A 72,089-nucleotide genomic window follows, 5' to 3' on the forward strand; every position below is an offset into this window, starting at 1 on the left:
CAGGTTCAAATTGTATGGTAACCGGGGGCTTGCCTAGGATCACATAGGCGCCTATCCCCGTCTTGAAGCCATCTGTGTATATTGTAGTTGCTGGGACTAATGGCTCAGAGGCAGTAACCTTTGGAAAAATTATAGGGTGCTGAGTGACAAATGACAAGATAGGGTCTTTAGGGTATTGATTGTTTATATCCCCATGGAAAACACATCTCAGAATGGCCCATGTATCTATGCAGGCAGCCAGGGTCTTGATCTGGCTGGCGGTATAGGGTACTCGGATGGCTTGTGGTCCTGAGCCAAAATGTTGGACAGCTCTATCATGCGCCTCAAGGGCCAATGAAGCGACTGCCTCCGGGTAATGCTCTATGACTTTTGCAGGTGAGACCTTAGGGTGTATCCACAGTAATGGTCCTTTCTGCCAAATCACCGCTGTGGGCTGTAGACTAGTCTGTAGCAAACAGACATCAAAGGGTTGCCCTGGTTCAATTCTGTGTAAGGTAGCCCCACCTAAGGCTTTTTCCACTCTCTGTAAGGCAGCTCTTGCCTCAGGAGTGAGCCTCCTGTGGGAGGCTATATCTGGGTCTCCCTTTAGAAGGTCGAACAGGGGTTTGAGATCTGAATTTGGTATATGTAAATATGGCCTAATCCAATTAATGTCTCCCAATAGTTTTTGCATGTCATTTAGGGTCCTAACGCCATCCGTCCTAATGGTGACCTTCTGTGGAGAGACTAGCATAGGGGAGATTTTCGCGCCTAAGTAGGTCACCATTTCTCCTCCCTGAATCTTGTCAGGGGCAACATGCAGATTAGCTTGTCTCAGGGCCTCGACCAACTGGCCGAGCATATTATTTAGCATGTCTGGGTCCCTGCCGCTGAGCAAAAGGTCGTCCATGTAATGCACACATCTTATCTTGGGAAAGGATTTCCGTAGGGGGGCCAGTAGGGAATCAAGGTAAATCTGACACATAGTGGGACTGTTGGCCATACCTTGGGGCAGCGTTATCCACTCGTATCTGAGATCAGGGCTTTCTTGGTTAATGGTGGGTAAAGTAAAGGCGAACCTATGAGTGTCCTCTGGATGCAGGGGGATTGAGAAGAAACAGTCTCTAAGATCTATAACATAAACTGGCCAGGACTGAGGGATGGCTGAGAGAGCTGGCAGCCCCCTCTGGACCGCCCCCAGGGACTGCATCTGCGCGTTGACCGCCCTTAGATCATGGAGCAGCCTCCATTTGCCAGACTTTTTCTTAATTATAAAAATGGGGGTGTTCCATGGGGAGGTTGACGGCTTAATGTGTCCTAATCTAAGTTGTGTACTGACTATTTCTGACAAGGCTAATAGCTTCTCCTTAGGCAGGGGCCACTGAGGTACCCAAACCGGATCATTTGACCTCCAGGTGATTTTGATCGAAGTGGGTAGGAGAGCTTCTTCAGCGGCCCCTAAGAAAAACCCAGCCCTTGCCTACCTTTTTTGTTCTCTACTGGTATTGGGGATGTCCGACCCTGTAGGGCATTGCCCAAGCCTTTGCCGGGGGTATATCCCTGGTTCCTGAGTATATCTTTAGCCTGGGGGGAGCAGTTTGACGTAAGCGTGACATCCATCTGAGTGAGGATGTCCCTTCCCCATAGAGACACTGGCAACTGCAACACAAATGGTTGGAAATGGCCCTGATGACCCTCCTCATCGCACCAGAGCAGGGTTGAAGCACTAACCTGAGGAGCTGACACCATCCCCAGGCCCTGCAGCGTGTTATCTGCAGTGTTGGTGGGCCAGTTGGAGGGCCAATCCTTTCTAGAGATAATGGAACGGTCAGCTCCTGTGTCTAGGAGCCCTGTTATATTCTTGCCATTGACCTTAAGTGAGAGCATGGGCCTTTTATCAAGTATTATATGGAGTCCCTCGAAGACTTCCCCTGAGGAACTGAAACCTTGACTTTTTCTAATTTTCTGCTTTGAGGGAAATCTCTTGTGGAGACTGGGGAGCAGCAAGAGCTGCGCTATCTTGTCTCCTTTATTGATTACCATAGTACCCACAAGAGATTGAACCATAATTTTAATGTGTCCTGTGTAGTCTGAATCTATGACCCCCGGGACTACTATGAGACCCCGAAGGGCCGTGGAGGATCTCCCGATCACCAGACCCACGGAATTTTCGGGTAACGGTCCCTTAAAGGTGGTTTCAACCACTTGAACACCCATATCAGGCACTAATATAAGTCTGGAGGCGACACTGAGGTCCACACCTGCTGACCCAGGGGTGGCCCTTGTTGAAGGCTGCCATCCTGAGCTGTCCTGTCTCTGGGGCGGGGGCCCGCCTGTGAAGGGGGCCCCCTCTGGCCGTTTTTTGGCCCTCTAACATCTCGTCCTATACAAATACGGTTGACCTGAGCATCAAAGACCGACTTACACTCCTCAGCTTTGTGTGATCCCCTCTTGCATCGCCCACAAACATATGGTTCTTCATTCCTAGGGCGAGGCCTAGCATCTGTATTGTTTGGGCAATGACGTTTAATGTGTCCTGGCTCCCTGCAGGCAAAACACCCTTTAGCCTTACATTCCCCTTCTAACCCTCGAGGTCCCCTCTGCTGTACAGCCGCGGCCAGGAGAGCAGCCACTCCCGAGTTGGAGAGCGGCCCCCCTATCTCTCTACATATCCTAATCCAGGCGTTGAGGTCCTTGTTCTTATGAGGAGCTATCGCTGCCTTGCACTCCTTTGTACATTGCTCAAAAATCAGCTGCCTTACCAGCGGTCGAGCCACTCCCGGATCAGAAAATATCTTATCGGCAGCATCTTGCATTCGGGCCACAAAGTCAACAAATGGCTCTGTGGTACCCTGAATTATTTTTGAAAGACACAAGGAGGCTGTTCCGGCACCACTTACCTGCTTCCAGGCGCGGAGCCCTATGGCGTTGATTTGTTCATAGACAGCGCCGGGGAACTGAGTCTGATCATCAGCGTGCCGACCTTCTCCCATAAGCATTTCCTTGTTCCACCCCCGGTTTCCCCGACTGGCGTTTCTCTCAGCCTGCTCTGCAGAGAACTCTGCGTACCAGGCTCGCCAATCCAGGTAACTACCCGAGGGCAGACACGCCTTTGCCAGCTGAATCCAGTCCGCGGGGGTGAGGGGCCCAGAAGACAGGTTCTCCAGCATGGCAATGGTGTAAGGCGCAGTCGGCCCAAAGGTTGTAACTGCATTTTTAAGTTCTCTAATCTGCTTTATCTCAAAAGGCTCCCATGCATTACGTCCCTGGCCCATAGCTACTTGTACAGGAAATATCCCGTAGGGGCCACTATCTATCCCAGGTGGTGGATGTACCTCATGAGACAAACGTCCCCCCTGCCAAAGCCGCCTGTAAAAATACCGACCCGCCGGCGGCGGAGCATAAGACGGCGGCCATGATTGGGCGGAAAATGGGGGCCCGTGCATCACTTCCTGTTCTGGCGAAGGGGAAGGGAGCTCCCGGGCGGCCGCCTCGCGGCGAGGGATCGCCTCCGGGAACACCCCCCAAGGTGGGGCGGAAGGCTTCGCCTCCCTCTCGCGCCGGGGAGCGCTCAGGAGCTCCCTACTCCTCCGCAGACCAAGTTGAGCGGAGCGCAATTCACGGCGCAACGCTGGGAAAGAACCCTGCGACTCCTTATTGAGCGACTTAGGCTCCTGACAGCTGGTCTCTTTGGCCTCCTTGCCATTCAACTTTCCCTCGTCCTCGGAGTCAGACGACTCCGAGGCTAGAGCCCCGTCCTTCTCCTTAGCATCTTTGTTCCCCTTGACGGGCCCCTCTCGGGAGCTCCCCGACTGGGCCTGCTCAAATACCCTGCGTACTTTTGTAAGCTCTTGAGAGCTTTCTCCACAACCACCCTCGCTCTTAGTGTTGCTACCTAGCATGTTTCCCATCTTTTAATATGTTACTCACCGCGTGAGGCCCAAGGAATCCGCCACTTACGCGTGAGCCTGAGGGGAGTCTAAAAGCCCTGTAGGTGCGCGCCACCCAGAGCCCAGGCTTATCCCCAACTCACCTGTCTCGCAGCTCTGTACTGGAGCGTTGTCCGCTGTCACGTCTCGGGGGTGATCAGTCCCCGTACGGGCCACCAAATGTCGATGTCGCTCCTGGCCGGCAGGAAGGACACACGACAAAGTCTGGCAGTGGACAACCTTTTCTTTTATTTTTCTTCTCCGTACAGCCTGCCCTGGGATCGCTCCCAGCCGAAGCCTCCTTTGGTCCGCTCCCCGCGGCTCCTTCTGGGCTTCTACTTCCGGGCTTCTTCTTCCCCCCCAGGGGTGGCACCAGTATATATACGGATACAGTGTCCAATCATGTTAAAGTAAGCAAGGCAAGCTGATTGGCTAACATCATCAGTTGCCAGGCAGACTATATTGTTGAGCGGGTTGCTTACGCGGTAAGCAGGAAACTAACGTGCTCGATGGGAGGGGTAATCTATCTCAGGCTTTACTCTTTACTACAGGCCTCACGTCCGCCAAATGAGGCGACCGGGCTCGGGGCTGCGGCTCCCAACAGAAAACCATTATGAAAAGTGTTTCCAGAGAATCAACAGCACACCATATTTCCCTCTAGTTATGCTTTTTATGCTGCTGGCAACAGCCCTCAGGTGGGCTTTCCATATCTAGAACCACGCTGATTCAGTTCAGCTGGGTGTTACAAGGTGACCATTCATTAAGCCACCACAGTTTGTGTGACTTTCTTTGTTTGGCATGTATAGTCTATGGAAATGTTGCCCATGATCTGGTGAAAGACAACCACTGTTAAACCAGTCTCTGAGTCAGCAGTGATGTTACATAACAGTGAAGTTTTTCTTAGAACCCAAAAACAGGGTGAGAAGAAACATACAGATGAAGAAATCAGATTTCAGAGATATTTAAAGATGATCATGTAGTTGTGTGGAGGAGTGGCTATTATGAACAAAGAAATACTTTAAAGGAAATCTGATTAAGTATTAGGAAGTAAAATGTACATTTTGTGTTTGTTTTGAAGCACTTTAGGTTGTATATATTGGAAGACAGAAGCTTCAAAAGGACTGAAAAGGTAATTACACTAAATACAGTTAATTTTCAGTAAAGATGAACAGACTTAAATTCTCAGTCGCAATTAGGACTGATGCAATAAAGGAACAGAAAATATTTTCTATTCCATTTTCTTAGGATGCCACTCCCATTTTTGCAACACGAGGATGGCCCCATACCGTGTTTAAGTTATATTCTACAAAGAAATGTAAATAGCCTATGTTTTTTTCTATCATTTTACCTTAGTGAGACCTGGAAGCTCAAAAAATTATCTGAAGTATTTCAAGTGGGCAGGAGGTCTTTCTTACAACTTTTTAGCAGTAGTCACTGCTCGTAGGCTGATACCACAGGTGATGAAACAACCAAAATGGCTCCTTTCAACCAAAGTTGGCTTCTCTGTATCTCCTCCATCTCTTAGCCTACATGCACTTTGTAAAAATATGTCCAATTTAAACTCAGGTTATCTGTAGAAGGCATATCCTGTAATTAAAAGATAATTTATAAAGTCATGTAGTTGAAGCAGGGGCTTACTCGGTCACAATTTAGTCTCAGTGATTTCTTCTCTAAAACAAATTTTTGGAGTTTGGGGTATCTCTCTCTGCTTTCTGGTAAGAAGTTTCAGCCAATTACATTTGACTCTAAAAGGATAAAGTTTGCATACACCTCTGAGCAAACGTTTACAGGTCCAAGTAACCTAATTTTTAACGATCCCGCTAACTTCTAAGTGATTCTAGATATAGTAACAATGAATAGAGTTAACTAAAATGGTTTTATGTATTAAACAATTTTGATTATAGAAGTGACTAAAGTGGGAAAGAGCTTTATTAGGCCTTTTTGTGAAAAAAAAAATTGTTTTTGGCAGTCTTGAGGGTTGAACCCAGCAAAGCTAGTCTCACTGCATCTGGGCTTGAATCTTGATCAGTCTCAGCTCCTAAAGTGCAGCGATAGGTTGGGGTGTGTGTGTGTTTGTGTGTATGCACTGGACGCTGGGCCTTTATAAAAAATTAAGATCCCGCTCTCCAACTTGACACTGGGTCACTAAATCGCTAAGCTTCTCAGGCTGGGCAGCTAATGCATGATCTTTCTGCTTCCTCTCAAAAACTGGGATTATAGGCATAGACCATTCATTATACCTGGGTGGCATTTCAGTCTTCTTAGGGAAATGCCACATGGTTAAGTCCCAAATTACAGAAAGCACTAATTAAGAATGGGCAAGAAATAATGACATGGGTGTTTGGGAAAATTTACTTCAGAACGTGTGAGTGAGATGTACTTTCTATTACAATGAAAAACATCAGTGTCCTTATTTTGTCCCATAATCTGCTAGGTTCAAAGGTTTCTGAAGTGGTTAAGAATAGGTCCTGCCTTGAGAAACTTTCTGTTTAGACGGGCAGGTCACAGTGCCCTGAACTGGATCCTGAAGAACTGACTAGAATATACATAGGCAGATGCTCAGAAAAAAGAGTGGATCAAATAATCAGATCAAAGAGAAGGCAAAACAACATGGAAAAGATGGGATTTTTGAGAACGGGAGGAACCCCTAAAGGTTGTTAGATACAAAACATGTTTTATTTATAAGGTATTCGTACAAACACATTTGAAAATGGTAAAAATGACTTTAGCTGTAATTCTTACTCCCACCCTCTCCTTTAAGTTCTGAATCTATACCTCAGGGGCCACTTTGGAAGAACACTCTTAATATAACAGGTGGTTAACAAATTTGTATTCGGTTCGTACCCGCGCCACTAGTGCCACTGTTTGCGTGAGCTTAACAAGTTACTTTTCAGGACGTCACTTTTCGCACCTCTAAAATGAATATGACCCTAAGGCCCACCTCATGAGGTTCTGTGGGAATGATTTACAATCAATCGCGTGAAAATATTTTCGCTACCACACATCAGGCGATTGTTTCTTCGTTCCTTCCATAATCCAAAACGCCTTAAAAGTCACCCAAAAGCGTGGCGGGCACAGCGTGGCAATGACTGAGCGTACAGAATACAGATCTGTATTCGCCCTCAGTCTGGGGATTAGCTGTAAAGGGATGTTAAAAGGGACTTGTTCTGGGGAGGAAAGTCGGAGAGGTACCCACAGGGTGGGAGATGACGTCATCACGTCGTGCGTGCTGACGTCCATTTTGCGTGCGCCGCAGCCGGCGTCTTCAGGCACTGCGCGTGCGCCGCGGCCTGCGTTGTGTGCGCCGCCTCGCTCCCTACCAGAGGGCGGGGCTTCCGCCTGGCTGAGGTGGGCGCGCGCAGCTGTAACGGAAGAGTAACGGTTCTGTGTTGCCCTACTTGTAATCGGTTACTTGAGGGGGTGGCAGCGAGACTGTTTTCTCGTCCCTTTACGAAACCGTAGTCCTTGTGGTCATCCAAGCTGTGACTCGGTCATGTCGAAGGCGCTGCCCGAAAGGCCCCGCCGGGGCGCGGGAGATGGCTCTGGGACAGCTGGCCGGGACGAGCTGGTGTCGCGGTCCTTGCAGAGCGCGGAGCACTGCCTGGGGACCCAGGACTTCGGCACTGCATACGCCCATTACCTCCTTGTGCTCAGCCTGGCGCCAGAGCTGAAGGAGGACGTGAAGGTGAGGTCTCTTCTTTCACCTGGTAGCAGATGTTAAAAAAAAAAAAAAAAGGCAAATAACCAAGTAAATAAAAAACCAAAAGCAGGAGAGGGAGCCCTACCTAGGTCCGTGGGTTGTGGCTGCAGTTTACTGATGTTCGTTGTTTATTCTCGACTGGATTTTAATCAGACCCACGACAATCCTGTTTGCTCTACTTTTGAAATTATGCCTAGAATTTGCCACTTTTCACCACCTTCTTTACCACGCTGGCTCAGGCCTCAGTCCTCGGCCAAGTGTTGGCTGTAGGTTTCCGGCTGATCTCTGTTTTACAGTCTTTCTCAACCCAGCCAGCTTTTTGTAACAAGTCAAAGCTACGACTTTTCTGTTTTAAAACTTAAAATTCCAAAGGTCCTCGAATTGTGAGTGAAGCCTTAGGCTTTTGCCCCACCTGTATCTGACTTAAGCACGCCTGTCTTCAGGCCTTTGCAACTGTAACTACTGAGTGTAGAAGGAAAATTAGGTTTCCTCTAGTCGAATAAAATGTATTTAGCCTAAAGTATTCTTTAGTTGGTGATACATCTTTAAAGGTCAGTAATTGATTATTTGCAATAGTTTGCATGTTGAAATACTGTACATTTGTTCAAGTAGTTTTAGAATCAAAGTTTCTGAAAATGATTTAAATACACAGTTTTCAGTATATATGCTGCCAATGCAAGTACAAATACAGTTTTCAGCTGAAGGCTACTGAGGTTGTTTTTTAGTCTTAGCACTGTTGGCATTTTGGTTGGGATAATTCCTTTTGAGGAGCTCTCCTGTACATTCTTCTGTACAGCAGCTAGATGTCAGCAGCGTAGACTTTTACAGTTCACCAAAGGAGGTTACTGACTACTGAGATAGCTTGGTCCTCCGTGTAAGCTGCACTGGATCAACGCAGGTGCTGTTTGATAGTTATCTCTTCTATAAACAGGGCCAACGTCTGTCTTAAAGATGTTTAGTGTATATTTAAAAAATGTGTAAAGCATTGCAGTACTCGACATTCAATGTAAGGTTCAGTAACTTATTCTGATTCCTGTAGAACAAAGTTTATGTGTATATGTATTTTACGCAAGTCCTGTTACACTACTCCCTCTGTTCCCTATAACCAGAGGCGGGTCACACCAAGCCCCTTATTATCTTTAGGGCCCCTGGTTCATTTTAAATAGTCTCTGTTTTTCCCTCACACACTAGAATTTTGTTACTTTTTCCTGTCTCTGACTCCTTCAGAACTGAATTTCAAGTACAGCCCTTCTGTATAAAGCAAGTAAAGATGATTAAAAAGTGTTTGCTGTATGAGATGCAGCCTGTGAGAGACTGGGCTTGAGGTGGTAAAATTAATTTACCAGCTGTCAGGAAGCATAGAAAAGTTAAAAATTTATTGATACACAAGAGACCAGCAAGTACCCTAAAGAGTTCCAGGAAAGCAACTCTTGATACACTGCAGAGTTCCAAGAAAGGAATGTGATGCCAGAGAGAAAGTAGGAACCTTTATATTTGATTTTAATGTGAGGAGGGAATTCAGAAAGGTCACACCAGAAACGCTTTCATGAGGTTATACTCATTTTATTTTCTGTCCATGTCAGTTCTGAGGTGTTGTATGAAGACTTGAGTCCTTTTTGACCCTTATTATTTTGAGAAACAATCCTACCAGGTACAGTTGATTAACAAATCTGTAAAGACTAAGATTTGTGGTCAAGGAAATCAGTAAAATAAATAAATACATATACACACATATTATGTGTATTATATACAAATGAATGAATAAAAGGAACTTTTGATATTACATTGGGAAAGAGAAGAAATGGTAACTGTTAAGACATAAAAAGCAGTTAGAGCCTCTAATAATATATGCATAATGTATGCATACGTGTGTGTGTGTGTGTGTGTGTTGCAAGGTAGAATTTTAATGTTATACTTCAGGCTCAAAATTTAGCTGCAGTGTGACCTTTGAAGAAACTGATAAAATAACCATGATTCTCCACAATATTGCTATAAGGAAGCTGGGATGTTTAGAGCTTGCCCACCTTACATAGTATTGCAGTGGCGGGAGGTATACCTGGAGTTCAGGTGACAGATTTTGCTGTAGTCCCACAAGTGGTTGCAAGAGCCAGATTAAATTGTAACAGTAGGATAGAGAGGAGGGGAAGATTGTGCTCCTTCCACCCGCAGACTAGGGATTGAGCCGAGAGCCTTGGCACTGAGCTACATATCTAGTTCTTAATTTTTGCTTTGATACAGTGATACAGGGACTTGCTAAGTCACTAAGTTGCACAAGCTGGGCTTGAACTTGCAATTTTCCTGTCCTAGAATTATGGGCTTGCAGGAAAAATTTAAAGATACTGAATAAGCACTGGCTGGATTTAAAAATATTGTATATGGAGTTAGGGGATAGCATTAGAAGATGACTTTGTGGTATGAGATAGTTTTACCTTACTCATCATTAGATGCTATGGTAAATCTCCTTTTACAGTGCCTGTATGAGGATAGGAACAGCATTTATGTCATTCATCACTGAATTCTAGCTCCTTTTTTTTTGTTGTTGTTCACCAGTTGTCGAGGACATAGTTGAATTTGGCTAAATATGAAAGGCCCAGGGACCCAGTGCCTGATTGAGATGGCCGATAGGAAGTTGTATTTGTGTGTTTGAGGATCAGAAGAAAAGGACATAATTTGATGTGTATGTAGCACCATTAACACATAGATAGATAATGTGTTGGGGATAGATGAGAGTAGAGAAGAGGGCCAAGGACAAAATCCCTGGGGAAGAGGGAGAGGAATATGAAAAAGAGGTAGGAAAGAATGAGGAGAGTGCTGTAAGAATGGAAGGAATTTCCATAGTCAAATTAATTCTACACATTATTTCCAGCTAGGTAGTAAAATTAATTCATTTGTGTGTGTATTCAACAAATATCACTCACTAAAATTAAATGCAATTCAAAATGATCACTCAGTAATAGTTAAGTTTCATTTTTTGGAAACCTCAGCTGGTGTTGGATATTCTTTCCTCTTTATGTTGTTCACTAATTCACTTTTATTTCTTAATTGTAAAGGAAACTTTTCAGTATACACTCTTCCAGTGGGCTGAAGAGCTTGATGCCCTCAATCGAATACAAGACTTACTTGGTTGCTATGAGCAGGCCTTGGAACTATTTCCTGATGATGAAGTGATTTGCAATAGTATGGGGGAGCATCTCTTCAGGTTTGTAGTAGCTTTGATATTAATTGTTAAGAATTATTCTGGATCCTGGATCAGGAGTAAACTATGGAGTAATTTGAACAAGGAAACTTTAGGGAATAATTAACAATAAAAAAGGATTGGAGTAATGAGAGCTGTATTAGTAACAAGAGAACCCAAAAGAATATAGAAATAGCAGATATCATAGCAGATTAAATATTAAATAATAAACTGCATAAAAATCATCGCTTCTGGTCTGAGCTGAGTCTCCAAGGAAGAGTTCCCCCAAAGGACTGAGAACCTGTCCTTGTTAGAGAAGACATAGCTGGGGTTCACAAGATGGCAGGGAAGTCACTTGTTGCTTTCCCAGGGAATGTGCTGGACTTTTGCCTTCTGAGGTCCCAGAAAAAGCCTCATTTGGAAAGTGTCAAATGAGAGGCGCACTTATCAGCAAACCGTCCAGCAGAGTGGAGTCCTAGGGGTGCTGCTGACTGCCATGGTCCTCAGGAGCCTAGTGCCAAAGAAGCCCTTAGCACTGGAAACAAGAAGCAAAACCATGACTCCTGTTGTGTCTCAGCAATTTGTGCTGGCTATTGGGAAAACATTAAAGGGCCAGATATATTTTTCTCACAGGCAAAAAGGAATTTTTCACACAGGAAAGAGCAATTTTGTAGTGTGTGAATAATTGACTACCTTTGATCTCCCAGACTGTTCACAGATTTGCTGATTTGCTAGGAGGCCCACAGGACTCAGCATATATTTATAGTCTTGGCTCTGATTTATTACTGTGAGAGAACCTGAAACAAAATTAACAAAGAGAAAAATTGCATGGGGCAACGTCTGAAGGAAACCAGGTTCAAGCCTCCTGAAGATGCGTTTCCTTTCTCTCACAACAATCATGACAATATCCTGAAATGTCAACCAGGGAAATTCATTAGAGTACTGAGGGGCTGACCACTTAGCCATGTCCTGCCTGGCACATACCAGAATTCTAGCCTTTGAAAGAAAAGCAGGTGACCAACATATTGTCATATTTTCTGTTGTTTGCACAATAGTGGTCATGATAATGCAAGACTATGTTTCAGGATAAATGATTTAATAGAAAATTATACCTCTGCTCATTTTAGGAAGTTTGTGACTTACTGTTGTATAGCACTTGTCTGAACATTTGCCAATCATTGAGTTAAAAATAACTGGTTTTATTTTGCTTTGGGAGATGTACTAGCAAAATTTCTAGTTCAGACGTTGATAATTCAGAATAGTGGATTGCTTTTGTTACATTTTGTCCTATTTTTCTTGGACAATAGTTTTTTATTCTGTATTACTTTTCTTAAAAAAAGAGTACATTCACATTCCCCACCAAAATAAACATTGTTCTCAGAAAAAGTCCTAAAGTAAATGACAGCTGTCTTTCATGACATTTATTTGTGAAATAAAATTGTTTAGCGTCTCACCTTAACAATCTTTTGTTAATCTAGTGGCATTGAAGAAAATGTATTTAAATTGCTAATGGACGCTGATTTTTCTAGTTAAAAGAGAAAAAGCATTCTTGCAGTTCATTGATATTATTGACATGTGTTGAGTCTTTCAATGTGAGATATTTTGAGAGTATTATATAATTTTAGGTTAGCATTACAATTTAAGAAAATGGATGGTGTATTAAGTATCAAACCCAAAGGAAACACCAACTGAGGAAATTAATTAGGAGTATGTTTGGCATTGATTCAACAGATTGATCATTGATAATTGGAAATATTTTAATATACATTGGTAAGTTGGTCTCAATGAATTGTGATTTTTATACAGTATATTTCATACAATGGTAGTTGTACCATAAGATCTAGATAGCTCTCTCTTCAAAATAAAATGAATTTATGTTAACCTTAAACATTTTAATTTTAACTTGAAATATGAGTGCCAGTCATTTGACACATTTAATTAAGGTGTGGTCCCTTGAATTCTAGAATGTCTTTTGCTTATACCATACCAAGAATGAATAGTATGATTTCCTTAAAATGGACAATGCCTAAAGAATGCTGGTAAGTAGTATGAGTAAAAAGAATTCTAGCTCAATTTTGTTCAAATTACTAGTTTCAGATACGTACAGAATTTGAATATTTAGAAATATATACAGCAGTTATGACATTGCCATAAATCTAAGCAGATGGTTAGGAGCTCTCACCCTGAATGAACTGGCTTGGGTTCTGCTGAAAGCAAATGTTATAGGAGCTACATGGGTCTACAAACAATTTAATATTTTAAAAAAGGGAAAAGGAGTTCCTCACTAGTTTGAGAAACAATATTCTAGATGGTTTGATGAGTTTTTCTCTCTATGATTTTCTTTTTTTTTTTTTTTTTTGGTACCAGGGATTGAACTCATGACCTCACGCTTGCCAGGCAGGCGCTTATGCCGCTAAGCTAAATCCCCAGCCCCAACTCCCTATGATTTTTTTATTCTCACATCTAATTTAGTAATAATTTTTGAAGTGACTTCCTTTGTTTTTTCCTAAAGCATTTAATGTTCTTAGACTAAACGGTTGTCTCTTTACAGTCATGTGTATTTGCTCCCTTTAAAAATTAACCAGGACGTGAGTTCTAGTACCAATGCATCTGGTACAAACTGGTTTGGCAGCGAATATGACTGACTCTCAAAGGCCATTCCTCTCAACTGTGGAGAGAAAGAAATGCAGGTACATTGGAAAGAACTTACTTGCCATGGGCGTTGATACATGTTATGGAAGGAGAGGCTTCCAGGAAGAACTGGTGTTCTGGCAAGTTGGCGAAATGGAAGAGGACCAAAGAGCTTTCTTTATTATACTTCATATAATTCAATATTAAATAGTGATTAGAATGCGTAAATGTAGGAGGGGTTCAGCAAACAGTCATGAGGGTTGCAGTCTTTGGGGAAAACTTTTCCAAGGAGGTAGCCTTCTACCTTCTTTGGGCTTCGATGTGCTGGTAAGCGATTCTCCGGCCAGGTGATTGGCACAAACAAAGGTGTTGTAATTGATGGCATCTAATATATTGAGTATATTTTATCTTTGTCTTTCATTGTTTTATTCTACTTTAGAATGGGCTTCAGAGATGAAGCAGCTGGGTATTTTCATAAAGCAGTGAAGCTAAACCCTGATTTCAGTGATGCAAAGGAGAATTTTTATCGCGTTGCAAACTGGTTGGTGGAACGCTGGCACTTTATCATGCTTAATGACAGCAAGAGGAATATGATTTATAATGCAGCAATCCAAAAGGCAGTGTGTTTGGGATCCAAAACGGTTTTGGACATTGGAACAGGAACTGGAATTCTGAGGTTTGCTATAATTGTATTTTAATTATATATATATATATATATATATATATATATATATAAAAATATAAAAGATTTGCCACATATACTAAATTGAACATTGAAGTTTTAACATGGTAATCATTTCTTATAATCTTGTTATTGATACATCTGGTACTGTATTTTCTCACTGATTTATTAAGAACTAGTGAAAACTGCTAAGAGAAGTTTGGGATTATTGAAATTTTAAATAATGTATTTTAAGAATATTTTTTGTATTAACATTCTTGTAAAATCTAAAAAGCCTGTTAGTATTCTTCATACCAGTAGTGTCTTAATAGAATGACTGTTGTGCCTTATTGAATGTTTTAAGAATCTTAGTTCATTTTGAATGCAGAAGTGTTAAAGAATAAAAAGAAAACTTCATGTTTAAAGTGTCTAATTCCCTTGAAATTTGAAGTTACTGTTTTTGGATTACTATTACTATTTCTGATAGAACATTTCCCCCCTTTGTAGCATGTTTGCTAAGAAAGCTGGAGCTCAATCAGTGTATGCCTGTGAAGTATCCAAAACAATGTATGAACTTGCCTGTGATATAGTGGCAGCAAACAAGATGCAAAAGGGGATACAGCTCCTACATATGAAGTCACTTGACATAGAAATCCCAAAACACATTCCTGAAAGGTATTCTACTCTAAAATGATTTTATTGTTTATAATTTATAGTTTTTAAAAATTAGGATATGCTTCTAGTTTCTACCCTAACAAAAACTCTAACACCCCTTTTTATAAAGTATAGGATATAAGAATCAGATTTTCAGCATGATGTCATCTGCTCCATGAAACATATTTAAAATCTTGAGAAAAATATGTTAGAGGAATTGAGTAAAAAAACAACTTGATTTTAGCAAGTTTATTTCTGTTAATTTCAGTGTTCTGATTTGTAGAGATGGATAATAATTATATATGATGAATAACTTTATATATGATGAATAACTTTAAAAATTATTCTTAGAAATTGAACATGAATCAGACTCAATGCACTTATCACATTTTGTGTTAATATTCATATTTACAATGAAAGCTTTGGAAATGTCAGTTGCCAATGTATTTTGACATTGTATAATTCAAATACTTTGAATGTAATTCCTAAGTTTTTGTTTTTTAGTGTGTTTTTATATTTCATATCACAAGGGTGATGGAATTTTAGAACTAGAAGAAATTTAAAAATCATCTGCTGTAAGCCAGGCGTGGAAGCATGTTCTTGTAATCCCAAGATTCTGGGAAACCGAGGCAGGAGGATCAAAAATGTGAGCCCTGCCTGGGTATCTTAGACCGCATCTCAAAATGAATATGAAAAGGGCTGAGAATGTAGCTCATTGTGAAGGCCTTGTGTTCGGTACCCAGTAGAGCTAAAACAACCCTCTCCCCCAAGCTCCAGCAAAAACATACAACTACACACAGAAAACCTAAAATTGGCTCAACATTTTTTTTTTTTGGTGACAGGGTCTTGCCACGTAGTTCAGGTTGACCTTGAATTCACTGTGTAGTAGAGTCTGACCTTGAACTCACAGTGATTCTGCTGCCTTAGCAACTGCTGGGATTACAGGTGTCTGCCACCATGCCTGGCCTCAGCATTACCATTTTAGAGATTTTCTCTCTGTGTTTTGTTTCATTCTCTCTCTATATGTAATACTGTTTGCATAGTACTTATACTTTTCAAGTGGTCTCTATATCTAAGTCTCAAGAAAGACGCATATTAGATTACTAATGCAGGTGTATGTCCATTTTATAGAAAACAAAAGCAGACCATCCTGAATTGTCTTAGTCTTCAGGTTGCCGAACAAAGTACCACAGACTCAGTAGCTTAAATAAGAATAAACACTTAGCTTCTCCGGCGAGGGGTCTCTTCCTTGCAGATGGCCTCTTGTGGTTTCATCTGGTAGCTTTTCCTCTCCAGTGTGTGATCTCCAGTGTCTCATTCTTTTGGAAGGACACTAGTTTTCTGTTGGCTTAGTGCTCCACTTTGATGGCATCATTTAACATGAATACCTTAAATGTAGTCATTTCAGGAGTTAAGGTTTTTAACACAAGACTTAGGGGGGACAAGATTAAGTCCATACTATGAATCGAAAGTTACTTTTGTTCAATTCCTGTTTTTTTCACAGATAAAGTTGTAAACATATCTCCTGATTTTGAATCAGGTGATATGAATTCTAATTCAAACTCTGCTTTAGCAGATCATTACACTTCAGGATGTGGGACTAGATATTTGAGATACCTTCCACATTCTAAATATGAACAACTGTAAATACAATATATTCTGTATATTCAAACAATACTGGGTTTAGGCACTGTGGAGGTACAAAAGTCATTCCTGCTTTTCTAGGTGCAGATAGCCTGGCTGGAAGTTAAGGAATGGTGGTGAAACTTTGCTTTATTTTCAAGTTACAGAAATGAATGATGGCAGTAACAGCTAGAGTAACTCAGAGAAGGGAGAAATTGTTTTGGTATGTTTTTAGGTAGAACTTTTTTGAAAGTAAGAATAGGCAGAAGGATGGACTGAGCTTTTGTAAAGATCCAAGGAAGGAATAATAAGTAGGTTCAGTTAACTATGAGAGGCAAACTTGAGTAATACAGTGTCACAGAAGATAGAAGCTGAATATTTGAGAGGAAGGGCTCTCGCCTGCTTTAACTTGTAAATAAAAGCAAATGGCAACTGGAAAAGATAATTTTGATAAGCCAAGAGCTATTAGTGATACAGAATATTCTTATGGAATATTAGAGTTAGAACAGTTACTTGGCTTTAAGGAAGGAGCCTGGGAAGATAATGGTGACGAACTGATTAGGCAGTGAAACAGCCTGAGGAGGCAGATTGCCAGGGGAGTGTGTTGTCAGCCCTGCTGCAAACCAAGGAGATGGGGCCAGAGGAACACAGAGGAGCTGAGCAGCATTCGAGTTAAGGTTCAGGGCGAGATATTAAAGTGAAATGTATTAGAAAATTTTACCTGTGAACTGTTTCTGTAATTATCTCTTCTCTCAGCTTTAACATCTTTATATAAATAGCATTATATTTTACTCACACATATCTTTAAAAAATCATTCTATAGAGTGTCCCTAGTTGTAACAGAAACTGTCGATGCAGGTTTATTTGGAGAAGGAATTGTGGAGAGTTTGATTCATGCATGGGAGCATTTACTTTTGCAGCCAAAGGTAAGCAGCACAGAAACACTTAACTTTGATTAAGAATTCATTTTTTCTTGGGAGGTGAAAATAAGAGGACTGCAAGTTTGAGGCCAGTCTAGGCAATTTAGTGAAACCTCTGTCTCAGAATTTCAAAAAGGGTTAGGGATGTAGCTCAGTGGTAGAATGCTTTGCTTGCCCGATGTGTGCAAGGCCCAGGGTTCAACCCCTTTACTACTCATCCCTAAAAAAGAAAAAAGACTTTACTACTATTTATTGAAATCTCCTAGAGTGTCTGTAAAGCAGTGTGAAATACATTTCTCTCTTGTTAAGGTACATAGTCTGTAGTTGGAAAGAAATCAATGCCCAAAACATTTAATAACAACATAATACAGTGTATTATGTGTCCAAAGGAGAATAAAGGTGGAAAGTACTCTTGAGAAGAAGGTAGTCATGGTGGTGCATGCCTGTAATCCTAGATTTTGGAAAGCTGAGGCTGGAGAATCTGAGTCTGAGGCCAGCCTGAACTACTTAGTTCAAGGCCACTCTAAACCATATAGCAAGATTTGCCTCAAAAAAATCCTCATACAGGAATTCATAGGAATTAGGGTTACCTTGTGGAAGGACTGATGTAGAATTCTTGAGAATGGTTTATTTTTTATTTTGTAATTTTTTTCCAAATCCATTTTATTTTAAGGAAAAAAAAATAAAATTTCAAAACACATCAGTCAGGAGGCAACAATGGTATATCATACATTGCACACTGTCATCCCCAAATCATTTGAGAATGGTTTTAAAAGGAAGGTAATTTCAGTTTCTTAGCCCTCATTGCTTGGAACTTGGAAGGGAATATAGTGATATAGAGTTGGTATAATTTTAAGGGACTTACTGAACCCAGTCTGATTGGATAGGACCAACCCTGATATTTGCATTGAAATCCTCTACAGTAACTCACAAATCTTAAGATATACAATATATAATATGTATTATGAATGAAAGGGTTTTAACATGTAATAAAAATTATTTACAGAAAACAATTTAAATTTAAAATAACGAGTTAAATTGTAAAAAACATTTTTTTGAGTAGGTAATGATTTTACATGCTCAGAGTCATATCCAAAGGCCTTCTATTATAGCTGTTTCCCTCTCTCCTTTGTAAAAGCAGAAAATATATATGTATATACATAGTAGTGAACATACCTTTTAAGTAAAAAGATCCTTAACTTACCTCTACTTACTACTTTTCAATTTTTTTCCTAATTTACATAGCTTGTCATTATATACACTTTTTTCATACTTGTAATATTTTTGTTGTTATATTTTCAGATTAAAGGTGAAAGTGGTAATTGTGAGAAGTATGGGAAAGTTATACCAGCAAGTGCTGTTATATTTGGGATGGCAGTAGAGTGTGTAGAGATAAGAAGACATCATAGGTAAGTGACTAATAAATATTAAAAAACAGTAATTTTAAAGCGAACATACCTCAAAGATTATTTAGTGCATAGTTGTATTAAAGATTTATACTTTTCTGACCTTTAAATTCATGATATTTAGTCATAAAAGATTTATGCATGTTTTAAAATAAAGTTCTATAATTAAAGCCTACTTTCTTACGGAAAGTGAATTTTATACAGTTCAGCATTTAGTTATGATAGGTTAATGTAGAAAGATACTAAGTTCAGATTGACTTTAGGTGAAGTTGGAGTAGCAATTTCCAATGTGACAATACATTTTAATTATTTTTTGATAGCTTCATTACTATTATAAAAGCAGTTATATTTTTATTGCATGTTGTAGGAATGTTTAGGTTTGTAGGCATAGCACATGATGAGAGCAAATTGAATAAATGACTTTGTGCTTGTTAAATATCAACTGTGTAAATAAGCGTATGTATAAGTTCAGTTTGTTTCAAAATATGGGAAATATATTTGCCAAATATATTTGCCTTTTATTTGTAAGTCTCCCTGCGTAGATAGGTTTGGTTCATGATTTCTTTGTTTGTTTGTTTGTATTTTTGGTTTTTTGAGGTAGGGTCTCCTTACGTAGTTCAGGATGTTCTTGAAGTTAATAGTGTAGCCGCAGCTGGCCTTGAACTTAAGGCAATCCCTACCTCAGCCTCTGGAGTGCTGAAATCACAGGAATGCACCACCACACCCAACTTGGTTCTTTGTTTCTTAAAGTCAGTCTCCTAATGTTGTAAGTTTAGAATTTTAGGTTGTTTCCACTTAGCAGCTTTGAAGAGCCAGGGTACATATCTCTGAACTCCATGTCTTTTGTGGACCTTTGTGTTTATTATTTTCTTAGGATAAGTTCTTTAATAAGAGATTGTTGAGTTAAAGAGTGGTATATTTTTTAAGCTACTTAAACACATTGCATTATCCACCAGAAATGAGGTATCTTTTTGAGATTTCTTGCTGTATTGTGCCTTAGATAGTTCCTCCCTATGTTTTATAGGAAAACTCCTATAATTGTTTGCATAAGCAAAACAGAATTCTGGGGGCTGTTGTCTATCATTTTGAAAAAAGATAACTTCATCATTGGTGCTTTTTTTTTTTTTTTGTGTGTGTGTGTGTGTGTGTGTGTGCGGCTGGCTGTACAACAGAAGCACCAAAAGGAACTTTTGCACATTTTGATTGAGTTGGTCTGAGTGAGGCTCTGGGTACTCCCCTCCCCCCCAAATTTAGTAGTTTGGATTGAGGATTGTGAAGAAAGGTGCTATAAAGATACATATGAGTGATACTGTTTTACCTGGTGGAAACATTTGTAAATTATAAAAATTACTATGGATCCTAATGAATCTAATGCTCACTCAAATAAGCAAGTAGTTAAAAATAACTAAGAAAACTGTGAAATGAGTTACTAGATATAAAAACACAAATAAAATCAGACTATATTGATACAGAGAAAAATACATCAGTGTAACACTATATAAAATACCGAAATAAAATCAGACTACTGATACAGAGAAAAATACATCAGTGTAACACTCAAAAAAAATCTAGAAATGAACTTGAAATTATATGGATTTTGTAATATGATATAGGTGTGATATTTCAGATCAGTGGGGTGAAGATAAACTGTTTAGTATATGGAGATGTTATGCATCATTTGGGGAGAAAATTTAGAGTCTTTTAATTCTGGATGAATTGAATTATAAGTGAAAGAATGCATTAAATGATGAATGCTTTCCAGAGCAAAATATAGCATAAGCTCCAGAAATTTCCAGCAATATGGAGGCGATTGGTGAAAGATGCAGTATTACAAAGTTAAAAGACAAGGAAAAAGTGAGATAACAATTTGCAACTTTTACAATAAAATATGAGTGTAATTATATATTGATCAAAAACTGAAATTAAAATCTATGTACTGATAACCTTTTTCAGTTGCTTATGTTAGCAAACGTTAAAAATGATTGATATCCTGTTTTCTTATTGACTTGGGCAGGATTTTACACTTGTATAACATTCTAGTAGCTGACTTTAGCATTTTCTAACAAAATAAAGATGTTTATTACATTCTCAGCATAGCAGCTCCACATCTGAGGGTCTGTACTGACACATACATATGTATGATGATACATAATTAAGGTTGTTGACTATGATATTGTAGTTGAACAAGACTGAGAAGTTATCTAAATGTTTATTAACAAGAAAATATTTTTTAAAAATATGTCACCCGGTGCAGTATTGTACAAGCACCTATAGGAATTAGCTAATGTGAATGTGTAGTCAGTGACGTAGTGTTCATGGGAGGAAGGCAAGGCACAGTCCTCAGAGCAGTGAGTATACCCAGCTCCCAAATCTTGCTTTCTAGTACCATTTCTTACCAAGTGGAACTGTAGGTCCTTAGAGACGTAGTTCATTCCAAGACTTGGACAGGAGAGATTCAATGATTCTGGAATATCTTTGGTCACAAAATAAGGAAGTGCTTTAAAAATAAAATATTGTGGGACATGTTTAAAAGACACAAGTATGCTTGCAGTGTCTCTGCACATGGGAAAATTAAGCACCATGCTAAAAAGGGGCTAACATTTAAGGATTAAAATCCATTTAATAAGAACCCATGAATTTTGACTAGTAAGAATCCGATTGCCTCGGAGATGAAATGAGACTAGGTTGAATGTTTTCTTTATAAGAGTGGTTGTCCTAGTCACTTCCTTCTTTGCTGAATCAACAAAACCTGACCCCTGCAACTTAAAAGAAGTTTATTTTGGCTCATAGTTTCAGAGGTTTTAGTCCATAGTGGGCTCCAAGGACAGACAGCAGGTGGAGGGGTGTCTGGTGGAGGAAAACTGCTCATGTCATGGTGGCCAGAAAACAAAGAAAAGAGACAAGAATTATACCCTTCTAGGTCATGCTCCAATGACCCCCTACAGCCAGGCACCACCTGCTAAAGTCACACTGAGCTGCTGAGCTTGTTAAAGCATGCATCCACTAGTGAGGCTTGGGGGGATGTTTTTATCTAAACCATAACAATGGTGTTGCTAAAATGGTCATAAAGTATTTTTTTTTAATGATAAGTTTTGAGGCAGACATTCTGATAGCAAGTGCATAGATAATAAGTTAATGGTTTAATGAGTTTTCATGAAGTTGATATACCTGCATAAGGAGGAATCAGGTTAAAAAAAACCCCAACAGAATATTACCACCACCGCTGTAGAAAAAAATAACCCTAGATAGAAACCCCTTTCTGTAACTAGTGCCCCACACCCCAAGACTGGCCACTGTTCTGATGTCCAATATGGTGTGTTAGTGTCCCTTTTGAATTTTATGCAAGTTAATTGTAGTTTGATGTTAGTATGCATGTATTCCTATGCTTGACTTTTGCCCAACTGTATATTTTGTTATGTGTAATTTGTTCATTCTCATTGCTGACTAATATCCCATTGGATATTCATTCATCTGGTTGATGGGCATTTAGGTTATGTCAGTTAGCTATTTGAAGCAATATAGCTACAAACATCTTGCATATTCTTTTAATGATAATATGTATGAATTTCTGCTGGCTCTATTCTCAGATGTGTCAAACACTGTGAGACTTCTGTTTGTAGAGTGAATCTGGAATAGGTGTGCTCAGCTTGAGTAGGTATCATAAACAGTCTTCCAAAGGACTCTTACTGGGCTGTTGTCACCAATGCATGATACTAACTGTTGACTGTTATATTTTACCCCTCCTGCAGGTTGTATGTTATGCATTATGAGTTTTATATCATTACCCAGATGATTATTGAAGCCGAGCAACTTTTTGTATGGTCATTGGCTATTTTGTAACGTGTCTGTCTTTGTTCATTTTTGTTTTTTCTAAGTTTGTAGGAAATAAAAAATAATTATTTTGGATATGAACTTTTTAGTGAATGTGTGTTACAAGTATTTTTTTTAGTAAGTTGCATTTTTACTTGTACAGTGGCCTTATGTGAGCAGTTCTTAATTTAAATGTAGGTCTCTTATTTATTTTCCTTTATTCTTGGTATATATGTACATGTGTGTGTATTAATTTAAGAAACATTTGTCCATGACATCTTATTTCATTTTTACGTTTATGTTCCTCTGCACTCAGTATTAGATGGTGTTACTTGATTCTTAAAAAACTCTTATTTTCTCTCTCACCAGAGTGGGTAGTAAGGACATTGCTGGCATCCATTTACCAACAAATGTGAAATTTCAGAGTCCTACCTATTACTCAATAGATACTGAAGAAGCAGTAGAACCTTATACAACTGAAAAGATGAGTCGAGTTCCTGGAGGGTATTTGGCTCTGACAGAATGCTTTGAAATTATGAAAGTAGATTTCAACAATCTTCAGGTAAAAAAAAGTTTGATTACTGTTTTCAAGCTTTATATTTCACAAATTGCTTAAAATATTCCACTGGATTATCTTATGAGTTGTATGAGATTCTACTTAAAAGTATGTAAAAAAATTATTAATGAGAATTAGAATTCCTTCCTAAAAGTATTCACTTACTTTAAGTAGGAAGGAAACCTCCCTAAGATTTATTGAGAATGGCTGTGTGCCAGGTGCTTTAAATGTGTCTTAAGCAGAAGAGATTATTGCTCACATTACATAATTTTGGCCAAATTTTTCAGCATGTAAATGTAGAGGTGTGGCCCAGACTGCCTTTAAATTTGCAGTGATCTTCCTGCCTCAGCCTCCCAAGCACTGGGATTATAGGACTATATTAGATTCCTTTTCTGAAGGTCTTTAAAGTTAGATGTGAAAATTCACACATTTTAGATGAATGTGCCTTGGGGTAGAAAACTGTGAAGGTCATTTTAGCTAAAGTTTTTAAACTTAGACATTTTCTTCCGCTAGCTATTATGAGGTTGGCTCTTGAGATGGTCTAAAACTAATAATCTGATGTTGCTTGCTTAAGCTGAGCAATAGTCCTGAGCTTAAAGATCTTTCCTTATCTGACATATAACATTCCAGTAGGAATTATTAATTACCCCGAAGCTGTCCTTTTATTATTTTTAGAGTTTTTATATTAATTTTTCATTGCCCCTATCTCATTAAGGTTTTAATTTGAAAAATAATGTCTGCCTATTTTATGCTTTTAAGTAAGATGGAAGACTAGAAATGAAAAGACTCGGTTACTTTTTTTCTTTTGTTAGTCTTGGTCCTTCTTTCTCTAGGCCACTAGTTTGAAGGGCTTTTTTGTTTTCATTCTACAAATACATGTTTATAATAGAATAGTGTTACTACCCTGCCAGTTGCCTTTGCTTCTGACAACATGTCATGGACTCCTTGCTGCATCAGTAGTGTGTATTCGCCTCACTCTGATCACTAAGTGCGTGCTGTCCAGTTCACCAGGCCGAGCTCCCCATCCAGTGTGGTAGGTGGTTGGTGTATTCCCTGAGGGTGCTGCACAGAACTGGAAGCTTCAGAAGTGGACAGTGGTATGATATTGAGGCATGTGTTTGTACAATCTATAAAATCTTCTTTTTCCTTTTCTATTTTTTCTTAGGAATTAAAAAGTCTTGCAACCAAAAAACCTGATAAGCTTGGTATTCGTGTTATTAAAGAGGGTGTACTAGATGCCATTATAGTTTGGTTTGTGCTCCAGCTTGACGATGAGCACAGTTTGTCCACAAGTCCTAATGAGGAAACATGTTGGGAACAGGCTGTTTACCCTGTGCAAGAACTTACAGGTACATGTTTTTTTTTTTTTTTTTTTTGGTGGTACCTGGAATCGAAGTCAGGACCTAGTGCTTGCTTGGCAGGCGCTGTGCCACTGAGCCATGTCCCCAGCTTCGTATTTTTTTTTTTTTTAAACTTGTTGCTTTAATTTGCTGAGCATTTGAAACAGAGGCTCAGAAATTTTTTTACTTTGGTATGATGTTTTCATTTACGATAGATTGGTTCAGTCTTTCAGAATTTTATTTTTCTTTTTCAAAATAATTCTTTAATACATGTAATAAAGATTAAAATATAACAGTGTTGCATACCCTTCAGAAATACTTATTTTTAATTTGTTTATGGCTTTAAATGGTTTTTCTAGTTGTCAGTAGATGAAAGAAATGCTGGTCTGGTGACGTCTATGTAGCCCCAGGTAATAAAAATGTACACGCTAAAGTAAGTACAAAGCTTTGCAATTTCAGAATTCTACATTAAAGATATATTTTTTTTATGGAAATTTTTAAAAAAGCTACTTGGTAAGATTTAGTACATTCACAGCTGTTTATCTAGAAAGGGTTTTACCCTTTTTAAACTAGAAGGTAATATATTTTCTATTTAGCCTCTTGCAAGATCATTAAGTCAAAGAATTTGTATAGTATTGTAACTACTGTGACATTTTTGGAGTCTGGTAGGTTTGCATTCAGATCTTGGCTATGCCACTTAATCCCTGCTGGCCAGCCTTGTTCATTTCCTAGAGCTTTTGTGTATCATATGTAAAACTGGATGTGTTGTGGGAATCTTTGGAGATGATAAGCATAAAATGCCTACCCATAATGATTGGTACTCAGTAAATGACATTTTTAAATCTGTATTTATAGTAACTCTACAGCAACTTAAATGTCCTTTTTTTTTTAAATCCTGAGAGAAAGGACATTTTAAAACTTGTATTTTTAAATGGTTCTAAAACAGATGAGAAGAATTACAATTATACATTTATGCTCTAAAGTTTTACCACATATGAAAGCTCATAGAGAGGAGAATGATACAGTCCATTTTAGGTCTTAATCTGTTCTTATATTTTGAAATTTCTAAACATGTGAGTAACCTAATGGTTAAGAAATATTAACATTCTGTTGAATGTTGTCTTGTTCTTTATAAACTTTCTTTTAAAGAATGCTTCTGTAAGGTAAAGTGGAGTGTGTTACTTATCTCTGAATTTTATCTGTCTTTGTTTTTGTTTGCTTAAACACAAAGGATAATAGAGTATCCATCCCCTGCACTACTTCTACTCTCTTGCCCCTCGATTCTCCCTCCCTGATTTGGTGACATCAGGCATTTGATGATACTTACTGATTGCAGTAAAAAAACACACAAAATCCATAGTACTGTTAGTCTTAAGATTCAGTAGTAGAGCTCTTGAATATTTTACATTATGCTAAAAGTTAAGGGAATCTTTAGTCTTTCCCTAAGTAAAGCTGGTGTTGAAATTGTCCGTGTGCATATATTAAACTAACACATGTAATCTTTCTTGTAGTGATTTAAAGATTACGGAATTAGATGAGATGGAAGTTTTTGTCTGATCCTCAGGTTTATTACACTATATTAATCAATTACTTTTTTTCCTTACTAATGAAGATTATAGGGTAAAGCCTGGGGACCATGTAACAATGGAAGTATCTTGTCAAGATTGTTACCTAAGAATCCAGAGTATCAATGTTTTGGATTTGGACCATGAAATGGAAGTTTCAAAAAGTTGTGCCAAGGATAAAGACTTACTATCTTTAGGAAATGAGGCTGAACTCTGTAGTGCCCTGGCTAACCTTCAGACCAGTAAATCAGATGGGGTGGAGCAGATGTGTGTGTTGGAATCTACAGAAATTGCTTTACTTAACAACATCCTGTATCATGAAAGCTTTAAAATGGCAATGAGAAAAGTGTTGTCTTCATTGACCCCAGAGAAATTGTGTCAGAGCACGGATACTCACTGTGAGGATAATGAAATGAGCTCTGAAACGTCTCTGAAACAGAGAAGCCCCGAACCTTTCTATGTGTTGGATGTGTCTGAAGGCTTCTCTATTCTGCCTGTAATTGCTGGCACACTTGGGCAGGTGAAGCCTTATAGTTCTGTGGAGAAAGACCAACACCGGATGGCTCTGGACCTCATTGCTGAAGCCAGTCACTTTCCTAAAGACACCCTTGAGTTTTGGCTGAGACATGTGGAGGATGAATCTGCTGTCTTGCAAAGGCCTAAGTCAGACAAATTGTGGAGCATAATTATATTGGATGTCGTTGAGCCTTCTGGGCTCATTCAGCAGGAAATAATGGAAAAAGCTGCAATATCCAGGTAAATGACAAAATACACATTTTGGACTTTTTGAGTTCAAATGTGAAATTCCTTTAGCTCTTTAAGAGTATAACCATAAAAAATCAGTTAAGATTCTTGTGTATTCCTCAAGCATTGCTTTTCAGGAATTGTGACTTTTTCTTTTGTGCGTATGTTACTACTGAACTTTTTGTCCTTGTAGGGCTCTGCACTGTAGGTGTGAAGAAGTTAGCCTGCTTTCTAGTTTAAATATCCTGTATAGAATAGGAAATTAGGTTTAGATTTATAAAAACAGATATGGCAATAGTTCTGGATAAGAAAAAAATGAAATTGCATCTTAATGATGTAAGATGGCATATCAGAATGCTGCTTAGGAATAAACTTAGTTCTCTTGAATTTTAAAATCATGCTCCCCCTACCCTACATCTCTTCCTAAAGGTATTTGGTATAGGTTGCTTGTTGAAAACTAGGCCCTAATATTTAATACTGAATTTAGCTAAGTTTCAAATCAAAATTTAGCTATGCTGCTCAGATCGACAAAGAAGGCAATGTGTATGTATATATAAATATACATTAAAAATAAATACATGTATATATGGGGGACATAGCTTTTCCACAAACTAGGAAAGGTTGTGTTCTTTGATAGACTGATTCTTCAGACATATCTATCAGAGTAGTCTTTGCCAAACTAATGTCTCATTCATTTACTAGGTATAACTGAAAAATATGGTGAGTGCTTGAAAATTTTTATTATAGTTTAGATACACATGCTCATCTGACTTAATTTTAAAGGTTGCAAGAGTTTTCATACTTTCGTGTGGATTTACCAGTCATTTGTATTTTTTTATTTGCTTTATCACTTTCATTTCCCCAATACATACACTATTTTATTTTTGTGAATAGGTTGTAGGTATAATACCCTTTTAGTACTACTTTAGGGTATTTTTTAAGAACAAAAAATTTGCATACAGAACTGTAGTAAATGATCAGAATCAGGCAATTAACATTGATAAGATACAGTTCACAACACATTTAGATTTTCTCAGTTGATCATCCGGTGCTGTACTTTATAAATCTTTTTTTTCCCCCTGTCTAGACTCAAAGGCAGGGTCATGTTGCATTCAGGCATTTGATTTCTCTAGTCTGTTAGTGTAGAGCAGTTCTTCACCCATTGTCTTCTCTGTCGTCTCTCTTACCTCTTTTCTTTCTCCTCTTTCCACACCAGAGCTAGAAATTGGAGTCACCATTAAGTTTCTTCCTTATTTAAAAATGTATAAAAATTTAGAATTTAACTAGTATTTTAGATTACTAAGCAACACTTTACTTGGGGTTTTGGCAGTATATTAATCAAGTTTAATTTCATTTATTCTACAATTCTGCTTTCAGTATTACCAGATTACATCAAAATTGCACAATTTACTCTTGTTTTCAATATCAGGCTTTTAGCTCAAATCCTTAATTTTATACAGAATCCTATGTTCAGTGGTATTTAGTAATTTCCTAAAGTTTGGAATGAATATCTGAAAATAAGAGGCCTGAATAACAAATATGTTCACTTGTGTCTTACGGTAGCAGTTTTTTTGCACTGAGTTTTCTTGTGCACACCAGGACTAGTGCTTAGCCAAATAAGAGTGCACAATAATTACAGAGATAGGGATTCTGTGCTATGACTTGTACTTATTGTTTTAAGGAATAAGCTGTAAATGAAGACAGTTCCACATTGATATAGAATTTCTCTGATACGTGATTTCTCCCTTTTGCTTAAGTTATACTTGGTCAGTCCACTGTCTAAAGTTTGCTGTTATAGATGAAATAAGTACAAATTCTCTTCAGTGATGAGCACTGAAGGTTCTGCCATACTGATTACAGAGATAAAAGTGTTTTCAGTGGTCTGTGTTTAGAACATGAACCTATAGCTAGTGAATCTCATGTGTTTATTACTTTTGTAGCATTAATCTCTGATGCTGAGGTTAAAACTTTTGCTGACGGCTTTCCCACACAGAACATTGCTTGTGTTTTAATTTTTTGCAGGAAAGCTTACTGTTTGCAGTGTAAAACTTTTTTGTTTCTTTTGTTAAGTTTATTTCTAAATATTACTTTTATTGCTATTGTGAATAAAATTGTCTTTTATTTTCTTTTTCAAACTTTTTTTTTTGTGTTTTTGAAGACAGGGTTTCACTGTGCAGTTCAGGATAGCCTTGAACTCAGTTTGTAGTGCAGGCTGGCCTGGAACTCACAGTGATTCTCCTGCCTTACCTGCTGAGTGCTAGGATTAAGGTGTGTCCCACTACACAGACTTTTTTTGATGATTTACACAGTATGTGATTTTTGTGAGTTGATTTGGTACTGTGCCATTTTACTGAATTTGTTTGGTTTTTAAACTAAATTAAACACTGTTTCAGCCAGGAAACTTCCCCAGGTGCCTCCTCAGATGTCTCTAGAGTAACAGTAGCAAAACAAATTTCTTTCCTTCATCCTAAGTTAGTACATACTTATATTGATAAGTATGTAGACTTATGAATATGTAGACTTAACTTTGATCATAGAGCTAGAAGTATGCATACTCTCACTTAAGTCTTGTGTTACTGTCTTCAACTTTTTACAGTAGGGAGACCTCATGAAGGATCAAAAGGGCTGAAGCTGGTGTTGGGAAGAATAGTTTATATTTGGGATAGAAATAAAAGGAATCTGGCTGTTTGGACTGTAATAATATGACAAGGAAAAATGGGTCATTTAGTGAACTTAAGTGCTTATAGTTGTAGTTTGCAGTCATTCCTAGTTTATTCTTTTCACTCATACAAGATTTTAAAATGCAGCGCTAGAAAGCCTGGGAAACTTAAAAAAATACTTAAATTTGTGTGTGTGTTGGATGACAAGGAAGTGGCAGAATTTTTGTCATTTAGAGTTAGACTTTTAAATTGGGACACACTTCTGACACCAGATCTGCAGTACACCAAGTAGTTAGTTTTAATTCTAGCACTTCTACCTGCTTTTAGTTTCAGATCCCAGAGATTGAAGACGCAGGTCTACAAGCCTCCCTTCAACTTCTGACGCCAGACACAAGTGGTAGTTTATCACCTATACTTCTGATTGATTTGCTATCTATAAATTGGAGGCCTTCCTCAGTTTATAAACTCGTTTGTATTTAATTTGCTGGAACAACTCAGGGACTTCAGGAAATTACTTTGTTTAGATCAACCTCTATTATAAAGGCTATGACAAAGGAAGATATACATAAGGCAAGACATGGGGAGAGGGTCAGAGCTTCTGTGGCCTCTTTGGGTACACTGTCCTCAAGGAACCTCCACATGTTCAGCCACACAGCAGCTTTCTGAACTCTGTGCTGGGTTTTTTATGGGGTTTCGGTTGTAGGTGTGATACGGTACATCAGTGGCTTTGGTGATTAATTCTTAGCCTTTCATGCTTCTCTGTGGAAGTAGTGGTGAGGGAAAAATCCTAAGCTGTTAATCTAAAGTTGGGTCGTTTGGGCAGGCAGCACTCACCCTGAGGTAGCTAGAAGCCATCTCAGCATATAAAGGGTTGTTTTATTGTCTGGGAGACAGAGCTTTAGGACTTCTGTGCCAGGAAACAGGATGAAGACCAGATAAACCACAACCAGATAACCACAGATGTGGTCCACAAGCACAGAAAATGTTTAAATTAAAAAATAACTTATCAGTGAAAGATACACTGTGGTGAGTTCCCCCAGAAAATATTCCCTCTCATATCAAACCATGTATGCCATGATTCTCACCACCTTCGGAGGCAGTTTGGAAGTCCTCTTTCATGTGTCTGTAGCTAATGCTGTCATGTCCTGAACTGACTCAGAATGTTTTATCTTTCCTGATCAGTTTGACTTTTGAGAAAGAGCCAGGAACTGCACAGGGCCAGCTCTAGGTCCCATGAAGTAGATGGATGAGGACACACCTTAATGATTTTACTACTGATGGTATTTGGCAGCTGCATTCACCATAGTTTTGATCACAGTTCCTAAGGATATGAAAAAAGACTTCTGAAGCTTCTTTAGAAAGTGGCAAGGATGATGGGAATGTGTTGGAAGTGAGGGAGAATACTTTGAAGGGATTAAGGGCAATTTTTTTCACTGTAATTTTAAAAATTTGAGTATTTTAATGACTCTTTATGTTCTTATAGATCATAGTATCATTTGCTCTGTATGTCTTTTATTTGGGTATTCCTGAGTTGCCTTTTTAAAATTTTTTTTTGGTAGTACTGGGAATTAAACTTGGGACCTTGTACATGCTAGGCAAGCACTCTACCAATGAGCTACATCCCCAGTTGTCTTTTATCAGTAAATCTTAAATGCTTTTCTCAGTTGTGAGCTGTATTAATCAGTTTTCTATCACTGGCAAGATACCTGAGAAAAGTAACTTACAGCAAGAAAGATTGATTTTGGCACATGGTTTCACAGGTTTCACTCCACTACTTTTAAGCCTGTGGCAAGGAGGAAACATGGCAGAAAGGCATGGTGAGGAAAGCTGCTGACCTTGTGCAAGCAAGAAGCAGAAAACGTGGGAGAGCAGAGAATTGGGGGTGGGGGGACAAGATATAGTGCTCAAAGGAATGCCTCCGTGACTTACTCTGTTCAGCTGGGGCCTCAGCTCCTAAGTTTCATCACCTCCCAATAATGCCATTAAATATCCACTGATGGAAGTTAGGGCACTTAGGACTCAACCACCTACCTTTGAATATTACTGCCCTGAGAATCAGACCTTTAACATGTAAGCCTTTTTGGGGAACTTTTACAATTTAAGCATGATTCATTCTTGCAAATTATTGAACCTAATTAAGAAGTTGTGGGAATACTCCATTTATAGATTGTTGGCCAGAAGTCCTGGAAATTCAGGATTTAGGATAGGCATCTCTGATAGAAGGCCTTTGTGTAGGACTGAGGCCTTAACTTGGGGAGTTTGACGCTAATTCCAGGTGCCCACTACTGGGAAAAAAACACCCATGCTTGGTGTCAGAAGTGTTACAAGTCTGACCCTCAGACTGCCTAAATGACTTGCATGGTTTTTCTCTCCCTGTCATTCACCCGTAGATTTCATGGCTAAGAAGGCTTCATCGCTAGAAGGCTGGCTGGTATGAACCTGTGTGATTTTTTTGAAACAGTTTCAGATATCCTGTCCCTTTATCCTTGATACTTTGTATGTTTATTTCCTAAGAACAAGACAGGCTGTACTCATTTATAGAATCACCGAGCCATTATCACAATCAGAAAATCTACATGGATGCAGTATTTCAGTTTGTCACAGTGCCTTCCATACCTTTTTTGTTCCTGGTCCAAAGTCAAACCCAAGATCATATATTGCATTTAGTTTTCATGTCTCTAGTTTCTTTTATTGACAGTGCTTCAGTTTTTCATTACATGAACTGTTTTGAAGAGTGTAGAGCTTTTAGTCTATAGGATGTTCTTCATATTTTCTTATAAGGTCCACAAATTTCATCACCATTTGAAGTCACATAGTGTTGCTTTATACCATTATTGTTAATGCTAGTTAGAACTCTTGTTTTAAGTTTTCCACACTTCACTGGAGTTTTCATAATAATTTACTATTATCTCCTTTATCATTTATTGTCATTTATGGGGTGATATGTTTTAAGATTATGTAAATATCCTTTTCTTAATCAAATTTCCACCTGCAGTAGGTTGAGTATCTTTATCTGAAATACTTGGGACCAGAAGTAGTTAGATGTTTTTTAAAATTTTGGAATATTCACATTTATATGATACCTTGGGGATTGATTGTACCAATTCTGCACATGAGATTCATTCATACTTTATATATATCTTATACACAATATGAAGGTAATTGTATACAGTATTTTCAATGTGCTTGCAATTTGAATACAACCTGTTAATGAGGTCAGGTATAGAATTTTCCAAATATAGCATTCTGTATACACTCAGAAAATTTAGAGCATTTCAGATTTTGGATTTCTGGATAGGAACAGTTGTAGTTTTTTCTCCATTAATGGCTCTCGGCTGCCTTGAGGGATGTAGTCCAATCTAGCTGATTGGTTATTTTTCTCTTTCACAGATCAGCAATTACTTTTTCTTTTTGACTTGTTGAAAAATTTCAGTAGTCTACATTCTGAACTACAAACCAAGAATCATACAAATTCCATTAGTGTGCTTAATTCATGATTCTAGGAAATCAAACAGCTTTAAAAAATATGTATCTTTTTTGGTGGGAGTGTGTTCTAGGGATTGAACTTTAGGGTCTCTGCACTGAGCTACATCCCTAGGCTTTTTTTTGACAGGTTCTTGCTGGACTTGATCTTGTTCATGATCCTCCTGTCTCAGTCTCCCAAAGGGTAGAGATTATAGGTCTGTGCTATCATGTCTGGTAAAAAAATGTTTATCCTTCTTTAGGTGTTTACTGCAACCTGGAGGGAAGATCTTTCCTCAGTATGTGCTGATGTTTGGGATGCTTGTGGAATCACAGACACTGGTGGAAGAGAATGCTGTTCAAGGAACAGAATGTACTCTTGGGTTGAATATAGCACCTTTTATCAACCAGTTCCAGGTGAGTCTTAAGAAGTTCTATCTGGATGCTATTATCTACCATATTTCTCTTTTTGGTTTTAATCACAATGTGTAGCTGGATTAGAATGGCAGTCAGTTTCTAAGAGCAAAAGAACTTAAGGGTAAAAATCAACCTGAGGGTCATGTTCAGTTTGTAGATATTCCTCTGAGTCACTTATAAATGTGAAATAGGGCACTAGGTTTTTGTCATGTGAAAAAGGTTTCTCCTTGATTAAAAAAGAAGCATCCTGATTTGTGTTCCAACTTGAACTATACTTTGAGACTTCAGGTTGGCCCCTGATAGGTGTGACACCCAAAATCCAGGGTCCAGCAGTGATGGTAACCTTTTAGAGCCTTCAGTGATACAAACAGTCCATTATGGCACATGAGCTGTATGTTCACCACCACTGGTCTAGTCCAACTATAGGGAGCAAGAATGTAGCTGCCTAGGAAAAGGGAGCTCTGGGTAGAGAAGTTAGTTTCAGTTTAGGGATCAAGGAGGGTGAAACTTGTTATACAGGGTGAAACTCATTTGTACTTTGCTGCTGTACAGTTCTGTGAGTTTACAGTTGAAGTGGTAAAAAGCCCATGGAAGCAGTTTGGGGATGGAGACAGGGAAAGCAGGTAGGACAGTACCATAGAGGTTAAAGTAAAATCTTGGTAAGTGGGCTATTGAGTACAGCGTTACTATCTAAAACTTACTAAGGCCTATTGGTGATAAGATAATAAGATCTTGAATGTGTAAGATCTTTTCAACAATACCAGTCAAATACAAATCATGTGTGGAACTACTTTTTAAAGGGCTAAGGTTTTAGAGTTCATCTTAGTGTTTTCAGGGGCTTAGTAAAGAAAATACATTTATCAGAAGAGACAGAAGTTTAAATTATTTCTTTGTATGGCCCTAAAATATTGCCATCTTTGCCATATTCTCTCTTGATCCTGACATTAGTTCTTTGATTCTGCTAGCATCTGTATCTTGATTCAGTGAAGCTCCCATTTCATATCTTCTTTTTCCTAGGTGCTTATATTCTGTGATTTATATATTTTCATATAGCTTTTCATATACTTTAAATGTAAATGTCACTTCACTGTTTCTGTTAGTCTTGGAAGACCCAAATGTGGTTAAATCTATCACTTTGTGTTCTCTGTATCAGCACGCTGTAGTTGGTCCCTACTTCCATTCCATGTAGTGGTCTCATTCCATTCTTGACCACTTACTCATCAAGAGGGACTCTATAATCTTTCCTGGTTAGTGAATTTATTTAAGTAGCCAGGATGAGAATCTCTGTCTTGTAGAAATAAACTTTTCCAAATGAGAGCCACATATCTGTCAAACAGTATTGTTTCATCCTGGTTTTTTCTTTTTTAATTTTTAATTTTTTTTTTTTCCCGGTACCAGGGATCGAACTCATGACCTTGCTCTTGCCAGGCAGGTGTTTATGTTGCTGAGCTAAATCCCTGGCCCTATTTCTTGGTTTACAACCAAATTCTAGGTTTAAATTTTTTGGAGCCATTTGGCATTACTAGTTTATTCTGCTTTCATCCTAGTGTACGACATACAGTTGAAATCATAGCAAAGTACCAGCCCTGCTTATTAAACCTTGGTTTTTCTTCCTGCAGAAACAAATAAGGAAAGCCATATGCTTTAGGCCAATGTGGGACTATAAGTGATGCAATAGCTGTAAAAAGCATTGTTATACTGAGCCAAATACAAATCAGAAATATGATGATCCTTGACTACAAAACAATGTGTAAAAGTGAGAAATTTTACACTTTTTCTAGGTGCCTATACGTGTATTTTTGGACCTGTCCTCATTGTCCTGTATACCTTTAAGCAAGCCAGTGGAACTCTTAAGACTAGATTTAATGACTCCATATTTGAACACGTCCAACAGAGAAGTAAAGGTATAACACATGCAAAATGATTGTGCTTATTCACAATGATTATCTTAAACTTGTTGTAACTATATATTCCTTTAGCCATTTTCTTTGAAGGTTCAAAAATTTTTTTCTGAATAATATATAAGAATGGGTTTGAGTCAATATTTATGAATAAGTTTGGTTAATGTTTGAATTAGGTAACTAAATATTTTTTAAAATTTTTACTTAAAATTAACTACACAGAGAAAGATGACGTACTTATGCAAGTCTGTTTACCCTAATGAAATTTTCATAATTTCTCAATTTTCACAGGTACACATTTGTAAATCTGGCCAAGTGACTGCTATTCCGTTTTGGTACCACATGTACCTTGATGATGAGATTCGGTTGGACACATCAAGTGAAGCCTCCCACTGGAAACAAGCTGCAGTTGTCTTAGCGAACCCTATCCGGGTTGAAGTGGGTGAGGAACTTACTCTTAGTGTTCAGCATCACAAGAGCAATGTCAGCATCACCGTCAAACAGTGAAGAACCACTATCTACTAAAAACATCATTTAGAGCATCAAGTACCATTCTTGTTTGAAGTTTTGGGCTTGTAATTATAGATGTATAAAATCTTAATTCTTTAAAATGATCAAATATTTTTCAAATGTGACATTAAGAAAGGATATTCAAAAGATTCTAAGTTAAAGAGTAGCATTATTTTTGTATTACTGCTGCAAACTTGCTTTCTGGGAAAGAATACATCATTGGTTTTTTTTAAATTAGGAAACTATTTTTCTTTATAGAGATTTTAAACATCAACCCCATGGTTGTGTCAAGTAAAGCAATAATTTAATGTTTTAGGCATCTTGACTCATCATTGGGAAACACTTAATAGTAGGCCTCCACAAAAGACTAAGCATTACTGTAAATCCCAACCCTACTTCTTTTAAATACTAAGAGAATACTTAAAGATTGAAAGTTAGGAAACAAATACATCATTAGGAGGCATTTTTTTCCCTGATCTGTTTCAGTAAATAAAAATTAGAAAGCTGACAAAATTTAAACATTAATTCTAAACCAGTATTATTGTTTTGATTTGGATGCACAGTAAGAAAGAAATCCCACTTTAATAAGTAGACTTTTGAAAGAGGGAAATGAGATTTTCAAACCTTTTATATGCTGTTTTGTCTATTCTTACTGTCAGTATTACTACACTACTCAGCTTGATTTATTTTTTGTGTGGTTTTTTTTTCTTTTTTTGGTACCTGGAATTGAACTCAGGACCTAGCATTTGACATATAGGTGCTATGCCACTGATCCATATTCTTGGTCCCCAGCTTTTTTTTAAAATAAATTTAATTGTTTAAGATGTACAACATGTGTTATAATACACATGTAAATAAAAAGATTGTGATAATGAAGTTAACATCTATCATAATATATACATTTTTAAAATTTTTTGTGGCAAAAACAGCTAGCATTTAGCGTAACTCTCACAGTATTTTATTACCTGTTATCCTTTGTCTTACTTTTCTCGTTGCTGAGACAAAATACCCAACATCCAAAGTTAAAAGAGGAAGGTTTATTTAGCTTGTAGATGTTTCAGTTCAGTTTGCTGGCTCCAAGGAAGGGTGGCATGGCAGAAAGGCTTTGTAGAGGAGAAACATTTCATGGCAGGCAAGAGGCAGCAACGACAATCAATGACCCTCTTTCTGTTCCTTATATATTCAGGCTTCCCACCATTCGGATGGATACCACTCATACCCTGATCCTAGCATCACATCCTTAATCCCAGCATCACACAACCTAGATCAGCCACCTCTGAAAGTCCCCTGTATGACTGCATGAGGCTTTGTGGGAATACCATAACATCCTGGTTTTATACACTGATCTTTAGCCTACATACCTGCTTTGTATTTCTGATGTATAACACTACATTTCCTACTCATTGCCAGTAACTTTTCTCGGCCAGTGTTTTGTTTTCTATCTTTGTATATTTCAATTTCCCAATGACAAGACTGCATTCTCTTTTAAAGAATGAATGTTTTATTATATATATATATATATATATATATATATATATATATACTGTAGTTTTTGAATATATTTATCCATGGATGGATGCCTAGGTTTTTCCATACCTTACCTGTGTTAAATAGTGATACATGCATATGAAGTGCAGGTACCTTTATAATGTGGTGATTTCATCTCCTTTGAGTGTAAGTCCATTTTTATATTTAGAAAGCTTTGTAGTTTTCATAATGACCACTAGTTCCATCAGCAGTGTATAGGAGTTCCCTTTTCTCAACACCTTTTGCAGCACTGTCTTTCAGCTTTTTATAATAGCTATCCCAACAGGTGAAGGAGGTAGTATCTCCTAGTAGTTTTGATTTGCATTTTTTTGATGATTAATGATACTGAACATATTTTCATATACTTGTTCATTTCATGCCTTTTGCCATTTTTAACAAAATTGTTTTTCTATTAAGTTGTATGAATCCTTTATTAGTTTTATATATTAACTTATTATATTGCTTGCAAATATTTTCTCCCAACTTGTAGATTGCTGTGTACACCATTTTAGCATGAGGTATGGTTTCCCTCAGTGTCTGTAAGGGATTGGTTCCAGACCTTCCCTTGTAAATGAAAATCTGTGGATTACTATTTGTATAATCCAAATTACCTTTAGTTAAAACATCTAACATTGTGTAAATAGTTACACTCTGTTATGTAGGCAATGATGAAAAACTAAATGTTCAGTACAAGATGCTTTCCCCCAGCCCCACATATATTCCTGGTCTAGAGTTGGCTGAATATTTACGTGGAATGATGAATGAAGCTTACTTTAGTACCATTTATTTCTGTTTCTGTGGCTGAACTTCTGTATAGTATCTTAGAAAACCATCGCTAAGGCCAGTGTCCAGGCCCTTCACTTCTGTGTTCTTGTCTGGGAGTTTGTTTCTGCTCTTTTAATTTAGGGCTTTTTTATACTGAGTTGACTTTTTTTTTTTTTTTTTTGGTGTACAAGAGTCCAGTTTTATCTCTTTTACATGTGGAAATCTCTTTTTTATACTGAGTTGACTTTTTTTTTTTGGTGTACAAGAGTCCAGTTTCATCTCTTTTACATGTGGAAATCTGGTGTTCCAGCAGAATCTTTCTTTTTTTTTTTAATTACTGGTAACAATTTCATTAAAGGTAGGAAAAGATACAGGCTCGGCAGAGTGAGTTTAGGCCAAGTAAAAGTAGGAAAAGGAGAATGCCATGTAGCATTGAGGCTGGGCCATCATGCAGCAGAGAACACAGTGGCCTCTTGGCATAACTGTTTTGAAAAGACTGTCTTTCCTGGGTCTTCTTGGTGTCTGTGTCAAACATTATTTGACCATTCGTGTTTGGTTTTATTTCTGGACTTTTGCCACTGGTCCTTGTGTTTTTATGACATACCATAGTATTTTGACTACTATGGCTTTGTAATATAATTTCAGTTTTTGAGCTGATGTCTGACTTTGTGACCCAGGTTGATCTTGAATGCTTGGGCTCACCTGATCTTCCCACCTGTCTTCTAAGTGAGCTGGGTCTGCAAACTTGTGGGCCACACACTTAGTTCATAATATACTTTTAAACAAGGAGATGTGATTGTTCCTGTTTTTGTCTTAGAATTGTCTTGAGTAGGTGAATTGTAGGATTTTTTTTTTCTTTCTATGAAGAATGCCAATTTAGACTTAGCAGAGACTGCACTGAATTTGTATTCTTCCAATTCACAGACACAGGGTATCCTTCCATTTGTCTTTTCTTTGTCTTCAATTTCAGCAGTTTTAGTTTTTCAGTGTTCATGAATGTCTTACAGTTTTAACTACCATCTCAATTAAATTTATTCCTAAGTAGTTCATGATGCCACCATATGGGATTATTTTCTTTTTCTTTCAGTTAGGTTGTAATTTGTGTATGAACCATGCTACTGAAATTTATATCTTGCAACTTTACTGAATTCATTTATTGTTGTTACACTTTTCTGTGGGATCTGAGTTTTTAAAAATACATATTACCCAGCTTTACTTTCTGTAGAAATGTTTATAATACTGGACAAAATAAATTCTGTACCTTAATTACTATGATCACATATATACATATATGAAATGCATGTAGGTGTGCACAAATATATAAAGCAAAAGTTTTGAGAAACACCTCATCCTTGCCATTTGCAACATACTATGTCATTTTCTTTTTTATAATAAAATATAAAAATGATTCTAAAGGTTGTGATTACCAATTTAGAAAATCCCATCCTAAGTAAGTTAATCTCAAGAACTATAGTTCTTCTGATTATTGTTTTAATGAATAATTAAAGCAATTCAGCCAAGATTATTTATATTTCCTGCCACTTCTAATACTGAAAAAAAATTTTGGTTAGAGTCTTGTTTTATGATTGAATGATCAACATAAAGAGTTGTGGAAAATAAGTGATAAATTCTTATTTATTGAAAGACATCCAGTATCCAGTTAAGAAACAGAGAAATGTTAGGTAAGCTTATATGGCACATGATTAAGTTCCACTAGCTCACATATCTGAATTATGCTTTCTGTCCAGAGCATTACAATCATGCAGCAGTGGGAGGAAGTTTTATATCCATTCTCTTGATAAAGAAATGTAGCATCAGAAGCATTTTAGTTGGATTCATTTTCTACCATCTCGGTATGCAACACTCTAATGTTAAGGAATCAAGCCTAAGTCTAGGAAATTTGAATTTATTATTTATGATATACAACATCCATTGGTTTTATCTGGCTTTTTACCTGTCTCTGTTTTGAAATTTTCCATCATTATGGCTTGTCCCAAGCATAGTCTTCTGATCCATGGGATTCCAGGTGATGAAATAACATGGATATAGCAGTCTGCTTCTGCACATTGTTTAGGAGTCCATAGGTTTATCTGAACACGCTTTTTTCTCTTCTGTAGTGTCATTTAGTATTACATCAGGTATATTAGCTGTAGTATGTGTACTCTGAGGAGTCACGGTGTGTCCAAACCCTTGGTAGTGACCCATGGGTGAAGGTGGCATAGAAGAAGCAATGGAAATTGCATCTTGTGATGATGATGATAGTAAGCTTGTATGTTCATTTTGATCTTGATCCTCTGGAAAAAATTTCTTCCTAGCATGTCCCCTGACTGTCCGTCCTTTAAAGTAATAAGAAGGTTTCCACATTAGGCAGGCTGTTTTTTAACACAGTAAACTAAACATTGCAAATAGAAGCTCCCGTTTGCCCATTTCCTCCTAAATCTGAAGAGCCTGTACCACAGTATTGCTCTACACAGCCTTTTCATTTCTTATATAATGAATAACTGGCTTAATGGGAAAAACAAAATTACCAAATTAGTTGGAAGAATTAAGTGGTTGGTACTCACCAACATTCCTTACTTGTTCAGAAATATCATCTGCAATATCTGAAACGTCCCACATGGCCAGAAAGGAATCAAAGCACGAGCCCTCTTCTGCTTCTTGAACATATGGTTTATAGGAAAAGGTGTAATGATGGGCAACTGCCGCCAAAAACATCTCAATACAGATAATAAAGTCCTACAACAACGACAACAAAAATAGCAGCTGTCTTTGGGTTTAAATTTGGTTTGCTAAACTGTTCTTTTTCCAAGTACTTTTCAAAAGTATTTGCTTCAGTCTATGTCTTTTCTTTTCATATTTTTTTCCTCAAAATTACCTTTACAAAAAAGGAGCAAATTTGAGTATTTTATACTACCTAAATCAAGTATTTCCTTGCAGAGTACACTATTCTCAATCTGCCACCCACAGACTAAGGAAAAGAGAAAGAGAAAGAGAACTAGACCACAAAGAGCAAAATCCAGGTTAGATGTCTCGTTCTAGTACAAATCAGTACTTGCAGCCAGGTTCCCTAGGATTCCTGTTTCCTCACCTGTAGGGTGAGGGTAATAGTTGTAGTGCCATAGCCTGCATGCCACTGGGTTTAGTGGAGATCTGTAAAAAATGCTTAACAAAAACTAAAGTTCTGTTGAGTTCAGACAGCGCACTGTTTACCTGGAGTCCCGTGGCCACCTCTTCTACAGTTTGCCACTCCCATGTATGCTTCTCAGAAATAACGCCGACTTTTACCAGTAGAGCAATGGCGACTGCTTGCCTGTATGTTGGGAAAAGGTAAAAGCCAAATCTACATCAAGCATAAAATAAGCAGTTGTTTTAAAAATGTTGTTTTAAAAAGTTGAAACTGCAGTGCAACCTGCAGGCCACCGCTTTACCTTTACAGCCTATTCCCAAAGAAACCGTGCACCCCGTTAAATACCTGTACCCGCTTTAACAGCTGTGCTCTTCTAAAACAGAGTCACCAGAGGCACTTCCACAATGAATCCTCAGAACTCTGACCTTAAACATTCCTTTAAAAACCAACAGTTTTATACTGCCTTTTAGAAAAACAAGAACATGTAAGAGAAAGCAACACTTACCAAAAAGAAACAAAAACTACCAATTTTACACACAAAAATTTGCCAACAGGGTGGATCGGTTTCAGCTCTTCTTTGAGAACTTTGTAAAATAACAGGAGGCAATACATGGCGAACTGCAAAGATAACATTTCCACTTCTTCAACAAGAATAAAGTAGCACTGAATTTAAACCAGACACTTGCTACAGAGTAGTGTTTCAAGTAAAGTTTTCTAGGCTTTATTACTCCTTGTAGATTGACAACAGGCTTCTAACATTTGCTGTAGATGAATATCTACAGCATGAAGATTCTCAAAAGAGACATGTAATACCTTCCCTAAAAATGCTAAGTGTTTAACTGTGGTTCTTAAACAGAACAATAAATAAATGACAGACATAAATGGAAGAAAAGGTTCTCGTTCAGCCAAAATCTGTAATGTCTTTTAAATACAAATACTTTTTTTTTTAAGGGCCTAATAACAAAACAAAAAACAAAGAATACCTGCCTGGGCAAAGAATTACTGGTCACAAAGAAGACGAACATATGGAAAAGCTTAGGACAGCTGGTCATTTTTATTATAAAGCATGTACTGCATTTAAATTATTACTCTGCTGAAAACACTAGCCAGAGATTTTAAATCAAACGCATGTACTTTAAATCCACAGGATCAGTTATCAGAACATTTTTAAGTTTCTAGAATCATGGCACTATTAATTTCCTTTGATTCCAACTATGTAATATCAGAAAATTTTACTATCCCATTTTTATTTAAACCTGACCAGTTGTATACCAATTACCTTCTCTTTAGAGTATGCCCAGTTGTATGTGTTTTTCTTTTATTTAGGAAGCACTGCTTTTATTTATGACATACCCAAAAAACAATAAGAATCAGAGATAGAGACACCAGAAAACAAGGATATCAAGGTATCTCCATTGTATAAAGGTATGTAGTTTGTTTTTCAGTTTCTCTGAATTTCAAGGTGAAAAAGGCAGTTAAGCTTTATTCTAAGAAACTATGCCTAAAAATACTTAACTATACAGACCAACAAAATTATGATGAGTATTAACTTACCAATTGTGACATATTGTTTATTATAACCAAGTAAGTCCAAGCATTTGAAAAGCTAAAATTTCCTTCATCGTATATACCAAGCAGCTCACAGATTCTACAAAACATTAGAAAATGGGACAACTTTATGATTCAATCATGTATTTTAAATTATAGTAACAGCAATACTTAAACTCTGAAGTCAGTTTATTTGAATGACTGTATAGGAAATCACTTGGCTTTGGTCACAGGTAATTCAACATTATTTTTTTGGAAATGTTTCCATCATTACTGTGCCAACTTTAAGGAAATACAAAAGACCAATGCATTGAAACAGATTAATCATTAACTTCAAAAAAGCTATGCCTACTTGAGAACATCCTCATTAGTGAAACAACTCACATTAGTAAACATCACACTGTCTCTCTAATATAGAAAATAGAACTAAGAATAAGGGGATCCAAAAAGTATCACAGATAGTGTAAAAGTGAAAGGGAAGGAAAAGTGCTCTAAAGGATATAATGGTTTGTATAGTAAGACAGAGACCATATTACTAAATTTCTATTAGACAGCTGAACAGAAGAGATTGCACTGAGTGCCTAGCAACTTTTTATGCTTTGATTTTATAACTTTAACAACTATTGTTAAGACAATGTAATGTATCAACTAGCGATTCTATGTTGTGTTTTTGAATTCTGTAGTCTACTTTTTTCTATTCTTTAAATAAAAAATAAAAAACTGATTTTGAAAAGGTTGAATGTTAAGATGTATGTTTATACGTATATCTCAGTTTTCCCCCTAGAGGTAAATAGAAATAGCCAGTTCCTTCAAGTTTCATTCATTTCAGTTAGTATTAAGTCATATGCTTATCCAGTTTCTAAGCTGCAGAGAAATAAAGTATACTTCATAAAGAGACATATTAGTCTTAGTTGGCTAAATAATTCCTTGCTCAAAGGAAATATATAAAGAATAGAATTTTTGTCACCTGTCTTTCTTTCCATCTTTCCTTTGTGAGCACAGAGAATGATAGGACTAATAGATGACACATACAATATACCAGGTTTAATTATTTGATGTTCTTCAATTTTTAGGAAATAGTTTTACTAGGTAGCTTAATAATACCCGATATTTACCTCAAGTTATAAAAATTTTGACAATGTTTAAAAGACTTTTTATGGATAGTGGTGCACTTAATTATATGGAATAAACTCTCGTAGTTACTCTTAAGTTACACATTTTATGCAAAGCTGGTGAATGTTTACATTTCAAAAAGCACCTTTTTGAAGCTTTATGGAATACTCTAGAAGGGCTATAAACCCTGCTGATTCTTTGCTTGTTAACAGTCATTTATCTTAGTAGAGTAAGGCTTTTATATATTGAGATTTTTATAGCAGGCTGTCCTGTTTTATTAACAATTCATACTCTTTTCCTACTGGGCTGTGTTTACAAGGATTTAGAACGATGACGGTAAAATCTGTATACTTACAAAGCAACGATGGTGGTGACAGGTCTGACAACTGTGTACTGCAGCACACCCAGTTTACATCTAAATAGCAACACCCTGCGAAAGAAACAGAACTCAGCCATCTCACTACTTACTGAATAGCACTTGAGCTTCCTCAAAGCCTCCGAATTAAAACCACTTTGATAAATGGTCCCATATTCATATTTAACTCCTTCAATTTAGTCATTCTGAATGGGAGTGGGGGAAGGATGTGGATGGCAGCAAATCCTCTAAGTACCATTGTAAAATTATTCTGTAAGGAGAGCATCTGAAAGATCTCGAGTTTCATAGTCTTGAGTTCCAGAACACTGCCACACAAAACAAAATGAACGGAAGTGGGTTCCTGCTACATTTGGCTTTTATATGAGATTTTTACAGCAATGTCTTGCAAAGGCCTATGTGTGGAAGGCTCAGTTCCCACCCTCTGGCACTGCTGGAAAGCGGTGGAACCTTTAGAAGGTGTGGCCTAGAGGAAAGAAGTCAAGTGACAGTGTGGGAGTGACCTTTAAAGGGGATGCTGGGACTCTGGCTTTTTTTTCTTGACCATCACGAGGTGAACTGGCCTCCTCTACCACATGCTCACATCATGATGTATTATGCTACCATCATTCAAAGTAACAGTGTCGGTGACCATGGACTGAAACCTCTGAAACTGAAAGTCAAAGTAAACCTTTCCCCCTACTGATTACCTCAGGTATTCTGTCACAGTGACAAAAAGCTTACTCACACAGTCTCTGTGTTTTTCTGGAACAAAACCGAGTAACAAATTTGTGCCTGCTTGCATGTGTGTGTATGTATGTGTGAATGCATAGTTAGAAAATATTATTACATTTGGATTCAGTTTCAAGTTTGGTGTTTAAATATTAAAAGGAGTGTCACCATTTTGAAACTCTGAAAAGACATAAAACAGATTAAGGTTTCACTCAAGCATAGGACTCATTCAAACAAACCGGAAAGCCCCAAAACAAGTCCTGAGAACCACGTAAACGCCCCCTTTAAGTTATGCACGTTGCTATGCAGGCAAACACTGACTCAGCACCCTCATCAGGAGAATGGCAGCCTTAGAGGTGGGCTGAGAAGACGGCCAGGGCGCTGCACAACCTGAGTGTCAGGTTACCAGGCCCGAATCAGAGCTCCTGGAATTTCCTAAGCTAAGCCCTCTCTGCTGAGGCAGCTCCTTCCCTTGGTCCCCTCTGGTGGTGGAGGGGTAAGAGTTGCACTGGGCTTTGCTGTTTTCGGTCTCCCTCAAGGATGCACATGGGCTTGGTCCCCTGGGTGGTGGTGAACCTTTAAGAAGTGGGACCTTGTGGAAGTTCTCACGGTCACCTAGGGGCAGACCCTTGGAGGGGACTGTGCGACACCGGTCTCTCTGGCTTCCAGTCCGGAGATGTGACAGGACTGCGCCCCCACATGCTCATGTGGATGATGAGCGAGGGGGAGCTCTCCACGGTCTGGCTGGACTTTGTACACGTACAGCAGTAAATGTTTAAAGAATGTATTACAGTAAAAGATACATGAGTCTCCCTCAAAATACTTCCCCTCACTTCAAAAACCCCCACTTACCTATCACTCTTGCCAATCTGTGAAGCAGTTATAGGAGGGAGCCCTTTCCCCTCCACCCCAAAGACCGGCTCCTAAACATTCAGAGAGTCCTCACCCACCTTAGGCGGCAGGTCAGGGGTATCACGCACCTCTGGCTCTTCCCCAGAGTCAAAATGAGCATGAAAGGCAAACATTCTTAATCGACTCAGGACACCGTAGCAGCCACAAACCGCACATCTAAAGACATTCACAAAAGAGGTCTTCCAGAAACAACTGCTTCAGAAGGTGGTAAGAATGAGCTAAATGGGTGCAAAGCAAGGAGGGGTAATGTGATGGGGCTTAAGGGCAATGCATCTTTTATGGTAATAATGAAAAAACTTTAAACATTCACTATATATTTTGACCACTCCTTGGGTGAGCAAATATAAGAACAGCTGAGACAGTGGGGCTTGGGCTCTAGCCCTTTATACTAAGGTTTATAAATAAACTATAAAAGCTGATACATGAAATTGGTTGATGAACAGAAAAGTTAATAGGGAAGAAGACCAGAAACATGCCCACATACATGGAAATGTGGTATACCACAGGTGCCAATGTTAGTCAGAGGCAAAAGAGACACCATGGTGCTAGGGCAGTTATCCAAAACACACACACACACACACACACACTCAACTGCAGATGGATTAAATATTGTCAACAGTAAAACTTTGAAATGTTAAGAAAAGCATCTGCAAATGTTTTTATAATCCTGGGCTAGGGATGAATTTTTTGAACAAGACCTCAAAAGGTTTTAAATACAAAATAAGACCGAGAAATTCAACTATATTAATATTCAAAAAACAAAGTTTATCAAAAGATTCAGTAAAAATGACAAAGATTGTAAAAAATGAGTCATTTAACAGATCAAAGAGTGTACTGTAAATTTTTAAAGATCCCATATAAATCCACAGGACTGGCAGCCCATCAGAAAAAAGAATCATATACATTCCTTCCAATGGCAAGAACAAGTGACGGCATGAAAAGATGTCCAACCAGGGTACTGACCAGGGAAACCCAAATGAACCCCGCAGTGCTGTATCACTGCGTATCCTCTCGACAGGCAATCATAATGAAGTCTGGGTAATTCCAAAGGTAGGGGGAAAGTGGTTCCATAGAACTATCTGACAGTGTTGGTGTACAGTAGTTTCCTTCAGAAAACAATTTGCCGCTAACGTACAAAGCTGAATTAAACCAAAAAGATCTGATATGGTTATGTCAAGGTAGATACCAAGAGCAACGGTGTTCAAACTGTAAAGTTCAACTTTGTGGGCTGTAACCTACTTTTAAATGAGAGAGAGAGAGAGAGGAATAATCAAATAATAAGGGCTAATACTATTTAATAACATTAGCTTCAGTTGTAGAAGCACAAATGTCTTGAGTCACTGTTTCTCTTGCCTCTGTGAACTTACCTACCAAATCTTGAAAGTGCATTAAGAGAAAACTGATTGTGCTCAGCACCAATGTTGCCGAAATAAGAGTATAAAAAGCAGAGTATAAGCTTTTATTGTTTACCACCTGCAAACTTTCCATACAGCTTGCATCTTAAAACTAAAACATTATGTTGAATTATTCTGAACAGCATTGCCCGATTATCATACAAAACACCCACTATCAATCAGAGGGAGGTAAATCCCCTAAAATGTATTTATATACATAGAATAAAGTTTCATTATTACTAAGATGTAGTAATTTTGGTAACGATTTAATGTTTTTTCAAAGGCAAGAGAACCTGTTTACGTGTACATTCTAGGTCACATTATTCAATTAGCAGTTGTCAAAAATTCAAGTGTCAGTTAAAAATGAACCCAAAGCACACGGATTTAACAAGAATACCTGTAATACACAGTTAGGAACAAATCATATGCATGACACAGAGTATGGGAATTCTGACCATATCATTCATGAAGGACTTTGGGTTTGAGCACCCGCTAATTGAGAGCCGATCTGAAGAAGGAGCTAGAGCCTCACCTTAGGTTACTTTTTTTCATTTTCATTTTTTAAAGTTCTGTATTCTAACAGAAGAGACCTGGTCAAAGCCAGGATGCCACCCCCACCATTATATACACTAGGCTATTGCAATCTCTTATTTCTCTCACGTCCAATTTAGTTCACTAAAATACACAACTACTGAAAAATCTGGACATCAGTTCTTTTTATATCATACTGTAACAGCTTTTCTTTGACAGGTCTTGAATGACCACACTTTAGACAAGGTCCTCTGAGCCCTCTTCATGAGAAGATCTCATCTTTGGCACTGTCCTTGGCCTGCTTTAGATCCATCTGTGCAAAGAACCCCGAGTCACCCCCACCCCTTGCCATGGGAGCTCCCCTACGCTGAATCAAGTCTGTCATCCCTGACCCTGGGTGTCTAATCAAGAATGCTGTTGGCTTTTACACAAAAACACCTTGTAGTATTTGGAATCAAGGGTATTTCCTCCTGATCCCCAATCCAGAGAGTCTCTCCTCACCCTTACTATTGTCCTCATGCTCTCCCTTTTCTTTTATTGCAATTCCTGAAATAAGCAGCCGCTTATTTCTTCATTAACTTCTGACCCTTCTAATTAAGTTCCTGAGATCTGTCTGTTTTGTATATCACACTACTTTTTTATACTGGTATATACTAGGTGATCAATATGTTTTTACTGAAGAAACACATGAATAGATTTTTATTTTTAAAAAGCCAAGTATTTCCTATCTCAAGTATGCAAGAACAATGTGAAGAACTTCACGCAAATGGTTCTGTGCCTCAGGTGGGGAACACTGCCATCCCCACGTTAATGTCTAACTGATTACTATGCCTCCAGGTCACTCCGGCTGCCTCAGCTTGTAGTGCCAGTAGTCAAGTTCCGTTGGTTCTTCAGTCGCATTTTTCTCGTCTTTCTTTTTGTCTGTCTGTCTTATTCTTATTTCAATTTCACCCCTTTTTCAGCTTATTTCACAAATGAACTATCAGAACTTCTTAGTATTCCCTTGCTGAAACATACCTGGAGGTTCCTATGTGTCATGAGTACAATCTTAACCTCAATTTACATTTCAAAATGAAAAGTCTAAATGACATAGGCTTTTTTTTTTGTCTTTTTCGTTTTTATCGGTACCAGGGATCGAACTCACGACTGCCTGCTTGCAAGGCAGGCGCTTATGCCGTTGAGCTAAATCCCCAGCCCCATGACATAGGCTTTTTAAACTATCTACACGAACATGTAATAGGGCAAACTAAGTATTACTAAAAACTGCTATTTATTGTTCTTGTTTCATATCATTTGCTATTTTTCCTCCTAGATTGTCTTCTCACCAAGTCTTTTAACTAGTCTGTGAATACTGCATAATATCTATAGAATTTGATTCCTAGGATGTTGCTTAAATGATTTCTAAGACTATCTTCAGCAGTGAATTGTTGAACTTTTATATTTGGGTGAACAGTGTAAAAAACCGTAACGTGCATTATAAAAATGTGTTCTGTTAGTCTTCAAATGCGACTATGAATTACATCAGTGTAGGGACCTAGTCCTCTTCCTTTTGCCCTGCTTTGTCTTGCAGAGAAATGAATGATAAAAAATAAATAACTGATTAAATAAAACTAAAACCGAAAAGAATGAAAACCAGACATACTTACTCTCCCATAGCCCATGGTGGACAGCAACATAAAGGAGGGAAATGTTTCTGTGGATCTTTGGCTTCAAGGATTAATACCAGATTTGGATATCGATTAGTTAGATAATTGGTAAGGAATATCATAAAGTTGTAAATGACATAAGCTTCATAGCATTCTCTGCAGGTATCCACATATATTGCAATCCTGGGATATTTCAAAGCTACCCACTATAAAAAAGCACAGAAAGTTAAAAATAGTTGAAGCTGAGATAAAATTACCACTCCAATTCATGGTACTCAAAATAAGCTACTTGGATGTCTTGTCACATATGTACAATAAATGCTCCATAATTTATCATTATAATGGCTACTAGATAATGTGTGTGTACACATTCTACCATTGAGCTGCATCCCAAGCCCTAAGAAACTAATTTTCAAGAGCAATGAGCATCTTACACATAGATAAATAAAAAGATAAATGTTTAGGGTAAGCTAAATTGAGTTCTGAAATGTAATCTGAAAATTTTCTTTACGTGAGCACAGAAAATGTTGCTCTAGACATTTTCTTTATATCTAATCAAATTAGAGCAGTAGCCATAAGCACTGAGTAATTAAAAAAAAGTTTTTTAGATCAAACAAAAGATTTAATAAATAAAAAGGGTTATTATGTATAGTTAACACTCCATATTAAGAATCTGTGGGTTTCACCAAACCTAGATTAAAAAATATTGCAATGAAGAAATGAGAAACCCATTTGTACTAAACATGTATAGATTTTTGGGGTCACTCCCTCAACGATAAAGGGTAAGTACTACTTACATAGCATTTACAGGTGCTACAGGTATCAGGTATTACTGGTCATCTAGAGAGGACTGAAGGTATAGAGAACACTGAAATGTATATGGGAGACTGTGTGGGTTATACGCTAACACTGCCTATCTGCATGTAGAAGTTGAGTATTAGCACATTTGGTATCTCTGGGGATCTTCGAATCAATTCTCTGTGGATACCAAAGTACAACTATAACTTAAAATATTACTTTCTTTAAAAAACTAGGAATTAATAATCTGAAAATTTACAAAATTCAGCTAACAGATACAGATTTTTGAAAATTTAAAATATCCAGTTTTCATTTTCTATTATTGTATTTTATCTTCATATCAACATTAAAAACAAGTGAATCTTTTTGTTTTTATTAAACCTTTCGTCAATAACATACTTTCATGACCTTCAGCATTCTATAATAAGCAGTATCATCAAACAAATTCTTTGATAATGAAATAAAATGAAACATACTTACACTATCTAAACTGTATATGGGTACCATCCAAAGAACTCTGTTTGGAAAGCAAAGAATAAACTTTAAACATTTTATGGTACATTTATGATATAAGCCAAGACAACGTTAGGAGACTCAAAATAGAAATGCACCTTATGATTGGTTTTTGTAGTTCAGGTTGGGTGTAATGCACGAGGTGTTGTAGGATTCCCCACAGCGATATAGGTATAGTCAACAGCAAAAAGATTCCAGCAATAAACCAAGCCTTGGTGTGTATTCCAACCTTCAGAAACAAAGGAACACATTAATAGAGACTATGATATTATAATTAAAAGTGTCCAATATATTTAATTCTTAAATTTTCATTTGATTATAAGTGAAGCTCAGTATTTTCTACATGATTAATGGCCATTATATATTTAAAATAAACAGCCTATCTGTGTTGTCTGGAGGGAGGGGACATATTTTTCCTCCAGGGGTTGAGCATTTTCCCTCATCAAGCCTTTTAGAACAGCTGTTTATATGAACAGTGCTAATATCATGCCATTCCCCCAGCGTATTCTTGCTTTTATTTTTTTGATAATTGTGTTTGAAGATGTACAGAAGCCTTGACATTTTCTCTAAGTTAAATCTAAATAACTTTTGCTTTATTCCTTTGCTCCTATGTGCACAAAGTAAAAAATCTACTAGCATTTTCTTCCAATGTTATTGTAAATCATTTCCCCCCTGCCCTGGGAATTGAGCCTTTGGTCAGCTATTCTTCAAGTCCTTTTTTAAAATTTTTGAGACAGGGTCTTGCTAAGTTGCTAAATTGACCAGGCTGGGCTCAAATGTCTGATCCTCCTGCCACAACTTCTCACAGTGCTGGGATTACAGGCTTTCCCTACCATGCCTGGCTTTTATTGTTAAGTATTGTTATAGTAAACTGTCACATGAAAACAACAGTAAACATTGGGGGTTACTGGTATAAGTTCTTTACATTAATTCTTGCTTAACTTCCTCAAGAGATAACTAGGTTAGTTCACTATCCAAACAAATTGGAATATATATTACTTTTTATATACATGGTATCAACTTAAGATGTTATCATTTTAAAAGTTCCTAATGCCTTTACTAGGTAAATACCTGATCAATATTTTATTTTAAGAGCTGTTTCTAAAAATACACTTAAGAGTCATCTCATCTTAAAGTACAGCTGAAGTAAGTAGACTTCTGGTAAAAACAAATTTATCTCAACCTCTGTTCTTTTTCGAGGGGCTCCAGGAAATGAATTTGATACTAACTTAAAATCCTGCCTTAAAGAGACAATGCTTTTTTTTTTTAAAGGAAAATGGTAATTACTTTTGATATTACAAGGGTATGCACAGTTAAAATTAAGATAGAACTGAAGTCTACAATTTTAACTTCATTATTTTGAGCAAGATTTTCCCCCTACTTGAAGCCAAAGATTAAAGAGTTAGAAAGCAAAAGTATGGAGAACAAGTGTATTTTTACAGTAACTTCCTACATTAAAATGTGTAGAAAATATGAAAAGCAGATATGCAGAGGTGAAGATTCCCAGGGGCACTCGTTTTCCAGGCCTTTTTGCTTCCCTCAATTTCATTTAAAGTAAAATATTCATGTAACAAAATCACCACTACCACCACTAACAAACAAACAAACAAACAAACCCCACTGACATTCAACAAAGATCTCAGAAAATAACAACCACATTCTAGTTTCTCCAGTAATATGTGACCCTTAACAGAAATGCAAGTAGTTTTAAAGTTTCCATTCATTTTCAATGGTTATGTTGGTGTCAAAAAATAGAACTGGATGGTAGACTTAAAGGAGGATGATGAGCTTGTGCCTGATGAAGGCCAAGCATCCTCCCTGTGTGTTTAGGAAAGCTGCTTTTTAAACAATCAGAAAAAAAGTTACTGGAGGAAGAAGTCATCACATACGGTCACAATTCAAAAACACTTGCACCCCAGAGTCCCTATCATTTTGACACGTCAATTTGGTTTCCAAAAAACACCTGTCCACATTAATGTCATTAATTTGAATTACTAGTTTTATAGTTGTTTTGATTTTAAAGCTATGCATAAGAAATTTATTTCATGTGTGTATATATTTATGCAACATAAAATAAGTCAGTATCACATCTGCAGACATGTAATATTATAATTAAATATATATTTACCTCAATAATTTATTCAGTTTTGAGACAGTGATATAAAGATACCATTAACATTATTCTTAAGCTTGTCTCTTTTTGGGTCACAAAATGAGGAGGAAGACAGAGGTAGGTATGTTTTCTAAAGTAATTTGAGGAAAGAAGAAAGAAAAGAAAAAAAACGTTAAACACAAGCATCGAGGAGTAAGTTAACTCTCTGTTAGTGAAACACTTCAAAAAGAGTGGCGAGCAGCAGACGGGGGTTTCAGGGCCCCTGCTCCTGGGGGTGAGAGAGCAGAACTGCCAGAGCGAAGGGGCCATCATGACAAGTCTACAGGGCACTGTGTGGTCAACTACACATGCTCAGAGTCAAGTCATGCAGGGAGGGAAATGTTTAAATAGTGCAGACGGTCAGCTTGTGCCCCAATAAACCAGTATCTGGCCCACCATGAGCGTGGGATAAACTACACAAACCTCCTCTTTCCTGTCGTCTCAGTTCCCATGGACTTGTCACCAAGTGAACATTGTGACTCTAATGTTTAAATGACAGGAATTTTTCATGGAAAATGTCCCAAATATAAAGTACATCTATCACATCACTGACACATGTAACCTTGCCTTAGGTATTCAACTGACAGCTTTATTGCATCTGAGCTGCTACTACACGAGAAAAGAATTCCAAGCCAGTGCAATGCTGACACTGATCATTTACAAACATGACAGTAGTAACTGGACCTACTGTGCGCCTATTCTTTGCTGGGCACAGTGTTACAGATTTTAGACACACACACGTAAACTCAGTTAATGCACCATGAGAATGGTAAGGATTCTGTACATAAAACACTTAGCACAACATCACTTCAAGCAGGAACCTCTGCCTCGGTTTTCACTTCTATAAAATGAGGTTACTTCCTGTTCTTCAAGGTTTTTAAGAAGATTAGATGAACTCATAGCTATGGCTTAATCTGGGGGACATGCTATATAGTTAGTGGCTTTTAACTTACAGACAAATTACAAGAAAGATACACCTCTGTGAGTCTTCTACTCCTTCCATCAATTATGCCATCCATTTCTTAGGCCCCTTAACTCAGTATTCCCAAAACAAATGTGAACAAAAACCACATCTTTCTCTCTTGATTCCTCTTTTTCACCTATAATCATTCCACAGACAACTAACTCTCTTCTGGTGTCATCAACCCCACTGAGACTGTTACCCAGACTACCAGTGGCCTTGGTATTTATGAGAAACAATGGACATGAGGGCAGCAGCAACGGACATTGTTCACTACATCCTCCTTTCCAACTGGCTGCTCTGTTGTCTTCTTTGTAAATTCCTATTTCTCTACTTGCCCTCTAAATATTAGGGCTGGGCCCTTTGCCATTTCATTTTCTCTTTCATAATTCTGTCCATCTTCATGGGTTTGAATAGCACTATATTTTGACAACTGTGCTGTGGACTGAAGTCTTCCCATCTCCCTCATTCATACGTTAAAACTGTAACCCATAATGTGACTGATTCTGTTCAAAAATAATGCCTTTAGGAAGCAAGAGCCTGTGGCAAAAGGATCCTGAGTTCAAGGCCAGCCTGCCTTATATAGCAAGACCCTGTGCTGAATAAACAAAATAGCAACAACAAAAAGCCTGTGAGACAATAAATTTCCATTTTGTAAGCCCTCCAATTTATATCTTCTTATTAATGATGGAAATGATTAAAACAAAAACGTTTATCTCTGTAGTGCAAACCTTTTTGAGCTCTACACTGGCATATCCAACTGTGTATCTGACATGCTCATTTGACTGTCTCTCATTACATGAAACATCCATAGCAGAACTCAACTTCTCTCAAACCTTGTCTCTACACCTCAGTTTTCCATCTTATTAACTGATACCTCCATTCATTCAGTTGTCCCAGCCCAAAAGGTTGGAACCATCTTTGATTTCTTTCTTTTTGTCTCTTCTTCCCAATCCAATCTACTACCAAGTGCTATTTGTTCACTTCAAAGGATGCTTAAAATCCAGCTTTTACTTTCACTTCTGCTGTGATTTGGACCACGAGATCGGGCAATGCCTGTCAGCTAGCACAAAGGGCTTCCTCACTTTGCTTCCGCTTAGCCACAGTGGGTAGAATGGTTTTCTGGGGCTGTATCATATGACTACCCTCCCTGATAACTTCTCAGACCTATTTTAGTTTCCTCCATAGCATTTATACCATTTTGTTTTACTTTATTTACTTATTTATTTATTTTGTCACTGCATTGATCTCTTCACACTAAGTTCCAAGAAAGTAGGTGTCCCTTTTGTTTTTTTTCTTGGCAGTGGTAGACTGAACAACTGAACCCAGGACATTTGTAATGAACTTCATATTGTCATGCTTCATCCTCCCAGAGTGCTAGGATTACAGGTGTGTGCCACCACCTATGTACCCAGCTGGATGTCACATTTTTATATCTCTCACCATGTAGTGTACAAAGTCTGACTAATCACTGGGACTTGATACTTTTTAATTCAAGTACCAGTCCTATGAGCAGAGGAGGAAGGGACAAGACTAAAACAGATACAGGATATAGTGGCAGATGATCATGAGTCTCAAAAAGAGAGATAAAACAGAGGAAGGGATATGAAGAACGAGACGAGGAAGCTTGCACTACTCTATATAGTGATAATCTGAAGGACAGAAATTAATATTATTTGCAGGAAGGCCATTTCGTTAAGAGGAAGTGAAAAGGCTCTAAGGAAGAAGCAAGACTAGCAAGTATAAACAAGACAGTGCTGCAGAAGCTTAGGACTTGAAGAGAGTCTATGGGAAAGTGGTGCCACATTATTGGTCCTTGATGATTACAGTTAAAAATAATGGCTTCTATTACGGAACTAGGAGACTAAAAAAGGGGACACCCATAATGTGACTGACATGTTGGCTTGATACTTGGTAGCTCATGTCAACTTGAATATTACTACATACCTCTTTTGTTAAAAGAAACATTTAATGTTGCAGAATATTATACAGTCTTTAAAAATAACTATATTGGCTTTGCCAGGATAAGAAAGTAAAGCAATAATTTAACAAACAACCAGAATATAAATATGTATTACACTGTTTAACTATTAAAAATTATTTCTATAATAAAGGGCTTAAAACAACCGTAGGTCAGAGAACTTGTAAAATAAGTGCTTCTCAGTGAGTTTCATTAGCTCCATTTAACATGTATTATACATTTTTATAAAGTATGTATCTTAGGTAAGTATTTACTTCGGCTTTCTCTAGCTTGTATTACTTTACAATATGAATATGATATCAAAAATATACAAGGGACTTTTTGCAAAGCCTTTTCACTTTGATTAAGCCCTAATTTCAAAAGTAAAAACAACGAAGTCAAACTAGAATCCTTTAATTCGGTAAGTTACTTAACAGCTAACAAAATTCAATACGTGAGTTTCAAGGTAGTTTATCTGATCTAGTTAAGTCCAAGATGTGAACATCTGATCAAACTTCAGGAATAACATTACTTAACTTTCAGGGGGATTGGTAAATATTTGCAAAAACAAAGCACTTTTAGGCAGTTACATTAAAATATTTGAACTGTTTTGTTCATCCGGTCCCACTTCTCCAACTGCAGCATCATTTGAAGAACTGTAAACAACAAATCATACAGGTTTATGTCCAAAGAGTGGCTTCATTTACAGGATGCCAAGACTGGGTGTCTGGAGTAGAGATGTGGTAAGTGTTTCTTTCCCAAGCTTAGATTTAAAAAAAAAAAAAATGGGTAGAGGCTGAGCAGGTCCCCCTTACCTCCAATTTCTGTAATTCCCACACGCACAGGGGAACTGCAACGACTATGCACACCAGGTAGATGACCACAGCTAAGGGTCGAATCCACTGTCTCCAGTTCCTCCAAGTACACGTGCAAGGCATGTTTCCTCATCAATCAGCTCCTAGTACCAAGGAAAAGGAGCTCGAAGAAGACCTAAATGGGGAGCCCTGTCCTCTGGTTTGGTCACCTCGCAGACTACGGAGAAAGACTTGGCGGGCGACTTTACTAACAGCTCGAGCTGTCTTCTCGGCCGAGGCTGTGCTTTCTACGGCTGGAACTGCGGCCGCTAAGGTTGCTACCAGGTTGCAGCGCGGGCGGCATCCTTTTTTTCTCAGCCCTCACCAATCTGACTCAGGCTGGGGAGTGCTGGGGCGGGGCGCTACTCTCACCTGGGGATCACTCAGGGATCCTCTTGCGCCATGGCCTGGAGACTGGCGCGGACCGAGACCGACCTCTAGCGACCCTGTACAATTCTGTCATGCAGCTCTTTTCTTTGGGGAGCGAACTTCCTGCTTCCTACACTTGCAGGGGTCCCCTCGCCCACTCTGCAGGCAGATAAGGCTCTGAGATTTAATCAGTATCTCGCATTGCACAACTAAAACCTTAGCTGAGGGCAACCCCGGACAGTGGGTCCTCTTCCGCTTCCGCCTTTGCTGTCTGAGGCAGGTGATTCGTCCTCAGCGCGAACCTGGCCCGCCCCATCCGCTTGTTTTCCCATCTCTGATTGGTCACTCGTGAGGGGCGGGGCTGCCGCCAGACGCAAGAGGTTAGTGAAAGGAAAAGAGGTGGAGGTTATTGGAGTTGCTGCCAGTTCTCCTCGGACGTGGGTTTGCACTATGCTTGGAATGCCAGGACAGCGGAGGACGAGCTAGTTTTTAGCAGTGCTAGGTTCTACAACCGTAAGGAGTTATTTCTTAATTTTACAAGCAATCGAAAATACAGAATTTCTACATTTGAAACTTGTTAAAAAGTCACATTCATTTAAGATTCAAAAGGATTTGACATTCTGACATACTTTATGCACTCAAAGCTGTTAGATGTATAGATCTGTGGAGAAAACAAATGGCAGATGGGATCTTAAAGCCTATGTAAACGAATAGAGCAAACAAATACCTACTTTTTTCAGATATACAGATGTGTCCTACAGTACAATAGTCATTTTCTAGAGACACTCTAGTAAGTATTTTATATTAGCTTAATAACCATTAAGTATGAAAATTTTTTAACATGTTCGTGTTAAAAATGAATTTCAGTGACTTGGGAAAAAAGTTTTTTGAGTATTTCACATCATTTTGTTCATTGGGTCTTATGATTCAGAGTGGCCCATGAGCTAAGAATTGTTTTCGCTTTCTTCTTTAAAAATTGTAAAATATACAGAGTTCACACACAAAAAAAGTATACGCACTTCAGGAAAAGAGAAGCTTATGTAAGGCGCATATCCTTTTTAACACCTGCAGACTTTTATCTGTGGGAGATCCTAAAGAATGTCAGATACAGCAGAAAACCCACTACACTGCAGTCTGAGAGAAGAAATTGAAAATGCACGTGCAGCAATCTCGATGGACTCTCTGATTAACGTTACCCAAGCACCAGTTTGCTAACTAATAAATGTCTGGAAGGTAATGACCACCATTATAGTGTTCTTTGGCCAAAGAAATAGCGAATAGTTCCACTTACTAAGTAATTAGGTCCAACTAGCCTAATTGTAGACACTCATGCATTATGTGACAGATATTTCTGTTTCTCTAAAAAATTTGTCAAAAATTTAAAATCTCCCAGGGTGTTTCTGTGAGCTCCATTAATCTGTGGCTAGAAGGCAGGATGAGAAGTCCAAGAATGTTGTGGACTTCTAGCAGCGTTCTTTTCAAAAACTGGCAGCAGTGACAGCTTATTGATTTGACTTCTAAGCCCTGTTGTTAGCAGATAGCTCTGCCATCAATTAACTAATTGTACCCTGGAAGAAGATATGAGGATTACCTCTTCACTAAGCTTTGGAGAAGAGGTATATTTTAAAGAAATATATTATGAGCACTTATTAGTTATACAAATGGGATTCACTGTGTTACCTCCATACCTGCACATACCGTGTTGCATATGTTCATCCTTCTTATATCTACCCTCTCCTTCCCCTTCCTTCACCCCATTCCCAATACCTTGCTGTGCGGGGTACCCCTTTGTGACTGTCTAGACATCCAGAGAAGAAGAATAGTGGGAGACCCTGCAAAAACTGTATTTCCTGATTACAGTAGGAAAATAGAATTCCAAACGGGTAAACTGGCAAAGGCAAGTTTAGATACATTTTAGTACAATGTGTCACAAGGAATAGTAATGTTCTGAAAAGAAATACATAGGCAGCTTACTGAGGTTCTGTGTTGTCTAGGAGAGGAATACTTTTAGGTCTGTGGGGCAGTAACTAATTAGACAATGCTGCTAGAATTCTTAGCTTACCATAATTAAGCCAGTGTATAGTTAATGTGCCTCCACACAATAAAAGCCAAGTGCTTGAAGAGCCCAGAGTGCAGCCATTTGTATGCATGGTGGATTTCCTCCCAGGCCTTCCACAGATGGACTGGGAGCTGTTTATCTAAGGAACTATATACTGGGAAAAAAGAAATACCCAGACCTTGGTAGTTACATATATCAAAGTTGAGGCTTATGGATAATCAGGTGTTAAATAAAATCTTGACATATCATCTACAGGTACAAATTTCCTGTGATGAATATTATAACTATGTATATCGACAATATACCAATAAAATACAGATTTTTTTCAAATAAATGAAATAAAATAGTTGCCCAAATTCATCTACCATTAGTTGAGTGAGACCACAAGCTCATCCTGTGTTTATTATCCAAGTAAAATCAGGAACTACAAAGAAGCAGGCAGTACCAGTGTCATTACTTTCTTCTGAGGGTCTGTTACTGGCAAGATATCTGCCCTCTGTGATGCATAGGGCTGTCCACCCTCTTTGGCTGAATAAAGCATGCACACTGGGATAAGGCTGAGCAAGGTTATGTCAGACGTTGGATTCATGGGTGCTGTGGTCATCACAGATACCTGGTAGCAGTGTCTTGCACCATCCACCACAAAGGAGATGCTGTGTTAGATGAGCCTTTCTGGAGTTCTGTGACAACGGAGACCACATTTGGGCATATTGCACCAACATATTAATGAGATAACCCATAAACCTCCATTTTTAGGTGAGTTATGGAACAAGAAGAAGCTCACAGCTGATCCAGACCAGGATGCAGGCTGACATATCACTTATGTCTTATGACTTAACAGATCATATAGCGCTGGTGTTTGGAGACTGCCAATACACAGAGAAAATTCTTTCAGTTTGGGAGGAAGACCATGCAGTAGTTATTTTTCATTTAAAAAACTATTCTCAGCTTGCTGCTAGGTCCTGATAGAAACCAAACACTTGAGTTTGAAACTCCAAATGACTAGCCAACCTAAACCACCCCTCCCAAACTAGCTATTATATGATTACTGAACCATAAAAGAGCACACTCTGTAGCACTCCAGTATAAAACAGAACCAGTAATTACAAGACTTGGCTCTCGCAGACCTAGAAGGCAGCATAAACCTTACAAACTCATGGCTCAGGCTCACGACTTACTTTTGACTTTATGTCAATTCAGACATGCTCCCACTTGAAACCTGAAGTATTTAGGGAATTGAAAGAGAAAATAAACAAAGAACATCCTCCATATTGAAGATGTAATTCTGGTTCTCATGACTGTTGAGGAGAAATGAAAGTACAGCCCATAGAGTGTGTGTGAATGCTGTGTGACATCATAACTCTCCATTGTCAGCCGCACTGAGTCACAGGGGTGAGGTGCTAACGAGCATGTAGTTCTCTGCTTCCCTGAAAGACTGTGTTTTGCTGTACCCCTTGATGAGGGGCCAAATGGTTGTGGTCAGTATGTTTTAAGGAAAGTCACCTATGGGACTTCCACGCTCAAGTATTTTATTACTGTGTAAGGTCTCTAACACTCTCTTTTCTTCAGAAAGCATGCTAACTGAAGCAGGGGGACTCACTGTAGAGAAACAAATCTGGATTTAGTGGGTCTACACTAAAAAAAAGACAGTTTTCTTGGCATAATGGTGAGGAAGGACTCTAACACCAAATACGGATACAGGAGTGTATTTTTCATGTGTAGCCTACACAGGCATCTAACCTCTAACTTTGTCTCCCTAACCAGGGGCCCAGAAAAAAATACCAGTAAAAGATGCTACCATAACTGCACATGGTGGGCAAGGCTGTGATCCCAGCTACTTGGGAGGTGGAGGGAGGAGGGTCCCAAGGTTGAGCGTATCTAAAAAAAAAATAAAAGTGATAAGGTGGAGTGATAGGGTGCTTGCCTAACATGTGAAGCCCTGAGTTCAGTCCCCAGTGCTAAAAGAATAAATAAGAAAAATAAGATTCTGCCATCCCTGCAGAGCTTTAGGGGCTATCATCTGTAATTGTAGCTGCTACTGGAAAACAGCATAGTCAGTACAGGTTGCTTGAGCAATGAGAGGACACAGACATAAAAGCAGCAGGCATAATATCAAATTTACGTGGCTTTGGGGTGGTAGATAACTGAGGTGAGAGTCATTAGATTGTTAGGAACTGTGGAGGATCTTGGGTTTCATAGTGTTTTCAAGCCCCTGCAGTTTGCACGTTGAATCTCCAAAGGTCTGTGTGTAGAAGGCTTGGTCACTTCCGGGTGGTGCTGCTGGGAGGTGGGGCCACTGGGAGGCACTTAGGTCCCTGTAGTGGGGCGATGCCCTTGAAGGAGATTTTAGGGACCTTGGCACCTTTCTGTTCCTTTCTTTTGCTTTCTGGCTGTGAGGTGAGCTGTTTACTCTGCTTCATGTCTCCATTGTTGCTGCCCACCATTCCTACAGGAGATCTAAAAACAATAGATTTGCCTGAGGATGGATTGGAATATCTAAAACCACAATAAAACTTTTCTCTATACATTATCTTATATATTTTTTTGTATAAAAAGCTGATAAACACACAGGACATTTGTAGTTGGTGGGAAAAGACATGAGACACCTGGCTCAGAGTCAGAGGACCTTTTATTCTTTGCATTTAAAACATTTTATTAGTACATACTTGAGATATGTAATACATACAGGGCTTTATAAGTCCCAGGAAAGCAGATGATAGTACCTTCTGGTTGCATTGGTTGCTTTTACCTTCCAAGTCCCAAGGAATATTGCAGAGAGGCCTGCATATGCACTGTATATTAGCAGATTTGCATCATACCTGAGTCATTAACATCCCCCCCTCTACAATAATGACCTGTAAGCAAGCCTTACCCAATGTTAGCCCTAGAGAGAGACTTTATCTTAATGATCTTGGTCAGCAAATAAATGTGTTCTTGTCCTTAGAGATAGATGCTCACTCCAATAAGTATCTCCTTTATTCTGGGGGATTGTATCTAGAGAGTGTCTAGATACATTATAAGCCCTCTTAAAAGTTTTAATTTGAGACAAATTCTCTCTAAGTTGTGTGAGCTGGCCTCCAACTTGCAATCTTTATGCCCCAGCCTCCTGAAATAATGGAATTACAGGCGTGCTACCAAACTGAGAGCTGCATAAATAACCTTGAAAAGATAGTGTGCTATAAAAGTAGACAGCAAGCATATAGAAATGCCAGGGTGTTACGGTTTAGATTGTCACAGTGTGTGACCAACAGTGGTGCAGAGGATGAATGATTACTTGGAGATGAGTCACCCAGAGACCTAGAAGGGCTATTTTTGTCTCAGAGTGCCTAGTATTCAGTAGACTCCCAGGAGAAGAAAAGCTTCCAAATCAACAACTTTCTGGCTTTTATTTAAAATGTCAGCATAAGAGAAAAAAGTGGGAGAAAAGCAGTTTGGACAAGGAGTTGTCATAAGGCTAAGTAGCTTTTATTGTGGAAAGGGGAAAGAATGGCCAGACATAGCATGCTTCACTAATCTAAGTTTCTTCTTTAACCATTTGGTTCTCACATAGCTTGTGTGCTTTTGTCCTGCAGTTTATTATTTATTTCTCATAGAGCCTTTGTGCGTTTGTTCCACAATTTAACCATTCACTCCTTGGCCAAATCCCCTACATTAGAGCTAAACCATCCCCCAGGAAGGAGTCTCATGTATTTGGAGGGTGATTGGATTATGTGGGAATCTGTACTCACTAATGGATTCACCCACTGATGAGTTCAGTAGGTGAATATGCTACTAGAGATGGGGCCTGCCCAGAAGAAGGTCTCTGGAGGCATGCCATGGGGTGAAAGCATTCTTGTCTCTGGCTCCTTCCTATTCTCTCTGTTTTCTGGCTGCCATGGGTTGAGTAATTTTTCATCTGCTATGCCCTTCTGCCATTCTATTTCTGTTTTAGTCATTTGTGGACTTAGAATAGTAGTTAGCACTACTACTGTTATGAGCTGTTATGGTTTATGTCTTGGTGTCCCCCCAAGCCTCAACACAGTTGTGGAGGCAGCTGAATCTAGCATTTGTGATTGGTTCATTATCTAGTGTTGGGATTGGTGGTATGAGTCCTGCACCCACCTAGGGGCATAGCCAGCATACAATATAGGGGAGGGAAGGAGGCATGCTTTTCCCTTTTTGTACTGTTCACTCTTGTGGCTTGTGGCTGCCATAAATGGCTGCCCTTCAGCCATGCCACCCTGCTTTCAAGCCAGCTGAGTATGGACTGAAACCTCCAAAAAACTGTAAACTAAATAAACCTTTCTTTGCTTCATTTTGGCCATCAAGTATTTTGTCTTAACAAGTAGAGAATAGTAACCAAGAAAAGGGTGGACCATACCTTCTTATCAAGCATGGACTACTTTCTCATCAATCTTTAAGGATTCTGGCTGTGCACAGTCACTTGCCTCTCTGACTTTAAAACAATAGCCACAATCAAACTAGTTGCCATAAACCAGTTCCTAGTGAATGCCCCAACTCATGCACAGGTGCAGAAAAACCTCAGAATGTCTGAAAGTAACTTTCAGCTGTGAACAAGCTCATTATCTTCTCATCCATATAGGTTGTATCTCATGGATACAATTATAACATAGTGAATTATGGGTAAGGATGGGTTATCACAGAGGACATGACTCACATGAGCTGTCAGACATACTGAGGACAGCTCTCTGGGAGGGACTTGGACCCTACTGATAAGAAATAAAAGACACCTTCATCCATACCACTGGGGCTGTCTTTCTGGGATGAGCTGGATCCTCTTGAGTGTACTATCATTTCAATAAATATTGCCTGCTATTCTTCTGTATGTGTGTGACTGTGAGTTGGGAGATTAGGGCATGGCAGGCTGGCTGGAAAGAAAGATGTAACCTATTAATCACGAGGATCCAGAAAGGAGGCTGAAAGCAGGGTATAACCTTATCTGGAATGGTCAATCATGACCAGGATACATAGGCAGAATAGCTTCTGATGAGCCAGATCTGAAAGAGAATACAAGATGGTGGCCATTAACTTTGCCATTACTGTGATCTTGCTCTTCTGCTGTCTTCCTGTTTCTGCAGTGGGCCTGTTCCTGGTTGTGGGCCATATCACTTCCTGCTCTTCTTTTTTCTGTTCTACCTTTCTTCTCTTTTCTTCACTCTTCCCTTTTATTCTGTTACTTTGAATAAAAGTTTGATTTTAACCGTTCATCGATTGATTGTCCTGGCTAATTCTTTGAGTGAAACGGAAAGAGCCTGGACCCACCAGACACCATGCTGTCCAAGAACAATTTGTCTAATTCTTTGTTCATGACACAGGAATCTGGACCCTTGGGACCCATCAATACATAGTAACTAGTAAAATGATAACAGACTAAAACTATGAACCAAAATAAACCTCTCCTCCTTTAAATTGTGGGTGTTGGATATTTTGTCCAAGTGATGGGAAAGTAACTGAGAAGTGTGTCTTAATAAGAATCAAACTAGGTAACTCTGGGAGGCAGAGGCAGGAGGATCACAACTTCAAGCCCACCTTGGGTAGCTTCAGATCTTAAAAAATTCTTTTTTTTAATTTAAATTTTTAGTTTTTTTTTTAAATCTCTAGATGTAGCTCAGTGCAATGGCTGTGGGTTCAATGTTCATTGCTACTAGATTTTCTTGCTTTTTGTTACCAAAAATATTCTATATTTGGTGGGTAAGGGCCTAATCTAACCAAGTTGCCTTCTCTCCCCAAGACAGCTCATAAATACAGATCCATTTTAATAAAAGTGAGGCCACATACCATTGAAGAAGGCCTCAGGGGCTATAGATTCCTCTTAGACTTACCAAGGAAAATATATACAGGGTATAAACAAATAGCTAAATTGCTGTGTTGTCATCAAACAATTATTTTGAATGAAAGCCAATCACCGACTAATCCTAAACAATGATTTCTGACCATTTGTTTCAATCAAGAGTTCAGCAGAAAACATATACCTGTCCAGCTATTTGAGATACTTCAATAGAAGAATTGCTTTCTAAAGAGTACACAAGGAGTAAGGATACCTTTTTGGCAAAGAGAATGCAGTAACTGTTAGAATGTGGAAAAAGACAGGCTGTGTGCTTGGACCATCAGAAAAAGGCTGTGTGCTTCCGTGGGAAGGTGCGCCCGCATGGGAAACTCAACAGTTGGCCAACCTCACACCCTTCGCCTCCTGTGATCTCCCATTCAAAATCCCCCATATTGGCCAAACCCAGTGGAAACCAAAGGACAAATGAATCTGTTGATGTAGAGAAAATAGCCTCCCAGGGTATGGAGCATGGCAGATAAGAGAAGAGGATGAATTTGCTGAGACAAATGGAAGGAATTCAATTCAATATAATGATAAAACCCAAAGTATTCAAAATAATACTTTAATTTAAAATTTTGTAATTCTCCATTATAATGAGAAGAAATGAGCTAGAAAGCAGATTTTTGGGACATAGCTCTGGCTACATTTTATATTACACAACATTGTTCATTTTTATTCTACACCTATGTGAATATTACTGACTTACATATTATTGGTAGTGTCCTTCTGCATCACCATTGCTTACGTTTCACATGCAGAGAATATGATCCATTAGAATTTTTGGATATACCCTCATTTATGTGCAATCACTGGACTGGTCTGTTGCAGACTTGACTAATCTGTTTCAGCTCTATTCACATTCCATTCTCATCACTAGGGGTTGACTCAACTGTCTGGCCATTGATACTGATTAGAAAGGGGCTTGTAAAAGCTTAGCTGTGCATAGCCTGGTCATCCTGCACAGGAACATTCTTCTCACGAGTCAGTTTAAAAAAAAATTAGTGGCAGGAAAGATGTTGAGCCACTGAAATTCATTCTGTTTGAATTTCCAGCTACATTGTCACCAGTTATTTTTAAAGTAAAATGTAATACAGTAAGGCAGGCATCTGCCCTGGTTCTTGGAAAGAGCAAATTGGAAGCAATGTCACAATCTTAAGTTCGGCCACACTGTGCTGACCACATTGGCCGGAGGAGCCCAGAACTGTGCCATATGTATGTTTTCTCTGGAAGAAGTAAAGCTAGGCAGAGTGAGGGCAAATTTTGAAATTGAAAACTAGTAAGCTTTTGCACAGAAATCTATAATGCAAAAATGAAACTTGGTGGCCCAGTTTTCTATAATAATTGATCCCTAATATTTCTAATGGGTTATAATTATGCATTGTTATATCTTGCACTATTTATATATTTTTATTTTTATTTGCGGTGTTAAAATTTCCAATTGAATTTGGAATTATTGTTTCTTAGATCATTTTATTTGGGAGGTTTCGTGTGTGCGCACATGTGTGTGCCTATACATCATTACAGATTCTTATATATCATAAGGGCTATTTTTCTTCCCCAAAGTTGCTTTCTTGTTTTAGAAACCTATTGATCTGAATGTTTTATTTATAATATTTATATTATTACAAATATCACCTATTATATTACATGTGTAGCCTACATTTATTGTAAGGGTCTTATCTCCTTTTATCCTGAGTTAAATGAAAGGATTACTTTTTCTAACAGGCAGGCCTTTACTCAAGAAAAAGTTAGAAATCTTGCAACTTGCCTTTTAGTTGCTATTTTTGTTATTTTTTCCTTTATTTCTGCTCAGTAGAAACTCATTACTCACACTTTTCAAGTTTCCTCACTCTAAAATGCCAACTGCTAGAGAAGAGTGAAGGTATATTTTCCAGGAACCTGAACATACAGCAAGTTCTCACATTTTATTTGATGAATGTATCAGAACGTACCCATAATAATATGTAAAATGAAAACAAATGTAACTAGTTAAAGTTTTTAAGTTTGAATTTTCTTTGCAGAAAACCTGGTGAAATTGTTACTGAGATTGTCTTGTGGCTTTGAATATTCTGTATGACAGAGCCGCTGTTTTATGCACTACATTGAAATGTCTGAGGCTCATAGTTGTCTCAGCTGTCTTCAGCCATCCAGCAGATATTTGCTAGGTATGTGCTATGGATGGGCGCTGTGCTAAGCACTGGGGTTCCTGTGGGGGGGGGCGGGGAAGTGAGACATTGCGTTCCTGTCTGTGTACCTCTGCCTGAGCCAGCTTCATCCAGGAGGCCCAGCTCTCTTTGACACACTTACTCAAACTCTAACGTAAAATGATCTGCTCTTCTCACTTTACTCAGAACTCCTCCGTTTCTGAGAAGATTTAAACTATTTATTTCCTGGGTGAGCACAGAGGCCCTGCCTCGGGCAGCCTAACAGCAAGTGGCTGAGCAGGGAGGAACACAAGTTTTAGTGCTTCTACCCCGAACGATTGCTGATGGGAAATTAAAATCTGCAGGAAGGCTGATAGGTTGAACTCCAGTCAGTTGAGTGATCCCATCTCTCTCACACTTTCTTAATATGCAAAGCAGCATACTGCACCACAGCGATGGTGTACACACTTGTGTCTTTTTGGAGTCTGCCATGGTGACAGTACCCGGCCCTGCGTGCCCAAGGGGGCTTTGTGTCCCTCTTGTGTGCTTCCACTGTATCTACAGCATGCGCTATGGAGTCCTCACTGTTACTGGACAGAGGCTACTGCATCTTGGCATTTATTCTTTTTTTTTTTTAATCTTTTTCCTTTTTATTGATACCGTGGATCGAACTCACGACTGCCTGCTTGCAAGGCAGATGCTTATTGGCATTTATTCTTAACAGGATGTTATTTGTTTTGTGAGTCCACTAATAGTGACCAGAGTATTTTTTACTTCATTTAGGGATTGGCCACAACATTCAACAGGTAAGAAGAGATATTCAACGAATGACTGGTGGTTGCCAGAGTTAAAAAGTGTGCCTCACATTTCAGTGACCCTGTTCTGGTGGTGGGACAGTGTGTTCATGATTTTCTCATACCTCTTATCCAGGGTGTACACTTAATCTTAACATTGCCCATTTATTCTTGCATGCATTAAATATGACACCCAGCTCAATATTGGGTAAATAAGTGAATGAGTGAGGGACTGGAAGAATAAATATTAGGTAAAATCTGGACTTTCAATTCCTACCTTCCCCATGATACATTTTCTGACTATTTCAGGCCTCAGTGATCGCTCTCTATTCTGTCTGGGACAGTGCCTGAGAGTAGCATGTGACTGATAATGAAATTCTGAGAGGAAAATAGGCACTGAACTTCCCATTCTGCTTCACCTTGAGTTGTCTTTCTGGTAGAAGATTCTTGAGTCTGAAGTAGTGTCAATAGCAATTTACATTATTATGTCAACTATGGGTTTTTGCTTTATGGTAAACTGTATGGGTGAGAGTGAACACATATTTTTTTTCTCACTGCAAAAATAATATTTAATCCTAAGTAACATCACATGTTTACTAAATCAGATGAAGAGCAAGGACACAATGTGAAATAAAGAAAAGATAGTTGTTGCAGGAGTCAGTGTTTCCCAGAGGTGTGAATCAGTGGTCATTTAGTCTCTTCTGATGTGAAAAGGAAAGGAATAGTATATAGTATAAAGAGTTTTGCTAAAATGCAGCATTGATATAGCACGTCCTCAAACGTCTGTCATTTCTTTTTGATGGGAGCATTCAAAATTCCCTCTCCTAGCTATTTTGAAATAGTCACTTAATTGTTGTCAACCAGATTATTTTACTGTGCTATAGAAAATAATTAATAGGTATGCCAGTTACCTGATATGATCATTTGTCCCCATGTCAATTAAAAATAAAAGTCTACTTACAAAAAAGTAATGTAGTGCTGGGAAAAGATTAGCACATAATGAGAATCAAACAGAGCTCCTGGAGTCCTTTGGAGCACCAGAAACCATTGGCGTAATACAAAGAACACTTTAGAACCCGGCCAATGTTACTATTTGCTAACTGGGACTTTTGGGGAGATTAAATGTCTCTGAGCCTCACTTTTTAATGTGTAAAATAGGAGCAGTAATAGTAACAACCTAACAGGACTGAGGTAAGCACTCCTGAGCAAATATATGCAAAATTCTTAGCCCAGAGTTTGGTTACTGTAAGAACTGAAAAATAGGTGTTCCCCATCAAGTGTACATTGGGCGTGGCTTTGCTCAGTACTCTCCAGTGTCTTTTGAAAGCTGCTTCTCTTTCCCTGCCCTCATAGTGTAACACAGGAGCAATCACATTACCATGCAAGCCAGCCCTGGCTGCTGAGTCCCTTCCCAGAATTCCCTGGGTTAGGTACCAAGGGTCAGAGCTGAGTCTCTCTTCAGTTAATGGCTCTGAGGAAGCTTCATGAAGTGAAACCTCATGGTCAGCAATTAAGTTCCTGCAGTGAGTTACAGGGAGGCCAGTGAAGTAAGAGGCCATGCATAGAGAGCTACAAGAGAGAGATCAGGATCCCCAAAGAGCCCTGGTAGAGTCTGAGCTCCTATTCCCTGCTATTTCTATTTTCTTTCTTGTCTTTTAGTTCTGCCAGCATCTCCAATATCCTTACAATAGATTCCTCTTTCTCTTAGCTGATATCCTGGATTATGTTCTACCAGCTTGGTTGAATTGGGGATTCTGTTCTGTGCATGGTTTTGTAGTAGAGTAGACTGTAGGGGAACATGCATGGTATTTGGGAGGTGGAATAGAAACACAATTCTGAAAAGGTCACCACTGCAGAGCACGGTGGCACGTGCCTATAATCTCTGCATGGAGGGAGGCTGAGGCAGGAAGATCACTAGCGTGAGCCCAGCCTAGGTAATTTGGTGATTTAGTGAGACTCTGTTTAAAAAAAAAAATTAAAAGGGCTGGGAATCTAGATCAGTGGTGGAGTACATGCGCCTGCATGATTTCTCCTAATGCTGCAAAAAATAAAATAAATAAAAATCACCATGTCAGAATGACAGACACAGAACTGTCCTGTGTCCAGTTCACCTTCTTGACTGCTAGCTCTGTTCACTGTAAAGCAAACCCAGTTCTCTCCTCCAGTCTACCCAGATGCAGAGCTGCAGATCCACAGAGCTGGGAGCTACACAGAGGTAACTTCTGCCCTTAGACCTGAACATGCCTTTCCCAGCCCCACTGCCGTGACTGGGTCTGATGGCATCTTGGACTCCCCTGCAGGGTGCAGCTTGCTCATTCAGGCCAGGGCTTACGGAGGATCTGTGCATGACTCTTCAAAATCCTCTGACTTTCGCTTCCTCTGTTGTTCCCACATTCGTGCAAAATCTAATTCCTAAAATAAATTTCCACTCCTGTGATCTTGTAGTGGCTCTCCTTCTCTGGTTGAATAAATCCTGACAGCTAGTAATTTGTGTTTCTTTCACATGCTGAAATGATAGAAATAGTTATGTTTTATATTCCTTAAATAAAAGGAACCATAAAAGTAAAAGAAAATAGCAGGACAGTTGCAAGAGTCACTTTGCTTGGCAAAGAAGGCTCAACCAAATTTAGGGGCTCCAGGTCTGCCCTGGCATTGGAACCTGCCCATTTCGTTTGTCTAAAGCCTGGTAATTTTGGCATGCAAAGATCTCCCTTCCAAGTTGCAGTAAGTTGTTTTCTCTGGCTTGTATCAGTTTTCTAACACTGTGTAACAAGTTAACAGAAATTTTCTAGAAAATAGTGGAGCCTGACATTCAGAGGAGTGTAGAAGTGAAAGACAATTCAAATTATTCCTAAATTTTACTAGAAAAACTGCTGGTGTAGTTAAAAGATTTTTTTTTATCTATTTCAGTTTTACTTTTAATATCTTTGCAATAAACTCATGTTATGGTTTGAATATGAAGCACCCCCTCTAACACACACATAAAGGTTGTTGGTGAGGGCTCCATCCCAAAGCAACCATCTTCAGACATGGGGCCTGAAGAGATGCTATAACCCTCTCAATAGAGTTAATCCATTGATAACTTCATACCTGCACGGGGTTATTAACAGGTGGGATCCAGTTGGAAAAAGATCATTAAAGAGACATTTTTTAAGGTTACGTCTTCTCTGGCTCTCTCCTGCTCTTCCTTGCTTGCTGACTTTGTGAGCTGAGTAGTTTTCTTTTACCATGCCCTCTGCCATGATATTTCTGCCATGCATGAACTGAAACTTCAAAAATCCTGAAACAAAATGTACTTTTTTTTTTCCTTTCAGCATATGTCAGGTATTTTGCCCCAGCAATGGAAAAGTTGATGAACCAAATATATTTGTTCATCAAATGAGCAAATATTTATTGAGAAGTCATCAGTATTAGATCCTGAGTATGGGTCTTGGAGCAGGGAGCCCTATGGTATAGTTGAGTGGCTTTGAATACATTATTTCATGTCCTTAAGATGCAATTTGCTAATCTGTTAAGTGGAGATACAAGACTGATTTTAAAAAATGCCATGCATATTTAAATAAAACAATTTATTACAGTAAAAGACACATTGCCCTCTCAGAATATTCCTGGCTTTGAACACATTTATTCCATCATTGCTGCTTTCTGAAGAAGTTCTGGAAGTCCTCCTCTATGTCTTTTTGAGGTATGAAAAGAAAATATGGGGAATAACCCTTCTGGGTGTCATCCAGTGGAAGGACAGATTCATAAAAACATCACGGTGAGCTGGGGATTTAGCTCAGTGGCATAAGCACCTGCCATGCAAGCGCGCAGTTATGAGTTTGATCACTGGTACCAAACAAAACAAAACACAACATAACAACAACAACAACAACAGCAACAACAACAACAACACCCCACCACAGTGTGTCCTCATCTGCCTTATTCACTGGATCTGGCAATGTGTGACTATTGACTCTTCCCCTGAGTAAGAATGATCATGAAAGGTAAACATTTTGAATAGAGTCAAGATTCTGAGGCACCCATGATAGCACAATGGGAGACACTCACGAAAAAAGACTTCTAGAACTGCTGCAGAAGATGGCAAGAGTGTGTTTGCAGCAGGGGAGAGTACAGCGAGGAGGATTAATGGCAACATGTCTTTTACTGTAATAAGCAAAATGAAAAATGTAAGCATTGCCAAACATTTTTTGACCCTACTGCATACTTGCCTTAATTTGACAGGGCAATCCAGAGGAACAGGAAAGATGCAGAGCACTCTGTTACTGGGCCCCACTGTGCTCGCAGTAGGACAGGCCAGCTAAGCTGACTCTGTTTGAAAAGCTGGCTGATCAGTATGACTGTATGACTGTGAACAGCTGTTCAAAG

The 72,089-nt window shown here is 38.4% G+C and overlaps 2 protein-coding genes across 5 annotated transcripts; one reads left to right on the top strand and one right to left on the bottom strand.

Moving 5' to 3' along the window:
- Window positions 1–7,218: 7,218 nt before the first annotated feature.
- Window positions 7,219–39,350, top strand: Prmt9 (protein arginine methyltransferase 9). Of its 4 annotated transcripts, XM_003476829.5 has the most exons (12): window positions 7,219–7,593; window positions 10,659–10,807; window positions 13,854–14,090; window positions 14,583–14,750; window positions 17,176–17,278; window positions 18,575–18,681; window positions 22,858–23,050; window positions 24,210–24,393; window positions 25,997–26,705; window positions 33,079–33,232; window positions 35,014–35,136; window positions 35,425–39,350. In XM_003476829.5, exons 1-12 carry the CDS (start codon window positions 7,402–7,404, stop codon window positions 35,638–35,640), a joined length of 2,535 nt encoding a protein of 844 aa, XP_003476877.1. In that variant the 5' UTR covers window positions 7,219–7,401; the 3' UTR covers window positions 35,641–39,350. The 4 variants fall into 4 exon arrangements, with proteins under 4 accessions (XP_003476877.1, XP_063116874.1, XP_023416136.1 ...); XM_063260804.1 differs by lacking the exons at window positions 7,219–7,593; window positions 10,659–10,807 and adding an exon at window positions 10,829–13,473; XM_063260805.1 differs by lacking the exons at window positions 7,219–7,593; window positions 10,659–10,807; window positions 13,854–14,090 and having other exon boundaries at window positions 14,636–14,750; window positions 17,211–17,278.
- A 202-nt stretch (window positions 39,351–39,552) lies between these two features.
- On the bottom strand, window positions 39,553–57,160 carry Tmem184c (transmembrane protein 184C). The gene is made up of 11 exons (XM_003476831.5): window positions 56,901–57,160; window positions 56,490–56,632; window positions 50,700–50,830; window positions 50,569–50,605; window positions 49,291–49,496; window positions 44,079–44,153; window positions 42,617–42,710; window positions 41,568–41,680; window positions 41,146–41,245; window positions 40,500–40,671; window positions 39,553–40,271 (listed from the first exon to the last, which is right to left on the bottom strand). The coding sequence occupies exons 2-11, from the start codon at window positions 56,610–56,612 to the stop codon at window positions 40,006–40,008; spliced, it is 1,317 nt and encodes a 438-aa protein (XP_003476879.1). The 5' UTR covers window positions 56,613–56,632; window positions 56,901–57,160; the 3' UTR covers window positions 39,553–40,005.
- Window positions 57,161–72,089: the final 14,929 nt, after the last annotated feature.

This window comes from Cavia porcellus, unplaced genomic scaffold (genome assembly GCF_034190915.1).
Source record: "Cavia porcellus strain 051 isolate PalLab524CR breed Dunkin Hartley unplaced genomic scaffold, mCavPor4.1 scaffold_14, whole genome shotgun sequence".
In the NCBI taxonomy this organism is placed as follows: domain Eukaryota; kingdom Metazoa; phylum Chordata; class Mammalia; order Rodentia; family Caviidae; genus Cavia; species Cavia porcellus.

What these genes read in the sequence shown, in the direction of transcription:
- Prmt9 (XM_003476829.5), top strand. Translation starts at nt 7,402, where the DNA reads ATGTCGAAGGCGCTGCCCGAAAGGCCCCGCCGGGGCGCGGGAGATGGC. An exon ending in CCAAAACACATTCCTGAAAG is followed by an intron (nt 14,751 to 17,175) that starts GTATTCTACTCT and finishes ATCATTCTATAG; the next exon opens with AGTGTCCCTAGTTGTAACAG. An exon ending in CCCTGTGCAAGAACTTACAG is followed by an intron (nt 24,394 to 25,996) that starts GTACATGTTTTT and finishes TTACTAATGAAG; the next exon opens with ATTATAGGGTAAAGCCTGGG.
- Tmem184c (XM_003476831.5), bottom strand. Translation starts at nt 56,612, where the DNA reads ATGCCTTGCACGTGTACTTGGAGGAACTGGAGACAGTGGATTCGACCC. An exon ending in CCATATACAGTTTAGATAGT is followed by an intron (nt 49,497 to 50,568) that starts GTAAGTATGTTT and finishes GCTTTTTTATAG; the next exon opens with TGGGTAGCTTTGAAATATCC. An exon ending in GTCACCACCATCGTTGCTTT is followed by an intron (nt 42,711 to 44,078) that starts GTAAGTATACAG and finishes AATGTTTTGTAG; the next exon opens with AATCTGTGAGCTGCTTGGTA.